This window comes from Eutrema salsugineum, unplaced genomic scaffold (genome assembly GCF_000478725.1).
Source record: "Eutrema salsugineum unplaced genomic scaffold, Eutsalg1_0 scaffold_12, whole genome shotgun sequence".
In the NCBI taxonomy this organism is placed as follows: Eukaryota; Viridiplantae; Streptophyta; class Magnoliopsida; order Brassicales; family Brassicaceae; genus Eutrema; species Eutrema salsugineum.
This window is the reverse complement of record NW_006256895.1, coordinates 10,463,560-10,533,224: the sequence shown is the minus strand read 5'-3', so window position 1 is coordinate 10,533,224 and position 69,665 is coordinate 10,463,560. Positions and strand designations below refer to the sequence as shown.

Sequence of the window (69,665 nt, the reverse complement as noted above, 5' to 3'; positions counted from 1 at the left end):
TCCCGCGAATTAGATTTGAGTCACTACATGCTCTCATCTATTAAGGTTAACCCAACACCGGAATCTGGACCTAGCATTCCTCAGATTCTACATAGGGTAAGTAACTACTGTCAAATTTGCTAAAGTCGTTTTTTTTTTTTTTTTCTCTCTGCTATTTATAAACATGTCTGATGATTTCCCTTTCACAGATCAATGGGAGTGATGGAAGCCCTTCTTCGAGCAAGATATCTGGACTTCAGCAATTAATTGAAGCCTCTGTAGCTAACGAGGAATCAGTTTGGACCAAGGTATACCTAATGAACCCTAGTTCCTCTAGTCGGAGTAATTGGTCCTGGACATTTATAACTTATAAGATTTTAATTCTACTGAAGAAAATGTAGTTACCGGATATGTCGTAATGTACTCCATGAACTTTACAAGGCTAAACAAGATTAACTGAGACAAGTAAAATGTGTGTTGGTGGTTGCATGTTTTATATGGGTTTTAACTTAGGACTAGAAACTTAACAAGCCAAACCATGGAATTTTTTGGCATGTGGTAGCTGCTGTATTCACTGTTTTTGGTATCTGTCGGTGATCTTCATTCGTTTTTGTTCTTCTGGGTCAGAAGTCGTCTACTGTTCATACTGACTTTACCATATACATTTGCTTATCAATCCCAACGGATATTCTCCAAAAATTGTTTTTTATTTTGTTCTCAGTACTTCAATCAAATATTGACGGTTGTTCTTGAAGTGTTCGATGACGAAGATTTTTCAGTCAGAGAAGTTGCTCTTTCGTTGATTTCTGAAATGCTAAAGAGCCAGGTTTGTTACTTGCTCAGCCTCATTAATCAATCGTCTCCAACACGTTAGTGGTATCATATTTCCAGCTCTGTGAAATTAACGAATACCTTTTCTGACATGTGTATATATCTAACTTGATAATTTCAGAAAGATGCCATGGAAGATTCGATTGAGATAGTGATTGAGAAGCTGCTTCATGTCTCGAAGGACTCTGTTCCAAAAGTAACAGATTGCATGCTCAAGCCTTATTCTTGTGCATCTACCCCATTCTTCTATTTTTTTATTTATGAATCCTGATCTCGTATATGATAAATATCCTCTCAGGTTACCAGTGAAGCTGAGCAATGCTTGACAACGGTTTTGTACCAATACGATCCTTTCAGATGCTTAAGTGTATGTAGTTAGAGTTCCCCTCTTCTCATGGCCTCATTTGGTTTTATGCTTTCATTTGATTGCTAGTTGATTCACTTTAAGTGATGCCTTTTGTTTCAGGTTATTGTCCCATTGTTGGTAACAGAGGATGAGAAAACTCTCGTCGCTTGCATCAATTGTTTAACTAAGGTAACATTTCTTTGTGTTACAGCTGCGCATAGATACATACTGTGATCATATCTCACTGAAACAGACACATTGTCTCTTGTGTACAGCTTGTGGGTAGGCTCTCGCAAGAGGAATTAATGGATCAATTGTCTTCTTTTTTGCCTGCCGTTTTTGAAGCATTTGGGAACCAAAGCGCAGATGTTCGCAAGGTAAAACAAATGGAGAGACTTCATGTGTTTTTCGGAGCCCTGAGATTTTATGAAATCGGATAGAGGTTTACTCTGAGCTCATTTTTTTTTTTTTTTTTTGGGATTTGTGTTTGTTGCAGACAGTGGTGTTCTGTCTGGTAGACATATATATAATGCTTGGGAAAGCATTCTTGCCGTATTTGGAAGGTCTAAACAGCACACAGGTTCGCCTAGTGACCATCTACGCTAACAGGATCTCGCAGGCTAGAACCGGTGCCCCTATCGACGCAAACACATGACGAGCCACTCGTGCTCATGGTTCATTGGTTTTCTCTTGTGTCTTGGGGTTGATGATATTCATTATTGTTCATTTTGTATATGTATTATTTTTTTTTTGTTTCGGTGTAATCTTGCAAGTTGGGGTTTTTCTTTTATTCATTTTATTAGTGTGTGATCTATTTTGCTTTGTTTTTTTTTTTTTTTGTAAGGGAAATGTGTTATTTCTCTCCACTCGTAGTAGGACCAGCAAAAGTTTGTATCTTCTACAAAAGTTTAAAACTTAGCTTCTGATGATTAATTCCTTTTATTAGTCAAATGATCAAACCGATGTATAATAATTAAAATGATATACGGAATGGAATTGGAACGGGATATATATCTAACTACTTTAAAGATGTATGGGATACAATTTTGCTAATTGCGTAAAAATAACTATTTCAGATTGGTTCAGGAGTGCTGGCTGAAAATTCATTCAGGAAAATGATACTTGCAAAAGCTCGGATTATTTTATCAGCCTGAGTTTATATGGTGTGTATGCAACAATGCGTTACGAGAGATTAAAAAAATGCAATGTATGGGATAAATATGTTCAAACCAATTTTCGGACAAATGAATATGAGATTTTTTCAAAAGAAACTTCAACTTTCAAATAAGAACCATGAAAATTATTAGTTCCATTATTATGTCCCTTTTTGTACATGGCTAGCTTAAAATCGATTAATGGGATAAGAAAACGTGACAAAAAGGATGAGGCCCATGCTCATTTAAAATTCAATTCTCTCCTGATGTTGGTACGAATTGGAATTTCACCGTCTCCGTTAAGCGTATCTGTTTTTTTTTTTTTTCCATCAGAATTATATTAGAAATCAAAGGTTCAAGCTCATTACAAAGATTAGCCCTAATAATAAAAGGAGGCTGCACAAGACCTTAGAGGCTTCCAAAATTTTTTACTAGCCTACTCTAACAGGTCACAAGAACCAAAAAACTAAGGGGAATACCAAAAACTAAACAGAGGGAAGGCGTCTCTCACCCGCAAAGATCTCGTGAAATGTATCTGTTTTTTTTGTTTTTTTTTTAACTTCTTATATTATATATCAAACTGTAAACGGGTAATACAAATACTTTGTCAGTCACAAAGGTGGACAAGGAAAAATATTACAAGTTACATTTCCTACAAGAGTTTTTTTAGCTAATGTATATCTGCAGCTTGATTTCTTTCACGGTTTGTGTGGTCCAATGAACACAGAGGTAACTTCTTAATCCATTCTCTGATATCTATCAACGCATTGCCAATATGTGTACTCTGTCCCCCATAGTTGATTAACCGAGTTAGATCTTTACTGTCACCTTCAAACCACACATTTAGTCAACCTTGAATCCAAATAATTTGAACAACATAAAGCAAACCAAGTGCTTCAGCTTGAAACGGGCTTTGTACCTGCGGTAGCTTACTATTCCCTGAGACAATATGGCAACCAGTATAATCACAAACACCTGTTTGAGTCTCACTTGATGTGAAGCTTATATCAAAATTACATTTCAGCCATCCTTCCTGCGGTGGTTGTCATTTAGTATCCCCGTCCATTGCCACTTCTCTATTCGCCATTGAATAGAAATATTCTTGATTACTTACACCCACCCATCCTTCGATGCCACGAGCTGCATCTTCTAAAGCTGGGAGGTTTCCTTTTTGGAATATAAACTTCTTTGATTTCCAGAATGACCACAATATCCAAAAAGGTAGTAGCCGAGTATCCAACGGGATAGTGGTAATTTCTGTTCTATCAAAAATCTTTTGAATGTTCGTTTCCAAATCTGATGATGGATTATCAAACATCAAAACATTTGAACATCTCCAAATATCCTTCGCTTGATTACATTGGAAGAAAACATGGTTGATACAGGGGTCAGTTGACCCCAGTAAAATTTATAAAAATATGCATTTTTGTTGGTATTTCATGGATGATCTTTGTATATGTCTATACAATTTGAAATTAATGAATGAATCAGAAAAGGAAAAAAAATCGATTTATGGGCAAAGAAAACGTGGAAAAAAAAAAAGATTGGACCGAGGCCAATGTAAAATCATACATAATCCCTGGTGCAGTTGGTACGAATTGGAATTTTAGCAGTCTCGGTGAAGCGTTTCCCGGTTATATGGTAATGGAACTAGATAGGGATAATGCAAGTAACCAGTGTTGCGTTCTTCCTCTGATTTATCACTGTCAGTGGCAGAACATCGTTTCCAAAACAAAACCGGAAAAGCAATTCGATCGGTTTGTGTAACTGGAAAACTTTTGGGACTCGGAAATTAAATGGTGCCCATCCCGCTGCATTGAAGTCGGACATTTCCGCCGGGCGTATCTGTTTTTCCCTCTGTCGCTAAGACAGACACACAGAGATTTGTCTGAACAACCAGATCGATTTTTTTGTTGTCGTTGTTGTGTCTTAATGATGATGGAACTGACTTTGAGAGTAGCTTTGGTTTACTTCGCCGTCTTCGTTATTCTTAGCTGTCGCCGTCGCGCAAGGAAACGCTTGTGTCAAGGGACAACGTGTTCTCGCTTGGATTTTTCAGTCTTGGCCCCAAAGGTAAAGATTCTTGTGGCAGAGCTTCTCGCGAACGGGAATTTTGTGGTGAGGTACGCCGACGAAAACCACTTGTTATGGCAGAGTTTCGACTCTCCCACAGATACATTGTTACCAGGGATGATACTCGGATCCGCCGACAACAGATTTCTAACATCCTGGAAAAGCGTAGATGACCCGTCACCTGGAAACTTCGCTATGAAGTTCCAAAATTTTGGGATAGACATCATGAATGTTGGTGAACTATTCATCTCGAGCGGTCCTTGGATGGATGAGAAAACAACGCGACACTACTACGATTGTCCTACAGCGGAGGACTAATGGAGGAAACGTGGAATCAGAGCACTTCAGAGATGGACACGCCGTGTGGTTGAGTCCCAACTCGACACTAGACTGCGTCTTTCTCAGTTGTGGAAGCGACAAGTTTGATAAACTTGTTAACATGAGCCTTCCACGGACTTCAGATCCTGTAGAGTACAGATTTGTCAGCGATGTACAAGAATGCCGGAAAAAATGCATCGACGACTGTCACTGCGAAGCATTCTCAGTGAGTACCAGTACACGATCCAACGGTCCTACCTGTTTTCTTTGGACTGACCATGTCTTCTATAACCTGAGGCGCTACTCCTATGGAGGCATTGATCTTCACATAAAAGTCCATGGTTAGTTCATTCTATCTCTTTAAAATTTATCTCAAATCAATCGTTTTTTGGACAAAGCTTGAGATATCAGAGGGCTTCTGTTTTTCGAGATTTTTTTTTTTTTTTTTATCTGAGATCTTCAGTTTCTCTTCCAAGTTGGTCGCTCATCTCTCTTTTTTTTTATTTATTTTTTGTACTAGTGATTTCTGCTGACAGATAGACGTTTCAACAAGTTGTTTTTCTTTCGACACTTGGGTCAACTTCGATAAGGCATATCATGCAATTCCTTTCTCTTTAGATTAATGCTTTCCAGACTTTACCCTTCATGATCTTTGAGAGCCAATAAGTTAGTATATTTTGTTTACATGAACGAGAGATGTCACACGTCAATGTCTCGTATTGATCACCATGTTCTCAGAGTTGTGGTTCTTGCATCCAACAAGATATATGATCTTCCTCTTTGAATGCAAATCAAAGTAATATATATATATATATATATATCACCTTCTATCTTGCTTTTTGCCGTAGGGAAGAAGAAACACTATAGCATTGGATTAATCATAGGTTTGAGTCTTGGCATCCCAGGATTGTTTTTTCTATTATTAGCAATATGCTGCTGCTATTGGAAAAAGAAGGAAAGTGGAGCAAGCGCAAGCCAAATACCATCTGAGATAGAGATGTCTCCAGCTTCAACACAGGTCATAGGGAACGCAACACTTGCTCCCATAGACTTCCATGTTGTTGTGCAGGCCACTGAAAACTTTAGTAATAAAATCGGAAGTGGCGGTTTCAGACAAGTTTACAAGGTAAGATTTCCTTGAAAAAAAAAAAAAAAAAAATCATCTCTCTTTTCTCTATTACTACTGATCATTTAAGTCGGGTTATTATATATATTGAGACATCGTATGAGTTATTATGACAATGTGCAGGGACGGTTACCTAGCGGAGAAGAAATCGCGGCTAAGAAACTATCACAGATCTCAACTCAAGGGATTTCTGAGTTCAAGAACGAGGTCTATTTGATTGCGAGCCTTCAGCACATCTGAAGATTGTGTCCTTAACCGGAATAAGGAAGATTGAGATCGGTTTAGATCAGGTTTACTCCGCACGTGTTTGCGCGCACATGTGAGGAGCTGATGTAATTGGCTAAGTATAAAGCCATATAATCATCTAGGTTCATCTCTCAAATCAAGTAGAAGTGGCTCATCCGAGAATTAGGGTTAGAGTGAGAGAGGAGAGAAATTCTGTTGTATTTGATACGATCTGTTTCTAGTGGATTCCGGAATCTTTCCGGCGAGACGTAGGGTGCAGGTTATTGCCCCGAACTCGTAAAATTGTGTGTGTCTTTAGTCTTTAGATCTCTTATCTTCATTCTCTTGTTCGTTGATTTGCGATCGATTAGAGGGAAAATCCTCACAAATTGGTATCAGAGCCGAGGTTGTTCGGTACAGAGGCGATCGCGAAGAGTGGGATCGAAGTGTGTACAGTTAGATCTAAAGATCTTGAAGACGAAGATTAGATGAAGGAGACATCAGTGATGAGATCCGAGATCACTCCGTTCGACGGCGAAGGGGATTTCTCACTATGGAAAAGACGCATGTACGCACATCTCAGCGTACAAGGTCTGAAGGATGTTCTCGAGCCAAAACCAGAAGATCCGGAGCCAAGCAAGGAAGAAGACGAAGATACTCAAGATCCGATTAAAGCAGATGCAGCCAAGAAGAAACCGGAGGATGCAAAAAGACTAGAGCGATGCGAAAAGGCGCTCAACATCATATGCCTAAACGTCGGAGATCGAGTACTTCGGAAGATTGAGAATTGTGTTACGGCTGCTGAAGCCTGGACAATACTCGAAAGACAGTACATGCCTAAGTCTTTACCGAATAGAGTGGATTCTCAGCTCAAGTTATACGGATTCAAGATGCAAGATCAGAGAACAATCGACGAAAATATAGATGACTTCCTGAAGATCATTGGGGAGTTAAGTCATCTCAGCATTGAAGTACCCGATGAGGTACAAGCTATACTCCTCTTGAACTCGCTACCGCCTAGGTTTGATATGTTGAAAGAAACGCTTAAGTACGATAGAGATACAATCAAGATTGAGGATATTGCTAGTTCTGCGAGGTCTAAGGAAAAGGATTTTAAAACAAATCCATCTACTTCGAAGTCTTCAGAAGGTTATTATGTCCGGGGAAGATCGGAGTCTAGGGGTTCTCAGAACAAGAAACATAACAGGTCTAGGTCTAGATCGAAAGAAGGCAAGAAGATATGCTGGATCTGTGGGAAAGAAGGGCATTACAAGAAGCAGTGTTACAAGTGGTTGGAAAGGAACAAGAATAAGGTGCAATCCGAGAGTGGTGAATCGTCTTTGGCAAAGGAGGAAGTCAGAGACATTGCAGGGTTAATCGCATCTGAAGTGAATCTGTCACTTAACGAGTCTGACAAGGAGGAGTGGGTGATGGATACTGGCTGCTCCTTCCATATGACACCTAGAAGAGATATCTTCATTGAATTCAAGGAGGTAAATTCAGGCAGGGTCAGAATGGCGAACAGTTCACATTGTGAAGTTAAAGGAATTGGTTCGGTGAGATTCTCGAACCCAGATGGAACGACGTTCGTCCTATCAGAAGTGAGATATATGCCTGACATTTCGAGGAATCTCATTTCCATGGGCACACTAGAGGAGAAAGGCTGTGAGTTCAAAGGAGCTAAAGGGATGATCAAGGTCATTAAAGGATGCTCAGTAATAATGAAGGGTGCAAGGAAGGGTAAAGATACTCTATACATTCTACAAGGTTCCGCAAAAGTCTCAGAATCCTGTGCTGCCGAGGTAACTGATCAAACTGAACTCTGGCATAGTAGACTAGGGCACTTAGGACAGAAAAGTCTAGATGTTCTGGTGAAGAAAGGCTGCTTTGGAAAGGATAGAGTATCTGTCTTGAAATTTTGTGAAGATTGCGTGATAGGAAAAACGCATAGGACTGTTTTTGGGACTGGTCAACACGTAACTAAGGGAAAGTTAGATTACGTTCACTCAGATCTCTGGGGATCACCCAATGTTCCCCTTAGTCTAGGCAGGTGTCAGTATTTTATATCCTTTATAGATGATTGGTCCCGCAAGGCTTGGATATATTTCCTGAAGACCAAAGATGAGGCATTCCATAGATTTGTGGAGTGGAAAATTATGGTTGAAAAGCAGTCAGAGAAGAAACTAAAGAAGTTCAGAACGGATAACGGGCTTGAGTTCTGCAATCAACGGTTTGACCAGTATTGTAAGGATGAGGGTATAGTCAGACACAGAACCTGCACATACACACCCCAACAAAATGGGGTTGCAGAGAGGTTGAATCGCACCATTATGAACAAAGTCCGCAGTATGCTGAGTGAGAGTGGATTGGGACAGAGGTTCTGGGCTGAAGCTGCTTCTACATCAGTTTATCTTGTTAACAGGACTCCTTCGAGTGCTCTAGATTTCGATGTTCCAGAAGAGTTGTGGACATCAGCAATGCCCAGTCTACTCAACCTTAAGAGGTTTGGATGCGTAGTGTATGTTCATTCAAGCGAGGGAAAGCTTAATCCAAGGGCTAGGAAAGGCATCTTTACGGGTTATCCAGAGGGTGTTAAGGGGTTCAGAATATGGCTACCTGAGGAAGACAAGTGCATCATCAGCAGGAACGTAGTTTTCAAAGAAGACTCTATGTTCAAGGACATCAAGGACGATTTAACTAAAGGTACCCCTAAAACCCTTACTTTTATTACTGATGAAAGTTCTAGTTTTGATTTTTCAGGTGAGAATTCAGTTCAAGGTGGAGCTGATTCCCCAGGAGAGTCAAGAAGTGAAAACTCAAACGAAGATGACCAGTCGTCTACACCAGACTTGAGTAACTATCAGTTGGCTAGGGATCGACCTCGGAGAGAGACAAGGTTACCTGCTAAGCTCAAAGATTTCGAAGTCTACGGTCAGGGAGAATCGGATCTTGAAGAAGTGGCAGGGTATGCTTATTTGGTCACAGAAGATGGTGGCAAGACCGAGCCTACGTGTTTTCAAGAGGCGTTAATAGACGAAGACAGTGAGAAATGGCTGGAAGCTACAGGTGAAGAGATGATTTCACTTAAAAGGAATCAGACCTGGATTCTAGTTGACAGAGTGAAATCACATAAGCCGATTGGATGTAAGTGGGTCTTCAAACGGAAAGCAGGGATTCAGGGAGTTGAAGCACCAAGGTTTAAAGCGAGACTGGTGGCTAAGGGATATTCCCAAAAGGAGGGAATAGATTATCAGGAGATCTTCTCCCCCGTTGTAAAGCACGTCTCCATTAGATTTCTTCTCTCGATGGTTGTTCATTTCGACATGGAGCTTCAACAGCTCGACGTGAAGACAGCATTTCTACACGGGTTTCTAGATGAAGAAATCTATATGGAGCAGCCTGAGGGATATGTTGATAAAAGATATCCGGATAGAGTTTGTCTTCTCAAGAGGTCATTGTACGGGTTAAAGCAGTCTCCGCGACAATGGAACAAAAGGTTCAATGATTTTATGAAGGCGAATGGTTACAGAAGGAGCGAACTTGACATGTGTGTGTACTACAAGGAAGAGTATCAAGGTAACTTCATATATCTTTTACTCTATGTAGATGACATCTTGATAGCCTCCAAGGATATAAGGCTAGTTAGTGAACTGAAGGAGTTGTTAGGTTCGGAATTTGATATGAAGGACTTAGGAGATGCTAAGAAAATTCTAGGTATGGAAATTTCTAGAGATAGAGTCAAGGGAACTCTAACAGTGTCACAGGAAGGGTATTTGTTGAAGGTGTTAGGAAGGTTTAACATGGATCAGTGTAAATCTGTTGCTACACCTCTTGGAGTTTATTTTCGCATGAGGACCGCTACTGATAAAGAAGTTCAAGAGCAGAGTGTTTACATGAAAAACGTTCCTTATCAGAGTGCAGTGGGGAGTCTTATGTACTCGATGATCGGTACCAGGCCAGATTTAGCTCATCCAGTAGGATTAGTCTGCAGATACATGAGCAAACCGCTGAAAGATCATTGGCAGGCAGTCAAGTGGATATTGAGATATGTGAAAGGATCACTCAAGAAGAAGCTGTATTTTAAGCGAGAAGGTGATTTCGTGGTGAAAGGCTATTGCGATTCAGATTATGCAGCGGATCTTGACAAGAGACGATCGACAACTGGTTTAGTATTCACAGTTGGTGGAAATGTAGTTAGCTGGAAGTCTTTCTTGCAGAAAATCGTAGCCCTGTCTACCACTGAAGCCGAATACTTAGCTCTAGGTGAAGCCTCAAGAGAAGCAGTTTGGTTAAAGGGTCTTATGAACGAGCTGGGCTTCGATCAAGGAGCAGTTGACATCAGTTGTGATTCTCAGAGTGCAATAGCGTTAGCAAAGAACGCAGTGCACCATGAAAGAACCAAACACGTAGCAGTGAAGTATCATTTCATTAGAGATCTCATTGATGATGGGACAATTTCAGTGTCCAAGATTGCGACAGAGTATAATCCGGCAGATATTTTTACTAAGGTGCTACCAGTTAGCAAGTTTCAGAGTGCTTTGAAGCTGCTAAGAGTTACTGAAGACTGAGCTGGTCAAGCTCAGGGATAAGAAGCTGAGTGGGTTTACTCAGAGGAAGTTAAAGCTGAATGGGTTTATTCAGAAGGAAAAGACGATGGGTGGGTTTACTCATGTACGGGAGAGGGAATCCAGAAACTAGAAACAGTGTTAAGGACAAGGTGGAGATTTGAAGATTGTGTCCTTAACCGGAATAAGGAAGATTGAGATCGGTTTAGATCAGGTTTACTCCGCACGTGTTTGCGCGCACATGTGAGGAGCTGATGTAATTGGCTAAGTATAAAGCCATATAATCATCTAGGTTCATCTCTCAAATCAAGTAGAAGTGGCTCATCCGAGAATTAGGGTTAGAGTGAGAGAGGAGAGAAATTCTGTTGTACTTGATACGATCTGTTTCTAGTGGATTCCGAAATCTTTCCGGCAAGACGTAGGGTGCAGGTTATTGCCCCGAACTCGTAAAATTGTGTGTGTCTTTAGTCTTTAGATCTTTTATCTTCATTCTCTTGTTCGTTGATTTGCGATCGATTGGAGGGAAAATCCTCACAACATCAATCTCGTCCGTCTTCTTGGCTGGAGCGTCGAGGGTAATGAAATGGTTTTGATTTATGAATACTTGGAAAACGGAAGCCTGGAGAGGCATCTCTTTGGTAACGCTTTCTTCTATCTCTAGTATTATATACTCTCTTTTTTTTCTTTCTTTCTTTCTTTTCATTACGGTGTAAATCCAATTCTTCCTGATTGATTTGATTTATATTATAGGTGGAGGCCAGAGCTCCAGTGTGCTAAATTAGACTCAGATATATGAAATCATCAAGGGGATTGCTCGAAGTCTTACTTACATACACGAGGACTCGCAGATCAGGACTATCCACAGAGATCTGAAGCCAGCAAATGTCTTGCTTGACAGAGATATGATCCCAAAAATATCCGACTTTGGACTGGCCAGAATCTTCCCTAGGACCGAGACCCAAGCCAACACGCAGCGGCCCTCTGGCACACAGTAAGCAATCATCACTCACTCAATAATTTTTGTTTTTCCTTTTTTTTTATTAGTAATCACATAATTTTCTTTTTTTTAAAAAAAAAGTTAAATTTTGCAATTACATTACGCAGCGGTTACATGTCTCCTGAATACTCGGTGAGTGGCATATACTCTACCAAGTCGGATGTTTTTAGTTTTGGGGTAATGGTCCTTGAAATTGTAACCGGGAAACAGAACCGCACGTTCTCTTATTTGCGTTCACACACCAATCTTCTGAGCTTAGTAAGCCCACCCCTTTTTTTTATTTGGTAAAGATAATTTATTTATCTGAGATCTACTTCTGAGTTTTTAATTTTGTATGTATGGAAAAAGGTTTGGAGAAGTTGCAGGGATGGGAACTGGAGCGAAGTCATCGATGAGATCATTCTAGATTCATCACCACCATTGGATCAAGTCCGAAGATGCATAGAAATTGGTCTCCTGTGCGTGCAACAAATGACACATGACAGGCCAAGCATGTCTAACGTTGTATCCTTGCTCGATTTCGAGACATTGCAGATTCCGATTCCAAACCACCTGGGTTCTTTACCGATGGCGAAGCACCTGCTTCTTCCTCCTCTCCAATCCTGTATCATGGTGAGTCTTCTAATGCCTCTGTGTCTGTCAATCTACGCACGCAAATTGAGCTCACGCCACACTAAAAACAAAAAACAAATCCTTTCTTCTATTACTCTCGCTACTACAATGTATTTCGGAATCAGACTTCTATCTTTCTGTGCTTTGTTCTCCCCTTTAGATTTGGTGACTTATTGGACTTCTATTACTGGGCCGGATATTTGATAACTAAAATATATCAATAGCATTATCGAACATATATTTTTAATCTTACGTTTTTTTTACAATTGTCGAATCTCTATTTCTTTTTCTCTTTTTATGCCTCCAAAATATTATAATCAACAAATGTGAAAATTATTGCTTTGGGTTGAGATCCTCTCGTGGAGGACATAGCACGATGAGACAGCCAGAGATATGCTTTTTCAATCATTTATCTGCAAACACATTCATTCATTTCTCTCTTTTATTTATATATTTTCCCTCATTTTTCTTTATATTATTCTCGCATAAAATTTCTGATTCTTTTCCTCTAATGATTCATATGACGTGCTTTTCGTGAGTTATATTTGAAATTTCATCAACACTTGTCGTTTTCGGGGCGACGGGGCCTATCACTATAAATCAAATTGACCCCAAAAATACAAAACATATAAGTAAAATAATAAATAGAGAATGTGTGAGCAAAGGATACCCCAAGTCCCAACCATCGCTGAAATAGTTTGCAATCTCTTTTCCTAAAAAAGGAAAAAAAAAATATATAATAAAGTCAGATCCATAATGCATTTAATAATAATAAAAATATTTGGGTCCACCTTATCTTTACGATTATGAGATTATCATATATGTATTAAATATTATAGTATTATTGTTTTCTAATTATTAATATAAAAATAGCCATGTCGCCATCAAACATCATTTTCGTCATCATTTTTTTTTTTTTTTGTCAACCGTTCTCGTCATCATTTCTACTTGTAATTTTTGTTGTCAATCATTTATCTCCGTTATTAATTCAATAGTTACTGTTTTTTTCCTTTTTTTGGGCAATATTGTCTGGTACGACTGCTGCAACAATAGTTTTGAAAAATCCAAGTTAAATCTGTTTGACATCGTATAAATGTAAACTGGAGATAATAAACATATCGCAAAACTATTGTAAATATAGAATATTTTCTAATAGATGGAGTTTAAAACATAGAGAATATGTGATTTTTTGTACATTATGAAATATTTCGGAAATTCTAACGTATGATGCATGTCATCATTATTGTAGACCTGTGCAAATGGTGTGATGTGAATTCGATTATTCATTTTAAAATAGGTAAATCTCTATGTTGCCAACAACAAATTGTTTATTTGTAAAATGAAAATTTTGATGTAATAATTTTTTTCCTGAATGACTTGTTTTTTTTTGAACCTCTGATGTTGGTTTCTTAAACAAATTGTTGAGACTTGAGGATGAGAATCACTTGAATTGGATTTGAACCGGACTGGTTTGTCAATTAGGAGGAGTCGGTTAGAACTCTTTCTTTAGTTCACGGTTAGTAGATTTAAACCGGCTTGACTTTCTGTAATTGACTTTATTATATAAGTAAAGCGTGTGTGTATAGACTCTCTTTTAGATCTAGAGGTTTACCGTTGTAAAGAGATAAGAGAGAGAGAGAGAGGTGCGATTCTGTATCGAAGAAGACGATAGTGAATTGCTGGAGTTTTGCCAGGCCGAGACATAAGGATATTACTCAAATCGAGGTCCCGAACTCGTAAAATTCTCTTGTGTTCTTACTTTCTTGCTAATCGGTAAAAACGAACAAATCAAGTTCAGAGAGAGAAATCAAGTGAGTGATCGTTGAGCAAATGGTTTAGGTTCGAATCGATCTGCCATCTTATTCCGTGTTGTTGAGCTGGATTTCTCAAAAAGTGGTATCAGAGCCAAAGTTTTTGGGTAAATTCGAATCAATGGCGGATGTGAAAACAATGGCGGATATAAAAACAAGCATCGCGATCTTTGACGGTCAAGGCGATTTCTTGATGTGGAAGAAAAGGATGTTCGCTCATCTGTCGATTCTTGGATTGAAATCTTTTTTATCGGATAGTGCATTCTGCAAAGTCGAAGAAAAGAAAGGAGAAGAAGAATCTGCCTTTGAAGAAAGGAAAGCGAAAGAAGAAGCAGATTGGATCGAGAAAGAAGAAAAGGCTATGAATATTCTGATCTTAAATCTTGGGGAGGTTCTTCGGAAGCTCGATGAATGCAAATCTGCAGCTGAGATCTGGTCTACTCTTGAAAGGTTATACAATACCAAGTCTCTTCCAAATCGTATCCATCTTCAACACAAGTTTTATACATTCCGAATGATAGAGACTAAGACTATAGATCAGAACGTTGATGAATTCCTGAAACTAGTCTCGGATCTAGGAAGTGTAAAAGTTTCAGTTTCTGAGGAAGTTCAAGCTATCCTGCTCTTGAGTTCTCTACCTCAAGCCTATAATAGTCTAAAAGAAACACTGAAATATGGTAGAGAAACTCTGTCAATGGAAACTGTGATTAGTGCTGCAAAGTCAAAAGAAATGGAGTTGCGAGAAGTTAAAGCCTCAGGAAATCAAAAGACTGGTGAAGCATATGTAGTTCGAGGAAGGTCTGAAAGAAAGGATACTGGAAAAGACAGGGGGAATAGTAGATCACGATCTAAATCAGGTTCCATGGTAACTTGCTGGTACTGCAAGAAAGATGGACATCTGAAAAAGGACTGTTTTGCAAGAAAACGAAAAATGGAGAGTGAAGAAGGAGCTGAGGCAGCTGTAATCATAGATGTGACTCAAGAAGGTGGAGCTCTCACAGTATCTGAAAAATGGCACGAAGAGAAGTGGGTTATTGACTTAGGATGTTCATATCATATGACATCCAGGAGGGATTGGTTTGATACCTTCGAGGAGCTCTCTTCTGGACAGGTTCTACTTGGAGATGACAATGCTGTAGCTGTTGAAGGGATTGGATCCATAAACATCAAACCCTTTGGAGGATCAGTCAAGCAGCTTACAAATGTCAGGTATATTCCAAAACTAAAACAGAACCTTATATCTACTGGAACGTTAGATAGACTAGGATTTGAACATTCTGGTGGTCATGGAAAAACTAGATTCTATAAGAATGGAAAGCTAGCGTTGCAAGGTAGTCTAGTTGGAACATTGTTTTTGTTGGATGGTAAAACGATTTCAGGTCAAGCAAATAGCAATGTGTCGCAACAGAAAAGAAATGATGAGACGGTTCTTTGGCATAGACGTCTTGCACACATGAGCATGAAGAACATGCAGATATTAGTCAGAAAAGGAATTATTGACAAAAGGAAGATAGGGAATCTCAGTTTCTGCGAGAGTTGTGTTATGGGCAAGCACAAGAAGCTAAGCTTTCATATAGGCAAGCATGATTCAGGGGAAGCTTTGAGATATGTACATTCGGATCTTTGGGGCTCTCCATCAGTCACCCCAAGCTTATCTGGAAAACAGTATTTCCTCTCTATCATCGATGATTACACCAGAAAGGTGTGGGTTTTCTTTCTAAGTGCCAAAAGTGAAGCATTCTCGAAGTTCTGTGAGTGGAAAAGGCTCGTAGAGAATCAACTGAATAAGAAAGTGAAGTGCCTGCGCACTGACAACGGCCTTGAATTCTGCAACAATGAATTTGATGAATTCTGTAAACAACACGGCATAGAAAGGCACCATACCTGTACATACACTCCGCAACAAAATGGTGTTGCAGAGCATATGAACAGGACAATAATGGAAAAGGTCAGATGCTTGCTGGATGAATCAGGTCTAGAAGAAGCATTCTTGGCAGAGGCGGTGTCAACTGCAGTGTATTTGATTAACCGGAGTCCATCTACAGCGATTGATAGTAATATTCTAGAGGAGTTATGGCTGGGAAGAAAACCAGGTTACAGTCATCTAAGGAGGTTTGGTTCTTTAGCTTACGTTCACACAGATCAAGGCAAGCTCAAGCCGAGAACATTGAAAGGAGTCTTTATTAGTTATCCCTCAGGCGTGAAAGGTTACAAAGTTTGGCTTCTTGATGAACAAAAATGTGTAATCAGTAGAAATGTGGTATTTGTTGAGAACAAGGTGTATAAGGATGTAAAAGATGCATCAGGTGATAGCTCTAAACATACTGAAGCTGAAAGAACAAGTGAGCTAGTTCTTGAATCTGGATTGGGTTCGAAAGAAACAATGGAACCCAGAAGCACTAGTGAAGAACAAGAAGCTGAAATAGAAGAAGAAAACAGTTCTGAGTTAGAGTTAGAAGGGGAGGATGGAAGTGGCTATCAGCTGGCTAGAGATAGGCCAAGGAGAGAGATTGTACTTCCTGCTAGACTTCAGGACTATGATATGGCTGCATTCGCGTTTATTGCAGCTGAGGAACTAAGTCTTGAGGAACCAAGGGAGTATCAGGAAGCTATATGCAGTAAGGACAAGGATCTTTGGAATGGAGGTATGGATGAGGAGATGAGTTCTCTTGACAAGAATAAAACTTGGATCTTAGTAAGAAGGCCGAAGAACAGGAAGGTAATCGGGTGTAAGTGGGTTTATCGACTAAAACCAGGTATTCCAAGCATTGAAAAACCGAGGCATAAAGCCAGATTAGTCGCTAAAGGATATGCACAGAAAGAAGAAATTGATTATCAGGAAGTGTTCTCGCCTGTTGTAAAGCATGTGTCTATCAGATTTCTTCTATCTGCAGTTGTGAATCAAGATTTGGAACTTGAGCAACTAGATGTAAAAACGGCATTCTTACATGGTATTATCGAGGAAGAGATATTCATGGAGCAGCCAGAAGGGTACAAAGTAAGAGGAAAGGAGGACTATGTGTGTAAGCTACAAAAGGCATTGTATGGGCTTAAGCAAGCACCAAGGCAATGGAACAAATGTTTTGATCAGTTTGTGATCAGTCATGGGTTCGTGAAGAGTGACTACGATCATTGTGTCTATATCAAGGAAGCAAAAGGGAGTAAAGAAATGGTGTATCTGTTGTTGTATGTGGACGACATGTTACTCGCCTCTAAAGATATGGCTGAGATAAAACATGTAAAGGATTTTCTGGGAAGTAGGTTTGAAATGAAAGACTTAGGGCCTGCTCGAAGAATACTTGGAATGGATATAGAGAGAGACCGTGAAGGTGGAGTTCTTGCTTTATCACAGTCTGGTTATGTGAAAAAGGTTCTTCAGGTGTTTAACATGGCTGATGCAAAGCCTGTTACTACACCTATTGGAGCACATTTCAAGTTGTCAGCCATTAAAGAAGATGATAAAGAGAAAGTTATGGAAGATGTTCCGTATGCAAATGCTATTGGAAGCATTATGTATGCGATGATTGGCACCAGATGTGATCTTGCTTATGCTGTAGGATTGGTGAGTAGATTCATGAGTAAACCTGGACAGAGTCATTGGTCAGCCGTAAAATGGGTATTAAGATATCTTAAGGGTATTCAAGATTTGAAGCTTGTTTTCAAGAAGAGAGATGAGTTCAAAGTTGAGGGGTTTTGTGACTCTGACTTCTCATCGGATCTTGATAGGCGGCGTTCTATCTCAGGGTATGTTTTTACGGTTGGAAGGAACACAATTAGCTGGAGGTCAAGTCTTCAACACGTGGTGGCTCTCTCAACTACTGAGGCGGAATACATGGCCTTAGTTGAAGCTGTAAAGTAGGGAATTTGGTTAAAGGGTTTGGCTGAAGAATTCAGTTTCAAGCAAGAATGGGTTGATGTGTGGTGTGATTCTCAGAGTGCTCTCTGCTTAGCTAAGAACAATGTACACCATGATAGAACGAAGCACATCAGTAGGAAGCTGCACTTCATCAGAGATATAATAGCTCAAGGAGAAGTGAAGGTTCAGAAGATCTCAACTCTTAAAAACCCTGCGGATATGTTAACAAAGGTGTTGCCTGTTAACAAGTTTGAGCAAGCTTTGAGCTTTCTTGGAATAGCCAGACACTGAAGTGTTGGCTGAGCCTGGTGATGCACGCATTTGCAAAAGTCGTAGCAGTGATCATCAAGGTGGAGTTTGTTGAGACTTGATGATGAGAATCACCTGAATTGGACTTGAACCGGACTGGTTTGTCAATTAGGAGGAGTCGGTTAGAACTCTTTCTTTGGTTCACGGTTAGTAGATTTAAACCGGCTTGACTTTCTGTAATTGACTTTACTATATAAGTAAAGCATGTGTGTGTATAGACTCTCTCTTAGATCTAGAGGTTTACCGTTGTAAAGAGATAAGAGAGAGAGAGAGAGAGAGGTGTGATTCTGTATCGAAGAAGACGATAGTGAATTGCTGGAGTTTTGCCAGGCCGAGACGTAGGGATATTACTCAAATCGAGGTCCCGAACTCGTAAAATTCTCTTGTGTTCTTACTTTCTTGCTAATCGGTAAAAACGAACAAATCAAGTTCAGAGAGAGAAATCAAGTGAGTGATCGTTGAGCAAATGGTTTAGGTTCGAATCGATCTGCCATCTTATTCCGTGTTGTTGAGCTGGATTTCTCAACACAAATAAAAAAACTATATGCCATAATCTTTATTTGAAAAACTTAATTCAAATTCCAAACCTATTAGTGCTAATGACAACAAAAAAAAACGAACGTATTAGACTATTAGTGTACGTATTTGGAGACTGTTGCAGCTGAATAGCATTGCATAATTAAAATAAATTATTGAGCTTACGGACGTGCGACCTATTAAAGTATAATTAGTGCGTGATTACCTGAAAAAACATTGTCTTATGCAAATGATTGATTTATGTCATCGTTTCCTTAAACCCAACATACTAATTCAATGTTTAGAACTAATGATAGTACTTGGTGGATTATTGTGATGACAAAAATGATTACTATATTAATCCAAAGCAGACTTTTTAACTTTTATATTCCAAAGCCTGAAAGCCACCAAAGCTGGTAAAGAGTCTACAGATTATCAATGAACTTCTTAAATTTAATAATATTAAGATGTCTAATTTAAATATTAATATGGTATCACATTCATCGTTGAAACTTTAGCCTCGCTTTAGTTCCAACTAAATTATAATTTTGAAAGCTTCATAGTCGAATCTAAGAGCATAAATCAGTAAATAAACAAATTCAATATGCCTAGTCTTTTTCTTCCACATCAATATGCCCTAATCTAGAAGACCAAATCTAACAACTTTGAAATATCATTAACGTTATAGTATTTAAAATATGATCTAGACTTAGGCTTTGATAGTTTGTTTTTCTTGTCATTAGACTTGCACTACAAGAAAGATCGGATTTTACGTCGGCAGATATCGACGTAAAATCGACGTAAAAGAGCATTTACGTCGAATTAACGACGAAAAAAAAATCGTCGTAAAACGATCGTCGTAAAACCAAAATCGTCGTAAAATCGTCGTAAAATTACCAACCCGGGAAAATCGTCGTAATATCGTCGGAAACTATTTGTCGTAAATGCGACGTAAGTACAACGAAAGAAGTCCATCATAAGAACGACGTAAAATCGATGTAAAATTACATCGATTTAACAACGACTAGGAGACGAACAATTTCAATTAAGAGAAACTAATTTTTTAATTGTCGATGTTAATTCGTCGTAAAGTTTCGACGTAAATCCGACGTAAATATATTCGACGTAAATTCGTCGTTAATAATTCGACGTTAGATCGATGTAAATTTACGACGAATTTACGTCGATTTATATATTAATTATTTAATTCGAATTTAATTTAATTAATGAATTTTAAAAAAAAAAAATTTAAAATAGAAAAAAACAATTTAAATTGAAATTTAAATTCGAAAATAATTTATAAATAAAAGAAAAAATTTAATACAAATTGTTTTTTACAAAAAAACCTAATTTACAATGTGATATCGTAATCGTCGAGGTTGAGATCGACGTCACGAGGAGGCTCTCCGTCTTGACCGCCCGTCGCTGCTGGACCGTCGTTTCCCGTCTGCACTACCGGAGCCGAAGACTGACCGTCCTGCGTCTGCTGGTCCGATGGTCCAGTACCGGAAGTACCACCGGTCTCAAAAACCCTTCGTGCTTGCTGTTGCCTCGCTCAGATTGCGGTGGCCAACTGCGGAACCGCTTCCGCAACGATGTCGAAGAGATCATGTATCTCGGTGAGCTCCTGCTTCTGGGCCACTTGCTCATGCCTGAGAGTGGTGATCTCAGCATTGGCCGTAGCAAGCTCCTGGCGAAGCTGACTCGGATCCTCCTGCGTGCGGAATCCGGAAACCGAGGCGGCAGGACAGTCTCTAATAGAGCCTATCCCTAAGGTTCAGCCCTTCTTCTTCGGAGCAACCTACAAATGGAAAATAAAAACGTTAATTATTTATTAAGTAATAAATATAATAAATTTTAAAAAAATTGAAATAGATCATACCTCTTCGAAAATCTGGTCTTGCTCAGCGACGGTCAACGGTATTTGGATAGTACCGTCGGGTGTGGCCTGGGTCTCCCACTTGGCGATCTGCTGCATAGCGGCATTGTAGATCTCCTCGGACCGAGCGTCGACAAAGCTCCCGTCCTTCTTCCGGTGAGTGGTCTCGAAGAGCTTCGTCATTGGAGGTAATTCTCCTCCGTTCTCCTCGGCCTACCAATTAATAAACATTAGTCAAAAATATTTAATAAATTATAGCAATAAATAAAATTAAAATAATAATGAAATAATTTATATTTAATTACTTACCATCATGAGACGTCTTCCGGCAAAAGATATTTGGCCAAAAGTGTGCGGGGTCACTAATTTCTGGCCACTCACCGGATCTACCCGGTTTCGGACGGCCAAACACTTAGCCGCAGTGGTTTGGGCATGCGGGTCCAGCCAATACGCCTTCAACCCGTTCCAACAGGAAGTGGACATGAAGCTCGGCTTTGCGTCGTCTCCATCGGTCTCCCACTTCCGCTTCCAATCGGAAACGGTGTTGACTAGGCGTTTCTGCGCCTTCAGCCGGAAAACTTCGCGGACCGTCTCGTTGATCCCGATGTCCCAGTTCCACCGTTGCTGCAAAAGAAAACAAAAAATTAGATAAACAATATAAAAGTAAGATTAATTAAATTTAAAACAATTTAAAATGATATAAATAATATTTAAAAAATATTACCGCGAAGCATTTGTACCAGGTGTCGAACGTCTCTTGCGACACCTTGCTCCAATTGTAGTGCGGGTCCACGAAATGACTCTTAATTGTGTCGGAAACGCTTCGACCGACACAATTATCCAAATTAAACCAATGAAACCAAAAAAAAAAACTTATTACATTAATATTTAAGTAAATTAAAGCATTAATTTTAAAAAATATAAAAAACAAAAAAGTTTACTTACCAATAAGAGCCTGGTTCCGCTTTTCCGGGAACCAGACGTCGTAAAGCCCCCCGTCCAGGTAGGGCTAGTAAATCCTCAACCGTAAACTGGGCATACGGATGAGGAGGGGCGGGTACCGGTTCGGCAGCCGGCGATGGAGGTGGTGGTGGAGGCGGTGGTGGAGGCGGTGGTGGAGACTGCTCCGCGGTATTCGGAACCTGGGAGGCTCCAGAAGATGAAGGGACATCGGTCCTGGTGTTTCCCGAGGCAGACGCCCGGGAAGAGTGTCTGTCCGCCAGGAAATTGATGTAATGCGTCCTCCGTCGAGTCATCGTCTGCAAAACCGATAAAATTTTATTTTTCAAATTAATTACAATTAATTTTTAATTACGATCCTAAATCTAACAAATTCCGATCCTAAATCTAACAAATTCCGAGCCTAAACTAATTCCCGACCTAAACTGTTTGAATTTCTAAACTATTTAATAATATTATAAATTTAAGTAATTAAAAAAAAATAATTACCTTTTTTTTGCGTCAAAAGGAGGAGGAATGCAAGGGAGGAGGAAGCAGAGAGAGAGGAAGGAGAGATGAGCGACGAAATGAGGAAGGGGTGCGGTCCTATATATAGAATTTATTTTCCTCGTAAATTCGACAGAAATATTACGACGAATTTACGACGAATTCGTCGTAAATTCGTCGTAATGGTCCCACCGTACAAGAAAGCAAATAAGACAAACACAAGTGGCTGTATCTGGGGTTTGCGACGATTTTACGATGATCCGTGTTATTCGTCGTAAAATCGTCGTAATGTTACGACGATTTTACGACAAATCGTATAAATCACAAAAATTAAGACGGCTGTGTATCCATAAATCGTCGTAAATTCGTCGTAATATTACGACAAATTTACGACAAATTTTACCAAAACTGATGAAATTCAAAAATTGAAACATCCATAAAAACATACAAGCATGTCTATTCATGATAAATGTGGTCTGTATAACTTTCTAGCATGTTTACATAACTTAATGAAGAATTTAGTAAGATCTAAGATAAATCCATACATCTTGTGTAAATGTATATAACACCTTAAGATTACTTGATAAACACATATATGTCAAATTTTGAATTTTTTTTTTTTGTTTAGAAAGTTGTTTTACCTTATGAGATGGTAAGCCATATCATTCACTTCAAAATCCCCCTGAACCCCAGAAAAGATTGATTATAAGATTTAGTGGTTACATTTCGTCGTAATCTCGATGGTATATTACGACGATTTTACGACGATCACACCTATTCGTCGTAAATTCGTCGTAATAAAAACCACATATCTACAAGTTCCTGAACCTTATTCTACAGACCCTTATATAATACATCAGTTTACTTAGGAAAATGAACCCAAAAATCATTCTGTAAGTTGGGAAAGTTAAACCCTATAGGGTTTAGGGTTTGCATTTTACGACGAATTTACGACGATTTCTAAATAATCATCGTAATTTCATCGTAAAAGTCAACATATGTCCAAGTCAACACTTTAACAAATTTTCTTTTCATTAATTGGCTTTAATTTTTCAAATATTTAAATTTGACAAATGTTACATTGAAACGTTCAAAGCATGCAATTAAATGACAACATATTTAATTAGTCTTCATCAACATTTTCCTCGGTGTCCTCATCATCATTGTCATCATCACTGCTTGTTTGAAATTCGTCAGCACCTTCTTCAGTTTCGTCCCCATGTAGATCTTCAACTTGTCGATTACGTGGATCAATTAAAAGAACATTTTCTTCAACATCCGGTTCTGTAATGTCGACACAATCATCTTGTTGCATTGGCGGGAGATCTACACCATCAATTATACCCCTTGGAGCAACTTTGACAACCACCAGCCATGAAATTCCCGTATTCCGAACTCAAGGATATGGAACAAATGTGACTTGTTCTGCTTGAGATGCAAGTATAAAAGGCTCGAACTTATTGTATCGCCGAGATGCGTTTACATCTACCACTCCGAATTTGTTAATTCGCACTCCACGTCCTACCGTAGGATCAAACCAATCACATTTGAATAGAACAGTTTTCATTCTGACTAATCCGGGGTATTCCACTTCAATTATCTCTTTGATGATCCCATAAAAGTCTACTTCACCTCGTACACAAACTCCATAGTTTGTAGTTGCCCGTTGAGTGCCATGACTATAAGTATGAAAAACATAGCCACGTGTGAAATACATAGCTGCAGTAGTTATCTTCGAAATAGGACCTAGGAGCAACTCATGAAACCATACTGCATATGTCATGTCATCATGCTCGACTTGACCTTTTAACCACAATGCATAATGTTGGTCTTTCCGCTTGTTAATTTCATCTTCTGAAACACCGTCAATGCATTCTCGGACTTGACTGACGAAAGTGCTGAAATTTTAAAAGATTGTTAATGACATTTCGTCTGTTCAATCAAATTTTAATCATGCATGGTTATAATTATGTACCTCTCGTAAGGTGCCAATTCCTCGCAATTCAGAAGTATATATGTATGTGCGCTGTGGTAGTCTTATTCGTTTGACCAACAAGTTTCTTTTAGTTTCCCACTTAGACGTCCAATTGGTGAGAATATATCAGGCACACCTTCTACTGCGTAACTTTGTCCTACACCCCCATCGTCGTAACGTCTTGGAGCCCGTTTGCGTGTACGAACCTTTGGAGCAAAGTAATAAGACGTGAAATGAGAAGTCTCTTCTGTCAGACTTCCCGCCACGATAGACCCTTCAACTTTTGCTAAGTTTTTGGCCTTACCCTTCAAATGCTTCATAAATCGTTCAAACGGATACATCCACCTAAACTGAACAGGTCCTCCCAACTCTGCTTCATGAGGGAGGTGTATAGGTAAATGTTCCATAACATCGAAGAAAGCAGGTGGGAATATTTTCTCTAAATTGCACAACAATATTGGAATATTTGTAGACAGTTGTGCAACTACATCTTCTGATAATGTCCTTGTACTTAGATCACGGAAGAAAGCTCCAATGCCTCCTAGTGCCTCATGGACATGTCCCGGTAGGAGTTCAGCAAACGCAAAAGGAAGTAACCGTTGCATAAACACATGACAATCATGATTTTTCATCCCTGAAAACTTTTGTCCTTTATCCACAGATTTAGCCAGATTAGATACATATCCATCAGGAAATTTCACGGCTGATGATACCCAATTAAACAATGCTGTTTTTTGTTCAGCACCCAACCGAAATACAGGAACATGTGCTTTCCCATTACTCACCATATGCAACTCAATTATGTTACATATATCGGGTAAGTCCATCCGTGATTTAACGTTGTCTTTGGTTCTTCCTTGGACGTTCAAAACAGTATGCATGATGTTATCGAAAAAATTCTTCTCAATGTGCATAACATCAAGATTATGTCTAAGCAAATGATCTTTCCAGTAAGGCAGATCCCAAAATATACTTTTCTTGTGCCAATTGTGATGAACCCCATATCCTTCAGGCATATTCGCAGGAGTGTGCCAATTTCCTCCAAGGGGGACCGTTTCAAGTCCACCCCAATGATCTATTTGCGCTTCAAGCTCTACTCCAGTTAGGTACACTGGTGGAGGGAGACGAACCAATTTGTTCTTTATAAACAAACGCCTATTTCTTCTATATTGATGGTTTGGTGGTAAAACCGACGGTGGCAATCAAACCAACAGGTTTTCCTACCATGTTTAAGCTGAAATGCATCAGTCCTATGAAGACAATAAGGACATGATAACCTCCCATGCGTTGTCCAACCTGATAGCATTCCGTATGCCAGGAAATCGCTTATTGTCCACATAAGCACCGCTCGCATCGTAAAATTTTTACCACTCGAACAGTCATATGTTCGTACTCCAACATGCCACAACTGGTTTAACTCATGTATGAGTGGTTGCAAAAACACATCAAGGGCCCGCTTCGGGTGATTTGGACCAGGGACTAATATACTTAGAAACAAAAACTCTCTTTGCATGCACATATCTGGAGGAAGGTTATATGGCGTAAGAATCACAGGCCATAATGAATATTGCCTACCAGACATACCAAATGGACTAAACTCGTCAGTGCAAAGACCGAGATAAACATTTCGCTTAGACCTAGCAAAGTCTGGATGTACGGTGTTAAAATGTTTCCAAGATTTCTCGTCAGACGGGTGAGTCATTTTGCCATCTGTTTGTGAATGTTCCGCATGCCATCTCATCGACGCAGCTGTCCGTTCGGATTGATATAGTCTTTTTAACCTATCAGTGATAGGAAGATACCACATTCGTTGGTAAGGAATCTTCTTACGCCCAGAAATTTGCGGTCTATATCTTGGCTTTTGGCAGAAACGACATTCTTCAAGCTTCTCATCATCTCTCCAAAAAAGCATACAATTATCAACACAAACATCAATCATCTCAGAAGGCAATCCAAGACTAAAAACCAGCTTCTGAATTTCATAATACGTTTCAGCAGCCAAATTATCATCTGGCAAATACTCTTTAATAAGATCTGCCCAATCGTTCATGCAAACTTCAGATAGATTGTGATCAGTTTTTATTGTCATCATCCGAGCTGCCAATGATAATTTTGATAAACCTTCCCTACATCCCTCGTACAGAGGCTGTTTTGCTGCGTTTAACATATCATAAAAGCGTTTCGCATCTGCATTGGGCTCCTCAACAGTATCAGCATGTGTTTCATGAAATGCATCAGTAACCATTTCATGCATCCTATCATGATCTTCACCCTGAACTTGACTACTTTGATAATCATTGGACGCTTCAAAATCCACATGTTCTTGATGATTACTACTACTCCGTGCAGCCATCTGACCACTACTTTGACCATATCCCTCTCCATGCTGATACCAAATAAAGTATTGGGGCATGAACCCTCTATTCAATAAATGCTGTCAGACAGTATCAATAGGAATATGTTTCCTATTTTTGCATTTCACACAAGGACAATACATTTTACATCTTTCAATTACAGTTTGCATAAGGCCGGCTTGGTACATGAATATTTCCAATCCGTTTTTGAAGTCTTCAGTCAACGACCCATCACCATTTTTGGGCGTATACATCCACTTTCGTAGATCGTATATAGACATTTCAAAAACAAATATTTGACTTTTTGTTTCTGAAATTTGATATAAATTTCAACTACTAAAAATTTTACTTAAACATTCAAAGACTCAAAAAATTTGTGTCTTTATATATTTTTTTGGGTTGATGGAATAATGAGAGAAGAAAGGGTATATATAGAATTTTTTGTTTGGTTACCAACATATTACCATTGCATATTTACATCAAATTTACGTTGAAATAAAAATTACATCACATTTACATTGATTTTACGTCAATTACAAGATAGAGAACAATTAGTCGTATTATCGATGTAAATATTACGACAACATTACGAAGAATTAAAATTCGTTCTTCATTCGTCGTAATATCGTCGTAACATTACGACAATTTTACGAGGGTCATTTTTTACGTCGAATTTACGATGATATTTTTGATCATCGTAAATACGACGTAACGTCGTCGTAAAATTACGACGACTAAAAAATCGTCGTAAATAATTCGACAGAAAAGCCCTTCATTCTTGTAGTGTTGTACTCGTGCATACGCGCGGGTTTTGTTTCACATAATATTTTTAAAAATATATATGTGTTGATATATATATATATAGTTAATTATAAGAATATGGTAATTTTTTTACTGTTTAGTATTAGATTTTTTAAAAATAAATTCGTTGTAAAACAAATAACTTTTTTTAAGGAATGGAAGTATGGTAATTAAGAAAATTATTCTACTATTCTAAAAATCATAAACATGATATGAGTAAAAAAGACGTAAATAAAAGTCATATTTTCTGGTTGAATTGCTTGAAAACGTATAATTACCTCTGATTTTTAATGTTTTCAAATTTATGACAAGTACAATTGCCTTGATTCTGTAAGAACCACCTCATATTTTATATTTCACAATAAAATGCAGCTATAATAATATTATATTTGACTCATAAAAATCGTCAAATCTTTGAATGAAGATAACGCTACATCTTTACATTTTTCATACAACAAGCTTCGAAAAAAATGTTTATAATGAGGATAGGCCGGAAGAAATGTATCAAGTTAGTATAAAAAATATTTAAAAGTTTTAGACGAATACCAAAAAGTTAGAAATGTAAAAAGTTAGAAATGTTGTTTATTTATTTTTATTAAGAATTTGAAAAGCCTTAATATTAATGTCATTTAATAGTTATGAACATAAATATATATGAAATAAACATTAAATATAATAGTTAAGTTAGAAGTAGTGGTATTAATTAGTTTTTAATTTTTTATTTTAAAATTTATAATTTATTAATTAGATGAAAGGACAGATGTCCTCCACTCAGATGCTGATGTGGCAGCAAGATGGAGAGAATTCATCTAAAATCATATATATAATTTGTATTTAACATTAAAATGCTATATTTTCACTCTAAATAACTCATTTTCTATCATTATTATAAATTGTAAAAAGGAAGATAATTTTTTTTAAGTCCTGATTTTTTTAAATCCATGTCCACCAGCCATTTAACCTTACTCACAATCATAGGAAAAAATTGAATTAGGTGTAATAAAACGATCATCAATGCTTGGCTCTATATTTTACTACAAAATATAATTTTTTAATAATAGAGACCATGTTTTCTCCAATAATTGCATTTTGTTTATGTTTGTATTTTGTTTACAATTCAGAGTAATACTTGACAGAAAAACTATAGATTGATTTTTGTATATACGAAACATCTTTAATACAGTATATCTAAACTAGAAACCTAAACATTGTGTGTTTATTTGTGTTTGAAACAGCTGATGTTATATCTATTTTGTATTAGTTATACTCAGTGAATCTGAATGTATTAGATCAATTCTGCGATTCTGCCACATAATCATACGATTAAATGAAAATGCTTGAATTAATTATAGGTTAATAATATATGCAAGATAGTTTAGAACAAGAACATATTAACCTGTGTGATAAATCATTGAGGTTTCCATTGACTATTTTTTTTCTTTTTGTATTGTCCCCACCACACTGAATCCATGTCTGATCCTCTGTTTCTTTCTTCCCTATTGGTATTGTATATATCTTCTTCTTCTTTTTTACGATCTACTTGAGCCATCAATATTACGCCCGCATCAAAATATACATATATATTTTCCCCTTCTTGTTTAGAACCACAGATCTTTTTAGTATTACATTATTGGCGGATTTTTTTGTGACTAAAATATTATCGAAGTCTTTGAAATCGAGTTTTTTAGAAGAGACAGACTTAATTTGGAGGCTCTTTAATGTCAGCTATGATGATGATCTCACACATTTTGTTTTCATTTTCCGTCGTGTTTCTTTCACTGGATTAAAAATCGGCACACACCACCCACCCATAAATGCTTATATAAATATAAAAGATTTATTACTACTGTTTAAAGTTAGTTGATACAGTAAATACGATACACAATGGTGTCATCGAAGAGGCAACAACAAAAAAAAAAAAAGAAACAGACTCAAATGGAGAAACATAAAGACAAAACACAAAGTAACCAAAATTAACGAGGAGAGGGAGAGAGAGAGTAAGCTTATCACATTCTTAAAAAAAAGCACGAAATTCGAGAATACATTCAGACACCCAAAGGATCCCACAGAAACAAAGGCGATAACTTTCTTTGTTTATAAAAAATAAAATAAAATCCAGGTCCTGCTTGAATTAGTAGTTATATTGTTTTAGTAATCTCTGGCTAGTACATACTCTGTGTACTGCTCTCTCTTCTGTAGCTTTCTTGGATACTAATATATACTAAAAAAGAAGAAAACCAGAGAAGAATTTTTTTTTCTCCTAAACGGTTTTTTTCTCTCATCTTTAGAGATAATAATGAGTCATTTCGTTCCCGACTTCGATACCGATGATGATTATGCCAACGTTAACCCTAATTCCTCTTCATCTTCCTCTTTGAATCTTCCCAGAAAACCCATTATGTGAGAGTTCTTACCTCTGTTTTTCTCTTTGTTAGTTTTTTTTTTTTTTTCATCTGATAGATTTTTTTTTGGTTTGTAAAAATTTAAAGGGGTGAAGAAGATGACCTCATGGAGCTTCTATGGCAAAACGGTCAAGTGGTTATCCAAAATCAGAGACTCAACAACGCCAACAAGAAACCTCCTTCTTCTTCTGTGAAGCTTCACGGCGGCGGAGTTGCTCCTCCTCCGCCGCCTCCGACGCATCAGCCGTTAGATGAGAATCTCTTTATCCAGGAAGACGAGATGGCGTCTTGGCTTCACTATCCTCTCCGTGAAGATGATTTCTGCTCAGATCTTCTCTTCTCCGCCCAACCAACTGCTCCGGCGACCACCGCACCGAGACCGCCGGTTCCGTCCGCCAGGCCGCCGGTACGCAATTTCACGAATTTCTCGAGGCTCAGAGGGAATTTTACCGGCAGAGGTGAATCTGGATCCAAAGCGATCGTGAGAGAATCGACGCAGGTAAACCCTAGCGCCACACCGTCTTCGGCGGCGGCGGCGAGCGAATCCGGTCTAACACGGCGTACAGACGGCATTGACGGTCGAGGGACGGTTAATTTCGGATCCAGCTCCGCCGTGGCGTGCAATTTCGCCAAGGGAAAGGAAGTGGCCACGACGACGACCGCGACGGCGACGGCGACGGCGACGGCGAGTGAGATTCCCGGTGCATCGTCTTCTGTTGCGTCAAAGAGCGAAAACGAGGCGGTGATTGTTCAACAGGAGACGGCGAACACGACCGTCGATGAGAGGAAACGAAAGGAGAGAGAAGCCATTGACGACAGCGAGGTGAGTCGTTTACTCTCCCTCTTCCCCCACTGTATCAACTCTTAGCTATCGTGCGCAGATTAGGATTCGGTGCATTTTAGTTTGTAACGTGCTTTACACGGTCCAGACGCATTTTAGTCTTTTTTTTTTTTTTTTCCTGATCTATTAATAATAATAGTAATAAATTTGGTGAGTTGCAGGAAACAAAACAAGGACGTGGATCAACAACATCTACCAAGAGATCTCGAGCTGCACAAGTTCATAATCTCTCTGAAAGGGTTTGTGCTGGTTTTATTAGTTAATTTATCTTTCCTTTTATTCTTCTTCGATTTTATTCACATAGAATCTGATGAAGAAGAATCTGTTGGAATACAGAAACGGAGAGATAGGATCAACGAGAGGATGAAAGCTCTGCAAGAACTCATTCCTCGCTGCAACAAGGTCTTTTTTTGTTTTTTTTTTTCAAATGACTTTCTCTTCAAGTTATTCCATTTGTTGCTGATTCAAACTATGTCTTTTGGTTCTATCAGTCAGATAAAGCTTCAATGCTCGATGAAGCTATTGAGTACATGAAATCGCTCCAGCTTCAAATACAGGTGTGTCCATGAAAACCACAATCTTGATGAAGCTCAAAGTCCATGGGATATTTAATCATTTCCAATGAAAACTTATGACTTAAGATAAATGCAGATGATGTCAATGGGATGCGGTATGATGCCAATGATGTATACCGGTATGCAACACTACATGCCTCACATGGCGATGGGCATGGAGATGGGTATGAACCGGCCTCCTCCTCCGTTTATGCCATTCCCCAATATGGTAGCCGCTCAAAGACCTTTGCCTACACAGACTCATATGAGCAGCTACTCTGTTCATGCTTCTGACCCATCAAGAGTCTTATACCAGCACTTTGATCCAACATCATCGAGCCATCCTGGTTACATGGATCCTTATCAGCAGTTCCACCATATCCAACCACCACAGTTTCAGGTACTTTTTTTTTTGCTCATTCATTCATCTATTTCCTCTGGATTGCAAGAATCTTATCTCTTTCTTCTTGTAGAATCAAGCCACATCGTACCCAAGTTCAAGCAGGGTCAGTAGTAGCAAGGAATCTGAGGATCAGGGAAACCATACAACAGGTTGAGGCCTTGATCCAGATGATCTGTTTTCACAAGCAAACACGATTTTGAGAATATAGACAGACAGAGAGAGAGAGAGAGTGCTAACATGTAAATCGCAGTCTCAGATCTATTTTTCTGTTTCTGTTCTGTTCTCTCTTCAGGGTCGTGTACTAGTTAAGAGAGCTGTACATGTCAAGACCCAGAAATCTAGGAATCAAATACATACAGGTTGCAGAGGCTTAGTGAAGAGATTAAATGAGAGAGAGAGAGAGAGAGAGAGAGAGAGAGAGAGAGAGAGAGAGAGTTTAGGTTCTTATAGACCCAATATCATCATTCTTTCTCGTCTCCTCCGGCAACTTTCATTAGAGAACCAAGTCTTGATTCGGAATTCTGAGTAGCTTATCAGTGGATATGCGCAAGGCTTCGAGTTCCTGATACAAATGCACCAACATCTTCATCGGCACTTATCTATATAGAAACAGAGTGATGATAACAGGAGGAAATAATATATTTTGAATGTTGGTGAAAACAAGAGCTCACCTATATAAGAGGGTCAGAAGAATTAATCGATCGACATTGCAGAGTAAACCAAGCGCAAACATGATTGGCCAAACCGAGAATTTGATGGGAGAATCATCTCTTTGTGTGATGAATGAATAGTTAACAGCTGTGAGAATGGTTTGAGACAAGGCGCAAACCAATCCGACCATATCTGGGAAGCTACCAAATCTGTTTGATCTCTGAGTTGGATAGTGAAACCAAGGAATGGGCCAACTCCACTTCCACAAAACTCTCTCAACTCTGCCTTTGTGTAAGAGATCTATGAGGCAAAGAAGACAAGAAAGCAATGACATTGACATAGCAGCCAATGCATACAAAGGTTTATGGACAGAGGAGATTTGGTCGAAAACCAAGCAAGGTATTTCCAACATGAGGTTGGTGATGACCAGCGACCACTCAAATACAACCTGTTTTTTTTTAAAAAAGACAAAAGAAGCTGTCACGATTCTCACATCTGAAATAAAATATGACCTTAAAAGTACCTTTGTTCGTGAAGCTCTTAGAAGTTTGCTTTCGATGTCACGAGCTATCTCATTCACCAACATCTCGTCATCTCTGGGAGATATTAAGAAGCATATATATAATAAGCTAGTTAAACGCATTTAAGTATGTATTATTTAATTGGAGTTATACCTCAAGTAATTAGTACTCCATCCAGGGAGATTAATGGCTTCTGTAAAACAATCTCTCCATTCTTGAAGCTGCTCGGCTTTATCCTGTCGCTTAGCAAAGGCATCTCCAAAGCTTCCTGTCTGATTTTCGATGTCGAGAGGATCAACATGGTAGAGGACTGGTATCACAAATCTGACCAAACCTCTCTTTGCATTTCAAGATTGCTACAACTTCATCTAAACAAAACTTGGAGTCCCCGAAGTTTTCAGAGAAGACAATCACTGAAACTCTTGATACTTGGATTGCTTTTAACGACTCTTCATATCTCTCTTCGCTTGGTAGCTCGTCATACAAATAGGTTTTGATCCGTTTCCTACGTAGACAGCCACAGAGATGGCTTACGAAATTGTGATCACGAGTGTCTTTGCTTCTGAAACTTAAGAACACATCGTGTTTCATTTTAGGAGTCGAACTCATTTTGTCTTTTTTTCTTCTTCTTCTTTACATACCAATCTTTCTTCTTCTTTACATACCATCTTTTTTTTTTTCCGAATTTTCCTAGAAATTATATTGTTTATAATATAACTCTACTCCTATTGCCTATTGGTTATTGTAGTTTCTTGGAAGCTTACGTTGGTTATATTGTAGTTTCTTGGAAGTTCATGTTCTCTTTTAATATTGAGTTTAGACATCAAGGTGTCGTTGACAAAGCAAGACACAGCTAATTACGTTGACGTTCGTATACCTTTGAATATTCCTACAAAACTCTTCGAACATTGTTGTATTGGATTTAAGCTCACTTGGTTTTCTTTTCTACCAACTTTTCCTTTGTCCAAATAAATAAATATATATATATATATACATGTCATAAGATGTACTTGGTTTATACTCCATGTAAAATAATGTATCGCAATGTTCTTAGTCCTCTGGTTACTTTTTCATCAAATATACATTTTAGTTTAACGAAAAGTGTGGAAATTTTTAAACGAATATATATCTAATGAGGAGCTTCTGAGGAATGCAAACCAAAAAAAGGTGCCAATTTGGAAGAAAACCATAAGGCAGACGATTTTATATGATCAGAAAAAACCTAAGCAGGAGTGAAACAGTAAATGGAGAGCAAACTCGAAAAAAAAATAAGAGAATGATACACTTGTGTCGTCTCTCACATGTAAAGACCTTCAGGAACTCCTTCTTTCTTCTTGAACATAACCTTCTCCTTCGCCTTCTTGAAGTCTACATGCGTCACCTAAATCACATTACACCAGATATGGTTAAATATGTTAAAAGTAAGTCCTAAGGGGTTATTAAGCTAGCGCCAAATGTATGGCGAATCAGAAAGAATCTTTACTTTCATTCGACGCTCTCTTAGAGCAAGCAGACCAGCTTCTGTGCATATTGCCTTTATATCAGCTCCTGAGAACTCGTCTTTCGTCATTACAAACTCTTCTAGGTTCACATCTTCAGCCAAAGTCATCTTTGACGTGTGTATCTAATAATGGCATATGCAATTAATAAACCCACCCACCAGATCATTTCTTTAAAAAAGAAAAAAAAATCAGGATCATCAATTCTAGTACCTGGAAGATACGTCTTCTTGTTTTGATATCTGGAAGAGGGAACTCGATTTTCCTGTCGATCCTGCCTGGTCTTAGAAGTGCCGGGTCTAGACTTTCGATTCTGTTTGTCGCGAGGATGACTTTAACATCTCCTCTCGAATCAAATCCATCAAGCTGGTTCAGTAGTTCCAACATGGTTCTTTGTATTTCCCGTTCTCCACCAGAGTGTGCATCATACCTGTTTCGACCACCATAGTATATAGATATATATATATATATCAGATTATAGAAACCATCTCTGAAAAGTGGAGTATCATGTTTTGAGTTGAATTAGACATACCGCTTGGTACCAACAGCATCGATCTCGTCTATGAAAACAATCGATGGTGAAAGGTCATCTGCAACCCTGAATAGCTCCCTCACAAGCTTCGGACCATCACCCAAATACTTCTGAATCAGTTCACTACCGACAACACGCAAGAATGTAGCTGATGTAGAATTCGCCACTGCCTGAAAGAATACCAATACTTGCTTATCATCCAAAGTTGCAAACTTTACAAATCCTAGAACAAATAGCAAGAGACCACAGTGCAATATTCCATGCTTGGGACGTAGAAAAAAACAGTTAAAAACCTCCACCTGATATATCCTTAATACTCTGGTCTAATACACCTAATCTAGCCAAAGAAGCCACGGCTCTGACTAATTTATCTCTCTAGAGTCAGCCTAACCGGGAATTTCCAGCTTCATAAAGGGGCTTTTAATACTTGCTACACTAGGAGCTGAAAGAAGAAGGAGAACCTTAGCAAGCAATGTCTTCCCAGTGCCAGGCTCACCATACAAGATCACACCCTTTGGTGGCTTAATTCCAATATCTTCATAAAGCTCAGGATGAGTTAGAGGGAGCTCAACTGCTTCCTTGATCTCCTGAATTTGAGCTTCTAAACCTCCAATGTCAGCATACGACTCCAGAGGAGCTTTCTCCACTTTCATCACAGACACCATTGGATCAACCTCATCTTGGAGAATCCCAACAACGGAGAGAACCTAGCACAAAACGAGCAAGTGTCGAAACAAGATAAGTTCCATCAAGTTACTCTATTAACTAATGACAAGCAAAAGCCGATATCAATAGATCGAAACCCTAGTTGAAAAACCTTGTTATGCATCAGAATGGAGCATCCAGGCTCGAGCTGATCCTTGTCCACGAAAGACAGAATCCCAACGTAGTACTCAGGGCCAACCGAAGAAGAAACAATAGCGTGGTTCTCATCGATAAGCTCTTCGAGATTCCCAACACTCATTGGCGTCCCACGAAGATCATCAACCTTAGATCTATCTTCCTCAGCCTTGTCTTCCTGAGGTTTCAGCCGCTCCTGATTCGACACGAACTCTTCCTCCATCAGCAGATAATCTTTGATCCGCTCCATTTTCAGCAATCGAAGCTTACACTTGGTAGAAGGAGTCACCGTCGGCAATCGGGAAGCCGCCTCAGGTCCCTTGAGCTTCCGCTGCTTCCTCCCGACACGAGCCGGTGGAGCGGCTGGCTCGAACTTCTTCTCCTTCTTCTCTCCACCATCTGGTTTTCGATCTCCCTGCCGATTCAACCCACCTGATGGTCCTTGACCCATGATCACTGATGCTCGATGCTTTTCTCTCTTGCCTTCCTTCGTCTCGCTCTCCGAGAAAGAAATCCAAATTCTAAGATACTTGGCCTATTTTTCAAAATCAGAATCTATTATTCTCTTCAATATTAAAAAAAAATAATAATAATAACTCATGAAATACCATGTTAAGCTTTTTTGCTTTCGCAAAGTCAGTCGATTATGTCACCGGTAATATTGAATGGATTGTCGATGTTGTCGATTGAAACAAGTATTGACTAAAAAATTTGATTATACATGTTTGATGAAAGAGTTTATTTTTTCAAAAGAAAATGGTTTCAAAACGGAAGGGAATGAAGTTACAAAAAATAAGAACGATGTATAGTTGGATTAAAATGTTTACTTGTGGTTCCATAACCTGGAAAAAAAGTGTTTAGCTTAAAAATATTGTCTACCAATGAACATAATCCCACACAATTCTTTAATTGATCTGATGGCAGTATCAAAAATTGACCCCAAATATATTTATGGATCTACCAGCCCCAAGCCAATGCTTGATCAGCATGTACTCAAACCCGACTCTGCGTGTAACCATTAATTTTCTCTAATTGCAGTGAATGTAGAATGTAGTCTTAGAAAATTAGAAACGACTATAATGATTCATGTGACTCCATTTAAATAATGCTTGATTCTTGCCAATTTGATAGAGAATAATGGATCTATATCGGTGGGAATTTGCAGATAAGGTTTCTTTTTTTTTTTGTTGATAAAGACAAATGAAGATTTCTTAAAGGGTCAAAAAATGTCTCATAAAGATTATAAGCTACCAAAAAGTATAGAGCAGAGACAACAACATATCTATCATGTTCTTCCTTGATAACCCTGTTAAGAATATCCCATTTTCTTTATAAACACTGAAGCAGCTTTCAAATTTATTTGTAAGCAAATTTGTAACTGGACGCTGACCCGCTTGTTTGGTTCACATACTAATACAGATTGTGGTTCTTATGAGCCGATCCATCGCGATCTAAAAAATTGTATTCTCTCCGTTTCATAAAAAGTGTCGTTTTAAGGTTTTATTTTTGTTTCACAAAGAGTGTCGTTTTAAATTTTCAATGCAAAATTTTAAACAATATTCTAGTTTTAACCCTATTAATTTAATGTATGTATTAAATAAAAATAAATTATTTAATATATTTATAAAGGACAAAGTTGTACTTTTATAATTTTCTTAATATGTGTGAAAAATGTAAGAATGACACTCTTTATGAAACGGAGGGAGTACATCTTTAGTAATAGGCCTAATGAAAGCTAACCATTGCTTTTAATATTCTATGTGTACTTAAAACATTGTGCTGCTCAGCATCGCCCAATAATATTTTTGTTCCAATTCTATTTATTTTTGTTGTTAATTTTTATTATAAGTTATTAATTCCATGCATGCATTTCATTGATTTTTGTTGAATGGATGCATAGAAGACGTTTCACAAATCTCAACGGTTGAGCGTGCTGCTCCACTTGTCAAAAAAGAAGAAAAGAAATTTGTCGAGAAGTGTAAAATATTTCTATGTTATTAAATTAGGTTTGGTAAATTATGTCTTTTCTTTGGCAGTTTTGAATAACCTTATTTAGTTGTTTATTTGTTTAGTTGTTTATATCAAAAAGCTATCTTTAATTTAAATGGAGTATATACTGTATATTATCTAATTTCTTATATATATATATATATATATATATCAATATTGTACTCATTTGCTTCCATTTGTCATGTTTACATTGACTAAATATACAAAAAGATAATAAAAAATAATTCAATTTTTATTGTATAATTTTTTTCTCTATATATACCACTTGAAGAGAAATCAACTACACAAAAACATTGTTGAAAACTGAAGAAAAATGGTTTCACACAAATGCTTCTTTTTTACATTTCTGTGTATTGCTCTTCTTATAATTTCAGGTATGTTTTTTGTTTTTCTCCATTGGTTAGCATGTTCTCGAGACAATTATAGTTTAAATCTTTGAGGTATGTCAAAAATCTTTTGAATTATATTTTTGAAGTGTCGTATATAATAAAATAATTTCTTATTGTATGTGAAAAATAGAACTCTTCAAACGCAATAAAAAAAAGATTTTAAAAATCGTTAGGAAACAAAGGTTTTTGAAATATTGACATCAAAACGTCAAGTTGATTTTAAGTTTTAACTATATCTCTAACCTATTTTGTAAATTGATAACAAATTTTATTTTTTTGTGAATACGTAAAGAAACATTTATCATTATTTTTTACCAAAATATGTAATTAGATTTTTCAAATTTTGTAGATATTCTTTTGGGAACTAATAATTCATGAGAAATTAATTAGTTATTCTGCATTTTTGTAGATTTTTCAAACTGATCAGTTATTCTGCATTTTTTTGTGCATATCAATTCATGAGAAATTAATTATCTTTCAATTCTTTCAAGGTCATGCAACAAGAGATATATATTCTACAAAATACGAGAATTCGTTGCTGATGGAGAATATTCCAGACAATCCATGTGGAGAAATAGAAAACTGCAACAAAAAATGCATCGACCAGAAATTTCCTAAAGGAGGATTATGCTTAAATCCAACATCGAATGATGATATAACTGGATTTATTTGCCTTTGTAAAATTTAAAAGCTATTATAGAATATTATCCTGTAAAAGATATGTAATCCAAGCAAAATAATAATTATAAGACCTAAATTATAAATGTAATTGAGTTTTGGCATCTGATAGCACAAACTAGCATATAATTTCTCAAGAAGATAATACAATTGACATGTTGATGTTCAATATATAACTTCACAGCTTAATTTGGACAATGAATATTCTAATTAATCAATTTTATTGTCACTTTATTACAAAATCAACATAATTAATTAGTAACAAACAAATAAAATAAAAAAATAAAGGGAGTCTTATTAGTAGATGTAAACTGTAGTATACATTAACGATGTAAGTAATAATAATGTAATAAAAAAAAAAAAAATCGAAAAATGACATGCTTTAAAGTTTGAAGTAGCTTTAACCATTTGGGTATAGAAAGAACACTTACCGGTGTGTTTAAAAGTATAGTAAATATATATATATATATATATAATTTGTATGTGTGTTTAATGATTAAAACTAATACATAAACCGGTCTAAATCATATTATAAAGAAATTTCTTATGGCAATAGTATGCATTCTCATGATATTTTTCTATAGTTTCTTTTATAACTTAATTTTGAATTTTTTTGGAAAGTTTCAATCAACACTTTTTATTGGTATTCATTGATTAAAAAAATGTAGTTCTAATATTATATTTATTTTTAAGTCCAAGAATGACTTATTCGTATATCAACTTATTACCATTTTTGTATATAAATAATAATTTCACATGACAAAGAAACTGAAGAATATATGCCCTATGTTTGTTCATTAAAAGACCTATGTTTGTACACTTGTTTGGCTATGCCGCTATGTTTCTTTAAGACTAAAAGTTTGTCATCAACTAAAAACAAATTTTATTAGTTTTTTTTTTTTCTGGTGTTTTAAAAAGGAAAAGGCTTAGTTGAAACATGCATAGTTTCCGAGAAAAGACTCCTTTAAAAGGAAGTTTCAAGACAAACATATATAGTTGGCCTAGCAAATATTATATGTAAGAGTATTTACCCTTATATCACCACGACATTTTAATACTAAAGACCTAAGCCCCACCCACCCACCCAAAATAAAGAAAACATGTTAGTTAATTCTTAATGAGAGGCTCTAAACAAAAGACTATTGTGCATAAAACCAAATTGGCTCAAACGCCTAAAGCTGCTTTTTGAGGATGCAGACAGCATCCAAAAGCAGTAAGAGAGAGGGAGAGAGATCGAGAGAGAAAGAAGCTGATTTAGTTGTGAAGGTAATTGCAGGATGCTCCTTTCCTACAATGCCCATTTTCTTGATAGAACTTGCATACTCTTTGCCCTTTGAAGTTATTCTGCCCACTTGATTGCCTATTCCAACCATATCCACCAGAATCTCTATTCTGGTTCTGTTGGTTTCCCCAGCTTGGAATTGCTATCTGATTTTGAGTTCCCCAGTTTTGATTACTGTTCCCAGGCTGCATCCCTTGACCTGGTTGCATCCATCCCGAGCCTGTAGTGCTCCCTGGAGCTTGACCTTGGCCTGCTACAGTACCCCACCCGGTGTTTGGATAAGCTTGTGGTTGTGGTTTTGCTTGGACAGACCCGCCCCAGCCAGGGTTTGGCATTCCCTGACCAGTTGGCGGAACAGAAGGTGCAGCCCAGTTAACGTTCATTCCAGCTTGCACAGGACCAGCCCATCCCATGTTTGGATCTACAGTCCCTTGACCCCAGCCACTATTTTGGTTTGATTGAGGAGCCTGAGGTTGTCCTGCATTTTGGCTGTTGTTCATGCCCCATGGTTCGTTATTAGCTCGTGCCTGAGACTGAGTATTCGGTTGGCTTGGAATTGGAACCCTCCATGGATCAGATTGGGGATATCCTTGTTGGCTTTGCGAGGGGAGAATACTTGGAGTTGCGGTGACATAAGACGCAGAAGAAGAGGGAGCCTCACCTCCTCCACGACCATGAGAATCAAATTTATATGTCTGCATGTTACTCCAGCTTTGCTTTCCGCCTGCCGGTGTTGGAGATGGAAGAGTGGGAGCAGAACCGTAGTGATTATTAGAAGAGTTAGTCATATCTGTCCCTGGAATACGGTGGGTATTAGGCTGCAGTGCACCAGCAGAGTTTACTACCATAGGGATATCTGTCCTAGAAACTTGACTCGGGCCAGATTGTGCTAAAGACATATTTATCGACTGATCACATGACTGTGCAGATGGCTTGGTTGGAGACCACCTGCTCTCAAAATTTCGCCTTTTCGCGGTTGGAGTTGTAATTTGATTTGGAGTAGGCGATGGAAGGCTACCACCGGAACTCCAAGTATCCTGGGAATTCCTGGGAATATCAAGGATTGATGGAGCGGTTTGGCTTGGTTGACCTGAATAAGCTGCTACCTGAGATTTCTCATAGCTATTATCCACCGGCTGGGTTTGCTTCTGAAACAATCCAGCTAATGCATCAGTCAGGAGAATAGAGTCCAATGGTGACTCTGTTGCTTTCCAGATTTCCAACTTAGCAGGGAAATAGCCAGTGTTGTTCCATTTACGGAGTTGTGCCATGGAGAAAGATCCTTGAACTTTACCAGATGGGTCTTTGTAATGCCACATTTTCTCTGACTCATTTGACATGGGAGCAGGCTGCGGAACAACAGCAGGAGGTGCCGTTAAATTTTCAGGGACAATTCGAGGAGACAATTCTGGTTGCACAATAGTATGAGAACTTCTGGGAGCAGGTTCAGGAATAGAAACAGATCTCGGTTTCTCAGAGCCTGAAGATTGTGGCATTTCTCTTTTTCTACCTAAAGTCCACATACTTTCACTAACATTTTCTTCGGAACTACCAAGATAATCTTCTCTGCCAGTAGAGCCTCTACTTGAATAACTTCTACTTAGTTCCCGATTGTTTGAGAAGTTACTTGTGCTAGTCCATGATTCATTGGAACTAAATCCCCCCCTTCGTGGAGATATCGGGTCTCTTCCTCTTCTGTTGAAGCTACTACTTCGCGGCCTCATATTTCTCTCTACATGCATTAGAACAGCCAAAGATAGAAGATGTTAGAACAACAATAGATACAAAACACTTCAGAGTTTCGTTTTGTTGAAAATAAAAACTTGATTTAGTAACGGAAACCTTTTTCCTTTTCTTCTTTTCCATCTTCATCTTCGGACTCACAATTTGGATCCATTTTGGGATCACCATGTATTCCTGGAATTTCTTCTAGCCTGCGCTGCCGTTCCTCTGGAGACTTCAGCTTTTGCAGTCTCTCAACACATTCTCGCAGCGTAACCATAGATCAAGGAATACTTACGTAAGTGAATAAAAAAAAAATGAAATTATATGCTTTCCACTACAAATGACAGATCAGATGCTCTTTCCCCGAAGTATAAATACATACACACAGAGAAGCATTTCAAGAGCATACTAGTCAATCATCATTTTGACAAAGAACTCAAAAGTTTCAACAGATAAGGATATTCTTTTCTGTGGCCCATGTCACTAGCCCGATCGCGCAAATGACTGAAACGTAGGATCTCTGCTTCCAGCAACTGCATTCAGAACGGAACAAATTTGAAAACTAAAGCATCATATGTACATATTTTGTTAAATTTTTCCAATGCTATCATGATCGCTTTGCTTTGTTAAGAAAACTGAAATCCCGAAACCCAAAACCTAAGAGAGACGATAGAACTACAATCATGCTCATCGCGTAGACAGATTAATGCAGTTATTTCCGTCTCCTAATCTAGAGAGATCAGTCACAGTACATATAATAATGAACAAATGGAGGATGAGAGACATAAAATAGCGTCAACAGGACAAAACAACTTACGTTTTTTATTCTCACTTCCTGCAGCGCTATGGCCTTTTCTTGTATATCACCCTAACAACAAATTGACATTAAAAAACCTAAATAGTAAAAGCACCATGCTTGGCAGAAATTTTAGACACAATCAAATGAAGACATCAATTAATATGAAGCATACCATTGACAGCCTGTTGATTAATCCACATTTTATGCTCTGCTTTAGACGCATGCATTCATCCTAAAATTATTGCACGAAAGTTTGAGGTTAAACATATAGCATTCTTGAACAAATACTACTCACTAGTCAGAAGAAGGTTGCTCAGAAAATAGTGAAAACACCAACCACTGCCTCCTTGGCTTGTCAACATATGCAAGTGCAACATAATTACTTATGTAGGGTCAAAAATCAGAACATGTTCAATGACAGGAAAATCATGATGGATATCAGCAGGAGTGTGTCACCTCAGTGAAATCTTGATTTGATATAACGTCAATGGATATCACTTCTTTTTTGTCCAAGTTCAGTATCTCAAGTTCGAAGTCGGTTGTTTTCTTGCCAACTTTATAGGGTTCAGGAGCTTTGGGTGTGCCTATGTTTCGGACCAAATAGAACTTAAGTCAACCTTTGAATTAAAAAATATTAAAATAATCTCTAAAATTAGAGACTAGACATACCAATAACTTGAACCAGTCGATATAAATCTTGCTTTTGAATTCCAGGTATCTTTAACCTAACAAATGCACTAGTTACTTTTTCTTCGAATGCTGTAGAATCTCCAAGTAAATCTTCCACCAAGCTCCGCCTTAGGTATATTAAATTAATGTTGTGCATATCAATAGCAGCAAAATCATCAAGATTAGATTGACACCCTCCTTTCCTGACACTCTTTTTACGTGTTTTACGTTTCTTATCCTTGCCACTTTTCACAGGATGGCCGAAGTTTTCATCAACATCCACATGATCAGGTTCTGTATCATCAATGCTACCTTGAATATCATTTACTTGCTGTTGCTCCTTGTCCAGGAAATGGGTATCAAGGAGATTTAACATCTCAAAGTGCCCAACATGAGATTTTCCGAACAAATTCTGAAGCTTGGAGTCGCAAATAACCTGGCTTTTACGACGGGGATCACGAAGATTGTATCTTTTTATATAATCCAGCAGGAGAGCATGTACTTCTGAATGAGGTAAGAAAGATATGTCACCACGTCTCATGTGCGCGACTACATCCAAAAGTTCCTTGGAAGCCCACTTCATAGTTTCACCTGACGAGCTTTTATTAGCTGGTGACAGGATTTTCTCAGCAGAACTAGACTTCAATCGACTTCTGGTCTTCCTCTTTTTTGGAGAGCTATCTGAATCTGATCCTCCATCAGTAACGTAGTCAGTCTCCCTGGTTATTCCCTGTTTACCAGCATGGGACTCATTTCCTTTCTGTGGGCTCTTAGCCTGATCAAGTTCCTCTGGACTTAAAGATAGCTGGGATTTCAAATCAAGCCAGTAATCCTTAAAGAGATATTCCCAGCTGGTCTTGTCATCAAAATCCAGCTGCGCCTGTAAGAAACAAAACGAGGAAAGGGAGAGAAATCAGTAATAGAAGATGCCATTCAAATAGCAAGTGTAAACTAAGGAATAAATGAAAATCAACGATTCAATGTGGGATATTGACCAAAATCATAATATATTAGTGACATTACAAAGTAAGAAGAAATAAATGAAAGCTTATCATGCATCAACCAGGATGAAGGCTCATAATCATGTGTAATCGAGCAGTGGTGTAGAAGTAAGTAGAAGACTGATCATCAGAATTTTTATGAGAGAAATAGGAAAATTAAGATCATAGGGTACTGGAACATGATCAGTTTACCAGCTCATTGCAAGAAAAGAAGAAAAGTTCAATAAGCAACAAACTACAAGAGTAGTTCAGGCATACCGGCTCCTTTTCCTGTTCCTTTTTTTCTATCAACTTGACTGTCTCCATGCATGTCTCACACAAACCCTTATTTCCTCGTACGCAAAAGAAGACAGCATCTTTGGCGCAGCATTTGCATAATGAAAACATACATGTATAACACAAGTACGTCGCAGTTTTCTCGCATTTGCTACACAGGTGCCATCCTATTCATGAAAATACAACATTCTATTAGGTTCTATTAGAAAGAAAATGGAAAATAAACACAGATTAAAAAGTACGACCATGCACAGAGACTGAAAATTATAGCATAACTGAAGCAGAATACTTGTTTTAAATATAAAAAAATGATCCTTCACATATTGTACTATCTTGAAAGTTTATATGATGTGTTCTAAAGCATGAGGGACAGTGATATACTAAGAAGATATACAATGTAATTTGGACTCTCTTGTGAAATTGATCACCATATGTACCAAAAATTAATACTGAACCATTTGCTAAATGTATCATGTTTTCCCACACTCATTGATTTAATTTAAACAGAAACTTAACGAATGAATGACAGAAGAAGAAAAAAACTTACCACAGTTCCAATTTCCCTTTGAACGGAAGAAAGCTTCATCTCGATCTACACAAGAAGGGTGGTAGGCTTTTGGGCATCCCCTGCAAGCCAAGAGTATCATAACAACAATATAAGGGTCCAGAAGAGAGTAGGATAAAGACCAGCAGTAAAGTCACAGAAACTCAAAAAGAGAGTTCACCTGCGGTCACAAAGGACAAGGTCACCCCCATCAAAGCACATAAAGCAAACATCTTCCTCTTTCTTCTTTCCGGTGCCTTTCACTGTCTTTGTATTTCTCACCCGCTTCCTCTTTCCTTTAGCACTCTTATTTTCTTCCTCAACTTCCTCTAGCTCTTCATCCCTCGTCTCACCCATAACAATCTCCTCTTGTGTGTCTGTTGGGTCTGTCATTTCTATCTCATCATTATTTTCGCTCTCCTCCTCAATATCAGTTGCTGAGGAGTCTCTATGCGTTTCCACATCCTCCGCCACATCATTCATGTCTTCATCTTTCTCCTCATCCTCAACTTCCATCCTTGTCTGTGTTTCTTCTGACATTTCAGCTACTTTTGCTCTGTCTACTTTACCCACAACAGCCTCCTCTTGTGTCTTTATCATTTCTTTCATTCCCATCTCTTCATGATCGTCTCTCCCTTCTTCACTAAGAGCTGCTGAGTAGTCTTTATGGGTTTCAACATCCTCGGCCAAATCTGTCATGTCATCATTTTTCTCCTCATTTTCTTCTTCAATTATTGTCTCCGTTTCTTCAGACACTTCAGCAATCTTTGTTTCGTCTGCTTTAGCAAGTTCCTCAGATAGTTCTCGGGTTTCCTCCAAATCAGCTGTCTGCCTTACGTCTCTTACACCATCCATACCATCACCTTCTTCCTCTATCCCAGCAGCATACTTAACATCTGTTTCTACTTCTTGTGCAGCCTCCGGTACATGTATTTCCACTGAATTTCCAACTTCTAGGTCCTTCTCAACGTCTTCTTTACCAGCAGATGAATCACTCATTGGAGCCTTGTTTTTTTCTGAAACCTCATTGACCTCATCATCCTCCTCTTGAAGCTTAGCTTGGGTCTCCAATACAGTAACAGCATCAGGTTTTTCTTCTTCCTCCTCTGTTTCCTTCAATACCTGATTACCCATAGCATCTACTGTGAAACCCACGTCTTCTTTTGCAAATTCATCCGAAAGGTCTTTAGCTCCTTGACCCATTTGCAACTCTTCCAATGACTTTTCATCTTGAGAGGGAATTTCAGTAAAACCAGCAACGCTAGCTATCTCTTTTTCATCGGGAATCTTTAGGTCAACACTAACTATATCTTCCAGGGATGCAGCCTGAGCGGTAGTTTCCTCCTCCATCACATCAAACTTCTCCTTTTCGGACTCTGTGTTCCCTAACTCGATCTTTACCGCCTGTGTACTCTCCTCTTCTCTCTTTTCCTCGACTTTTAGAGAATCAACTCCATTTACCCCGGAAGCTGAAATGTCTTGCGAAGGAGGAGGCTCTTCTTCCATGGAAACTTCTTTGTTTTTCTCTTGAAAATGAATTCTTTTCACCCTGCACTCAGCCACCGAATCTCCTTTTCTTTTTTGGTTGCGTTCCTCTTTTCCTCCTTCAAGAGGAGCAAACTTCATAATCAGTAATTTACTTTCAATTCGAAAAGTTATTAAGGCTTGCTTGGTCAGCTTAGGCGGATAACCGATTTCTACAGCCTAAAATCGATTATTATAGAAAAACGGCGATTTATTTATAAAAAAGGAGACCATTAAAAATACTCTGGCTCTAAAACAGACCCAATTGGAGTGGATCGACGATTGGCCCAAATCATGGATTGGTAATTTTACTTATCCTGTAGATGAAGACTCTTATTTATAGTGCTGCCTCTCCTTCTCAATTATCCAAGTTTGTCGATGTGGGACAAAAAAAAAATACCTCTTTTTAAAAAAAAATGTAATGGGATTTATTGATTTATGGGCTTGAGTTAAATATGTGTTCTCAACACACTAATATGTCTTCTAAGCTGTGTTTTTAAATCAGGATCAGTGACCGAACCAAAAAATTTATTGGATCGTAGGTTAATATAATTTAACTAGGTTCAATCGGTTTAATAATATTTTACAACCTCTAATTAATTAAATATTAAATAAAATTCTTTAATAATTATATTATTTAAATTTTTTTTCATAATTTAAATCCAAAACAACACCGAATATAATAGAGTAGCAATGATAATTAAAAAATAACTTCAATAGTCTAAATAAAAAATAACACCAAAATCAAACAGAATAGCATATTCAATCTTTTTTGGCCAAATCTTTACCACTTTAAACAAACATAAAAACAAAATACATATTAATAAAATGTTTTAAAATTTGAACTATAGAATGAAAAAAAAAATAACGATTTAAATTTTTTTTAATTGAACCAGTTTTTATGCGGTTTGCTGGTTTGGTCGGTTTCTGGTTTTTTGACGGTTCAATCTGGTTTTTTAACCGGCCTATTCTTTTATAGATTTTAGTACTAATTTTATCCGGTTAAATTTTTGGTTTGCAATTTAACTTGGTCGGACCATCGGATCTGGTCCGGTTTAAAAAAGTCTACTATTATGCATGTATTTATACAAACTTTAGTTTATATATACTTTAATATAACAAAATTAATTTTAAAAATAAATAAATATTAAAAAATAATTAAAATAAATAAAAAACTAATTCTTGATTAATCTTTGATTAATCCCCGATTTTTTAACATGAAATCTCGCTAAGCATATGTTATGGGCCCACATCTATGTTGTTCTTCGTTTAGCTCATTTCAAGATTCATGCGAAATTAAAAGTGGGATTCGATTGATTTTAAGCTCTGAGTTCCTTTCCCAGTATAGTGTTGATTCTGTTCAAATCCTGAGATGTTTTGCCCTAGATTCCATCTTATCATAACAACACTTACTTGATAAAATGTGTTAACCAAGCAAATAAACACTGATCTTGGTTGCTTACCATAGTAATGTGACACGTTCTGATTGTGTAGAGTATGAATTTGCATTCCATGTGATTCTCTGAGTCTTTTTGTTATGTTCATTCTCATTCAAGCATATACACACAAATCACCGTGGTGTAATGCAGACTTTAAGCTTGTTCATAACTGGCTGGTAAGCATTATTTTTTCCCTTTTTTTCAGTATCTCGTAATAAGCCAAGAGTTGTAAATTTGGTATTTGATGAAGTTATCAAAGATTCAAGCATCTTGTCTTTGTAAATTCTAACCTCAAGTTGCTTTTCTTTTCTTTGCAGTGATATCCTACTTCTTATTGCAATTACTTTCTATATAACATGGTGGTTTATTCACTTTGTTGATGGATTCCTCTCTCCGATATATGCGCAACTTGGAATCAAGCGGATGCCATTTGTTTGTCACATCTACTTTGTGGCCACTGATTTTCTCTAGTTCAAGTGAATGTAGAATATAGTCTTAGAAAATTAGAAACAACTCTAATGATTCATGTGACTCCATTTAGATACTTTTTGATTCTTGCCAATTTGATAGAGAAAAGCGGATCTATATCGGTGGGAATTTGCAAAGGAAAATTCCTTTTTTTTTGATAAAGACAACATACAAATGAAGATTTCTTAAAGGGTCAAAAAATGTCTCCTAAAAATTATAAGCTACAGAAAATATGTTTAGAGACATGTGTTGAGGTTGGAAATTTTGGGCTTGAGAAAAAAAGTTGAACAGCTTAAACGAAACAAAAATGTGATAGCAAGAACTCGTCAAGTTATGCCAACAACAACAATCAACAGACAACCACATATCATGTTCTGCCTTGATAACCCTGTTAAGAATATCCCACTTTCTTTATCTGAGTTCATATATAAGCACTTAAGCAAGTCATGCCATTGAACGAAATTAGATTATTGAGGCCTTTTCTCTCTGGCCCTCTTCCCGATGTAGTCTCACGCTCTGTTTCTTCTTTCCACCATGGTTTTGAACTTCGAAGCTCTCCAGGTTTTCTCTCCGGCGTGGCTGAGGTTTGCGGTGTTTTTACTTGTTGAAGACGAAGATCTGAGTTCCCCTCCTTCCTTTGAAGATCTGTGCTGCTCCTCCTTCCTTTGAAGATCTGGACCTGATGTGGGACAGATCTTACTCTCTTGTGAAGACGAAGATTGGCGCTTTTACTGCGCAACCCCTATTCTCTTTGAAATTGCTGTTCTTTTGCTTCTCTCCTCAGATCCGTATTTTTCCTCATGGTCTCACCGTCGATGCTCTTCCCAAGTCCAAGCTACGATCTTTGAAGAACTGAATCCCCTTCCGCTAAAAGCGAGTTTTTCTGCATCTAGCCTAGTGCTAAGACTTTCATCTGTTACATAATTTTCAAATTTTTTGTCGTGGGAAGCTTTGAGATCTATCTAATATCTCCAATGGTGTCTTCGTGGTTCTCCTTCGACGACGGCAAAGCTCAAGATAGCTTCTAAAACGTCAGATCTACAGAGTTCACCATCTTTCAGACAACAACGGCGGCGGTGGTTACTGTTCATCGGAGACACTTCAGCGGCGACGGTGATCTTTTGTTTTTGACCTAATAGTTATTGTTTACTGGGCAAGCAAATTAGCGGGTCTAATTTCAATTCTGGGCTAAACCCAAGATTTTAATGTTAGCCATTGGGCTTGTATGGATCTGATAATTTAAAATCATATTGCAAATGAACGACATCGGGTGGAATTGTCAAGGAGCTGGTTCGGATTTGACAAAAGATCATTTGGAAGAACTTTACAAATGTTTTCAACCGAAATTTCTATTTTTGTCGGAGACCAAAAATAAGCGTTACTTTCTGCAAGACATGCAAGTTCATTTTGGATATGATCATGTTTTCACTGTTGAACCGAGAGATCGAAGTGGCGGTCTAACCCTTTTTTATATGGATGAACCTTCAGTTACTATCTCCTATTCGGATGAACATCTTATTGATGTAGAAACTAGTCTAGACGGACATAAAATCTTTTTGACGTTCGTTTATGGAGATCCGGTCATTAAAAACCGAGAATATGTATGGGAACGTCTCACTCGAATGAGCCTCTCTAGAAAAGAAGTCTGGTTTATTATTGGAGATTTCAATGAAATCTACGGAAACCATGAGAAACGGGGAGGACGCAGGAGACTAGAATACTCTTTTATCCCTTTCCGAACCATGTTAGATAATTGTGGGATGCTCGAATTTCCGTATAAAGGAAATTCTTTCTCTTGGGTCGGAAGAAGACGTAACGGAAAAGTCAAATGTCGTCTCGATAGAGCCGTGGGGAATGAAGAATGGCAATCTATCTTCCCCCACACCTCGGTGGAATACCTTAAATTATGGGGTTCAGACCATCGTCCCGTTATGGCCATAATTCAAGTGGATAATCGCCGGAGGAAGAAATCATTTAGATTTGATAAAAGATGGCTGGGAAAACCAGGTTTCAAAGAGACGGTAATCTCCGGCTGGAGCTCTTTGGATGGAATCACTCGTCGGGATTTCCATCGCAAAGTAGCTAATTGTCGTACGAGTATCTCTAAGTGGAAAAAGTCCCAATCATCAAATTCAGAGAAGATGATTGAGGAACTTAAAAACCAATTGGATGCGGCCCAAGACGACGAAAACTCAACATTAGAAGAAGTAGAAGATATTAGAAGGAACCTTTGTGCTGCTTTACGCGAGGAAGAAACCTTCTGGAAACAGAAAAGTCGCGAACAATGGCACAAAGCCGGGGACAGAAACACGAATTTCTTTCATGCGCTCACAAAACAAAGGAGAAGTCGGAATCGAATCTTCGCCCTGAGGGACAGGAATGGGAATTGGGTTGAAAATGCACGAAGTATTAAACGGGTAGCTTCCCACTACTTCCAAGACTTGTTCACCTCGTCACAACCCCTAGACCCAGATAATGCACTCCGGTTTATCACCGAGAAAGTGACAGAATCTTCTAACCAGATCCTCCTCAAAGACCCCACAGAAGCAGAAATTAAAGAAGCTCTCTTCGATATCGATCTAGATAAAGCCCCGGGACCGGATGGAATGACAAGCAAGTTTTACCAAAGGTTCTGGCAGGATTTCCGCCATGATATTGTGAAATTAAAGATTTCTTCACATCAGGATCTTTTGATCCTAGACTCAATCAGACCAACATATGTCTTATCCCTAAGAAAGAAAAGCCTAGAGCTATGACGGAGTTCCGTCCGATTAGCCTTTGCAACGTGAGCTATAAGATAATCTCAAAGCTCATGTGTAAACGACTTAAAAAGACATTACCTAATCTAATCTCAGAGACTCAATCGGCCTTCATGGCTAGGAGGCTGATCACCGACAATATTCTGTTGGCACAAGAAAATTTTCATGCACTTCGTACTAACTTGGTGTGCAGAGAAAACTTTATGGCTATCAAGACAGATATGAGCAAAGCATACGGCAGAGTGGAATGGAGCTTCATTAAAGCCCTAGTGATCAAGTTGGGCTTCTCTGAGAGATGGGTCAAGCTTCTGATGTTTTGTATTTCTTCGGTATCCTACCAAGTGTTGATAAACGGAGAACCAAAAGGACATATCACTCCATCACGAGGATTGAGACAAGGAGACCCCCTCTCTCCGTTTTTGTTTATCATATGCACCGAGGCTCTTATCTCACTCCTAAATGGAGCAGAAAAGGAAAACCAAATTTCTGGGCTAAAAATTGCCCAAGCAAGCCCACCAGTTTCCCATCTACTATTCGCGGATGATAGCTTGTTCTTCTGTCGAGCGGACATCCAACAAGGAACCGAGATCTTTAGGATCATCAACACATATGGCTCAGCCTCGGGACAGCAACTTAATCTGGGCAAATCATCAATCATGTTTAGAAATGGAGTTCACCTGACATTGAAGCAAGGTATCAAGGACGCCATCGGAATCTCGGCAGAGGGTGGCATGGGCATGTACCTGGGCCTCCCAGAACAAATTTGTGGATCAAAAAAGAAAGTTTTCTCCTACGTCCATGATCGACTGAGTAACCGAGTAAATTCCTGGTCTGCAAGACTTCTTTCCAAAGGTGGAAAAGAAATTCAGATAAAATCGGTAGCCCAAGCTGTCCTTACTTACGTCATGTCATGCTTTCTATTACCCCAAGGAGTGACTGACAAGTTACGGAGTGCCATTGCTAATTTCTGGTGGAGTTCGAAACAGAATAATAGAGGGATTCACTGGATTGCTTGGGACAAGATTTGTATCCCCCAAGATATGGGAGGCCTAGGATTTCGGGATCTACAAGATTTCAATTTAGCTCTTCTAGCTAAACAGCTATGGCGTCTTATCCAGTACCCTTCATCTCTGCTGGCTAGGGTCTTACGAGGACGATACTATAGACAATCTGACCCGTTGGAAGATCGTAGAGTCTACTCCCCGTCTTATGGGTGGAGGAGTATTTTAGCTGCAAAACCATACCTAATGATGGGATTGCAGAAGACGATAGGGTCGGGTCTAAATACAAGGGTCTGGAGCGAACCATGGATCCCGGACACTAGAGCTCGGCCGGCGAGAGCCACCCCACAGATCGGCTACCAGGACCCGGGATTACTCGTTTACTCCTTTATCCAACAAGATACAAAGCAGTGGGATGTTCCCCTTCTGAGAAATTTCTTCCAACCCGAAGATGTCTCCCTTATCCTAGGGTTGAGACCTAGCCGGAACCGTACCTTGGATGGATATGCATGGAACCATTCCAAATCAGGAATCTATTCGGTTAAGACGGGCTATGACCTAATAAGAAGGACAAAGTTACAACAGGAACCTAGAATAATAAGGGAACCGAGCATTACGGTACTGCAAAGTCAGGTTTGGAAAACCCGCTCACCCGGAAAAATGAAACACTTCATATGGCAAGCATTATCAGGATGTGTGGCTACCTGCCAGAATTTAGCATACCAGCACCTGGGATCTGAAACAAGCTGCCCCCGATGTGTAGATCCCGAGGAATCTATAAATCACCTTTTATTTTTATGTCCCCTGGCACTTCAAGTCTGGGCGTTATCGGACTACCTGTCCCTTCCGGGCCTCTTCCCGAGTACCTCTATTTATCAAAATATGAGCTTTCTTTTTTGGAAAACGAAAGAGCTAGGCATGATGGATCCTCAAAAGGATGTATATCCTTGGATCCTATGGTTCATTTGGAAAGCAAGGAACGACAAAATCTTTAACGGGAAATCAATTTCCCCAGAAGATACCTTGATCCATGCAAAGGTGGAAGCAGAGAGCTGGAGAATCGCGAACCAACCAGAAGATAACGAGGACGCATCCGGTGAGACCTTAGCTCCTCCGTTTCCCCAGATACCTACCTCCGCGATCCAACGAGTTCCGACATGTCGGATTGATGCCTCTTGGATCGATCACGGACCTGTTAGCGGACTCGGGTGGAGCCTGGTGGACGTTAGAGGAAATGAGGTGTATGGTCAACAAGGATGCCGCAGAAGCCTCTCCGCCCTCCATGCGGAGATGGATTGCCTCTTGTGGGCTATGTCAAGTTTGAGTGAACGGCACATAACATCGGTGTTTTTTCTGACCGACTGTTCTGATCTAGTGAATATGACCGAATCTCCATCTGATTGGCCGTCTTTTTCGTCTGAGTTAGAAAACCTACGCATCCTTCGTGAAAGCTTCTCAGATTTCGTCATCTCCCATATCCCGAGAAATGAAAATGTCCGGGCGGACAGTCTTACAAAAGGAGCCCGAGTAAGAGGACAAATATTCACCCATATCGATCATACCGAATCGGTTGAGAACGACCCCGAAAACTGCCCTCAGCCCGACCAACAGTGATGTAATAGTTAGGTAGTAGAAAAAAAAAAAAAAGCACTTAAGCAGTTTTCAAATTTGTTTGTAAGCAAATTTGTAACTGGACCGGTGGCCCACTCGTTTGGTTCACAGAATTTAGCAGAGCGGTTTGGACTTACTAATACAAATTGTGGTTCTTGTGAGTAGATTCATCGCGATCTAAAAAAAACTGTACATCTTTGGACCTAATTAAAGCCGACCAATGCTTTTGATATTCTTTGTGTACTTAAAACATTTGTTCTGCTCAGCGTTGCCCAATAATATTTTTGTCCCAACTCTATTTTTTCTGTTAATTTTATTTTAAGTTTTAAAAAAAATCCATGCATGCGTTTCATTGATTTTTGTTGAATATATACATAGAAGACGTTTCACAAATCTCAAAGGATGGGGTGCTGCTCCGCTTGTCAAAAAAAAATAAGAAAAGTAATTTGTCGAAAAGTGTAAAATGTTTATATGTTATTAAATTAGGTTGGTGAACTTATTGTACTAAACTTTTTGTTTTTATTTTTTGACAGTTTTGAACAACTTTGTCTAGTTGTTTTTTTGTTTAGTTATTTATATCATAAAAGCTATCCTTAATTTAAATATAGTATATAATGTATATTATCTAATTTTGTATATATATATATCAATGTTGTATTTATTGGCTTCCATATGTCATGTTTACATTGACTAATTATACAAAAAGATAATAAAAAATTATGTTTATTGTATATTTTTTTTCTATATATACCATTTGAAGAGAAATCAACTACACATTAACATTGTTGAAAACTGAAGGAAAATGGCTTCTTCACACAAATACTTATTTTTTACATTTCTGTGTGTTGCTCTTCTTATAATTCCAGGTATGTTTTTTGTTTTTTCTCCATTGGTTAGCATATTTTCGAAACAATTATAGTTTAAACCTTTGAGGTATTTCAAAAATCTTTTGAATTATACTTTTTAGTGTCGTATATAATAAAATGATTTCTTATTGCATGTGGAAAATATAACTCTTCAAACACAAGAAATTTTTTTTGAAAATCGTTAGGAAACAAAGGTTTTTGAAATTCTGATATCAAAACGTCAAGTTGATTTTGAGTTTTAACTACATCTTAAACCTGTTTTCTAAATTGGAAACAAAAAGTTTTTTTTGGTGAATACATAAAGAAACATATATCATTACTTAAAAATATGTAATTCTATTTTAAAAATTTTGTAGTTATTTTATCGGGAACTAATAACTCAGTTATTATGTTTTTTTTTTTAATTTCAATTCATGAGAATTGATTATTTCTCAATTATTTTAAGGTCATGCGATAAGGGATATATATTCTACAAAATTCAAAAATTCATTGCTGATGGAGAATATTCCAGCCAATCCATGTGGAAAATAGAAAACTGCAACAAAAAATGCATCGATCAAAATTTTTTTAAAGGAGGATTATGCGTAAATCCAACATCGAATGATGAAATATCTGGATTTATTTGCCTTTGTAAAATTTAAAAGCTATTATAGAATATTATCCTGTAAAGCACATGCAATTCAAGTAAAATAATAATTATATGGCTTAAATTATAAATGTAATTGAGTTTTGGCATCTGATACCACAAACTAGCAAATAATTTTTGAAGAAGATAATACAGTTGACATGTTGATGTTCCATATAGAACTTCACAGCTTAATTTGGACAATGCATATTTTGATTAATCAATTTTATTGTCACTTTTTATTACAAAATCTAGGGAATTAATTAGTATCAAAAAAATTATATATTAACGAAGTAAGTAATAATAATGTAATAAAAAAAAAGAGAGAAAACAAAAACAAATACAAAAAGAAAATCGTAAAACGACAGAGAGCTTCGAAGTTCAAGGTAGCTTTAACCATTTCTTGTGCACAGAAAGAGCAGTCGCCGGTGAAAAGTCTCATCTTTTTGGGGGTTTTTTCCTCACCGCCGTTCAAATCTCTGCCCGGAGTTCACCGGCACTTCTCTCTTCTCCGAGAGGGTTTGATTTCTTTATCGCCTCTGTTTCTCGGAGATACTGGCGATGGGAGACGAAAATCCACCGATTGTGATGGCCAACCGAGAAAGAGATCGAGAGCTTCTGATTCCCGTCGCTGATTCCGGCGAAAAAGACGACGGTTCAACTTCGAAGCCGTCTTCCTCTTCCTCTTCTTCTCCGCATCAAGCTAGCCACGAGGTTTATTTTCTCTTTCACCTTTTTCCTCCTGATCTAGAAAGCTAAACTGTTCTTCGTTTAGCTCATTGTCAAGATTCAATGCGAAATTAAAAGTGGAATTCGATTGATTTTAAGCTCGGAGTTCCTTTCCGAGTATAGTGTTGATTCTGTTCATATCCTGAGAAATTGTTTTGCCCTAGATTCCATCTTATCATAACAACACTTACTTAGATAAAATGTGTTAACCAAGCAAAACACTGATCTTGGTTGCTTACATAGTAATGTGACACGTTCTGATTGTGTAGAGTATGAATTTGCATTCCAAATGATTCTCTGAGTCTTTTTGTTATGTTCATTCTCATTCAAGCATATACACACAGATCAGCCTGGTGTAATGTTTTAGCTATACTTTCTGCAGACTTTAAGCTTGTTCATTAGGGGTTGGGCGTCGAAGAAGTTCATGACTGGCTGGTAAGCATCTCATAAGCCAAGAGTTGTAATTTTGGTATTTGATGAAGTTATCAAAGATTCAAACATCTTGTCTTGGTGAATTCTAGCCTCAAGTTGCTTTTATTTTCTTTGCAGTGTTATCCTACTTCCTATTGCAATTACTTTCTATATAACATGGTGGTTTATTCACTTTGTTGATGGATTCTTCTCTCCGATATATGCGCAACTTGGAATCAACATATTTGGTAAGCACTATTGTGTGTGGTGTCCCTTCTTGATCGAATCAACGATCTGGTTTCGGTTTCTCACATGAGTCTGATTTTGGTTTTTGTAGGTTTTGGTTTTTTGACGTCCATTGCATTCATCTTCTTGGTCGGGGTGTTCATGTCCTCGTGGTTGGGGGCATCGGTTTTGAACCTTGGGGAGTGGTTTATCAAGCGGATGCCATTTGTTCGTCACATCTACAATGCCTCCAAGCAAATCAGCACTGCCATATCTCCTGGTCTCGCTTAAAAAAAGAAAGAAAGAAATAATCCTCATTATTTGTTGGTTGATTGAATTTTCGAACCTCAATTTGTTCTTATCCACCTTTTGCCAGATCAAAATACACAAGCTTTCAAGGAAGTTGCAATCATCAGGCATCCACGTATAGGCGAATACGCATTTGGGTTTATTACATCAACTGTTGTTCTTCAGGTGAGTGAAAACGCTTCAAAGTACAAGGATTTAGTTATTGCTTCCTGAACTTCTCCTTAAAGGATACAAAGTGTAGACACAGTTTTTCCAGGCATTATTTATTATGATTATTGCTTACCAAATGTAATAATGCTCTTTTGTCCTTGCAGAATTACCCAACCGAAGAGGAACTTTGCTGTGTTTACGTTCCCACGAATCACCTTTACATTGGGGATATACTACTTGTCAACAGCAATGATGTTATCAGGCCAAATCTCTCTGTCCGGGAAGGAATAGGTGAGATCACAAAGCCTTTTATCATAATCTAAATCCTGTCATGGTCCTAGATACATCATGTTTTGGTGAATTGCATTCTGAGTTATTTTGAAGAAAGCTACTGAGCTTTTATATCCATTGATCTTCTGCAGAGATTGTTGTTTCGGGTGGAATGTCAATGCCGCAAATTCTATCGACGCTAGATAAACCGTTGGCCTCGATCGACAGATCTACAAGCATATAGTTTCCTTCAGAAGAAGACTTTCTGGTTTACAAAAGTGTATGAGGATGAGTGTGTCTCTTCAGTCTTCAATTTCGACATTGTTGTAACATTCCATTTGTGTTTACAAAAGTGCATAATGTAAGCTAGGTCTCTCCCTTCTTAGATATGAATCTTTATTTTCTTGAAAAACCATTGAGAGTTATATATATATATATATACCGTTAGAAAAAAAAAAAAAACCAAAAACCTGATTTGGTTTACTTATTCCTCAAATATTAAACACAAGTGACATCAAATTTTCTCTAGTTCCTAGAAGATGAATATATCAAAATCAGTCATCGACATATCTATTTTTTTGCGAATGCAGAAACTATCAAAGCTTTCTCATTGTTGTTGCGGATGTGACTCGAAATGGTAGCTGTTTGAACATTCCAATAACATTCTTGTTGTGTTCTCTCAAATGTAAACTTAAAAAAATATATATATTTCTAAGTAAAATCGTCGAGTGGACTATGTGGCAATGTACACAAATAATGATAACAATTCGTAAACAAACAATAATGAATCAAAAGGAAGAATGTGAATGGAAGAAAGAAGAAAGCCTAATAATACAATCTTTGTGAATAGTTGTTGTATGATAATACTCTGTAATCACCTGCCAAAGTTGGTGGCGTTACCTCATAAATCAATCAAGTATGGCGACGCAGATTCAGCTGCATTGTTGCTTGCTCTCTGTAAAGTTAGGAGTAAATATTAATGACTCATTGGTCTTTCTTCTCAGAGAGAGCTTGAGGTTGTTGAATTTGAGCGTGTGAGGAGGTTAGCTGAGAAGGTTGTTGTTTCGTGGTTTGTGAAACTCCATTCGCGACTGCTCCTTCTTGAACCACTGGCTCGATTTTCACAGCGGTTTGTACAGGTGAGTCAAGATCCATTCTTGACAAAGAACAGTTTGATTCTGCAACAAATAAACAAAAACAAACTAAGCTTTTAGAATACCATTCTTGTGTTTGGCCATACTCCACTTCTATTCAAGATATAAGAAACGGAAACCTTTAAATTCTCCGTAGGAGATTATTCGGTTAAGGCAGTCACGGAACTTGGTTAATACTACTTTCTCCTGCTCTGAATAAACCTGGTCTTGCCCGTTTGGTAGCTGCGAGGAGGACTCCACCAAACATTTAGGTGATGCTGCAACCATTAACATAGTGTCTTGTTCATCACACATCAATGCCAAAGTTTCTGGAGACAGGTCTCTGCTTTTAGAGCCATCTGAATTGGATTCCTCAGCACCAGATTTATCAGCTTGATTTCCGCTAGCCTCTCTCTCGGCCTCGGTACCTTTATTATTGTCTTTTGCAGAAGAAGCCAAGGAAGTTTCTGTCTTATCTTCCAACCGCTTTTCTGCTACTTCACCAGCTACAGAAACCAGAACAGAACAAAGTGCTTTCACATCTTGTGGTTGAATTATGTCTGCCAAGAGAGACCTTCGAAAGAGAAAAAAAACAAAATGTATAACTCAGTTTCTGCGATCTCTAGATCAGATTTAGCTTGGAAAAACAAATCAGGCATTTTTTACCTATATAAAACTTTGGATGGGCCTAACGACGCATTGCCTCCACGACGAGAAACAGGTTTCGAAGATGTCATTCTTACACTATTTGCCTGATACCAATAATTATACTATTAACATCTCTCATTTTCTTAACCAAGGGAACAGATAAGGAAAGCATATAGAATATTAACAAGACGGCCAAGCAAGTAAACTTTGCGTGACTGATTTACCTGGCCAAGCCTATGATTAGATGAATCTTTGGTTGGTTGGGTGAAAAAAAAGTCCTGATCTTTCTTTCTCTTGGGAGCTGGAGAAGATGCAAAGCCAGAGGAACCTATAGCTCCAGTTATGGCAGCATTTGCGTGTTGGAGATAAGCCACGTTGTGGGAATGTTCACCGTGAAAGAGAGCTAGCCTGTCTTCACTTCCTTCAAAGTTTTTGCAACCCAAGCATTTACAGTTGTCAGAACAAAGAATGTTTGCCTGAAAGCACTCGCAATACTTTTTAAGACATCCCGATTTCTTGCAGTGACAGCCTTTGTGGTGTTTCCCTAACATCACAACTCCACCAACCTCCTCCTGCAAAAAACTTTGAGTTAAAATTTTTTTTCTAAAAAGACTTGCCTAAGAAGCACAAAACCCAACAGTTCAAAGAGCATCACACAATATATATACCCTGTTATCTCGTGCGTCACTGCTAGCGATTTTAGGCCTGAACGCATTTGGATTCCGTTCCAGAGTTGATTCAACTGCTTCTCGTCTCGCGGGTTCGCTTTCAACGTTGTTGAAACAATTGATACAGTTGCAACCATCACAGTAGGCGCCGGAAGCAAAGCATTCACAATACCTGACCCAAAAAAAAAGGAACATTGCAGAATGTTAAGTTTATAAAGAGTTCAAGCATTACAAAGAGTTGATGGAGACAATGTTTCGCATACTTACAGCTTCAAGCACCGTGAGTGTTTACAGTTGCAGTGTTTTTTCTTCTGAGGGGTTCCATCTACAGGCCTCGGCTTAGATTTCGGAGATTCGGTTTTCCTGCCAAGTAGAAACAAAGTGTCAGCTTTGGATTTTATTTTAAAACCCTTAGATACTCAAATCATCAAAATCTGTATAAAGATCCATGCTTCAAACCCCAACATCTCACTTGAGCTACGTAGAACAATCAAAATCACATCTCTGATTGTAAAAAAGGGCCCAATTCTGAAACTTACGGAAGCCTGATTTGGGCGTGAGATTCTGACAGTGGAATCGGAGTAACCACCGTCGCTGTTGAAGAGATTGATGCAGCTGAGGTTTTATTAGACTGTGAAGGCTCCACATCGGAGCCGGAGCCACCAGTGAAGTCGAGTTGCCTCGCCGACTTCTTCGTCGGAATATCAGACTCTTCTGAATCTGGAACCTCTTTTTTTGGCGGGAATTCGACTCCTTCTCCCATTCTAAAGAAGAATTCGAATTTCGAATTTCTCAGTGTCTGAAGAAACCCAGAAACTTTTTCCCCACAAGCTCACGATTGATTATCAACGAAACCCCAGATAAACACAAATTCAAAATAAACACGAGAAATTGAAGATCCAAAATCCAATCTTAATCCCTCCCGTATGCGAAACCCCACGAGCCGAATCGGCGTCTACGAAAACTCAAACGGCAATTTGAATTCGAATTTTGAACCGAATGATATAGAGATAGAGGAAATTAGGGGTTTAAAGGGTTTTAGCTCGAAGAAGGAGGAGAGAGAAATTTGATACAACAGCGGAAAAAAGAAAAGACTGATACTTTTGAGTTCTTCTTCTTCCTCTTCCTCTTCCTCTTCGAGCGAGAGAGAGAGATTCTCTCCTCCCTCTCTTATACATCTTTTGAAATTTCAATTTCTCGATTATATTAGACGGATAGATTTGAGAGAAAATTTTGATCGTACGGTTGTTGTTAAAAATACTCTGATCCAACGATTACTATTCATAAGGTTTGAAGTTTAGGCGTCCTTTCACCGTCCGATCGCCGCAAAAAAGGAAATTGTTTTGTTTTAAAATAAAAATAAAAAAAAACAAATACTACAAAATTGTATACGAAAGATGAACCACTTGGAAACTAACACGTTCACAGTCACTCGTGTCTGCACAAAAACAGAGAAGCACTGCTTAAAAATAACGGCTTTGGCCTCCAATGTTCTTTTATTCGCAAAAATTCCCTAGTAATTCTAACACTCAATCAAAAATGTAACAAAAACATTACAAAAACAAAAACTTATTATGGCTAAAGAAGAATTTTAGATGAATTTTAATTTATTTTTTCTTAAAACTCATTTGATCATTTTTAGTTTAGCTGATTTTTTAGTTTTATTTTCAAAAATTCGTTTAAACACTTAATCAAGTGTTTTTTTTAAAATGATTTTCTTAAAACTATAATTTTTTACAGACAGTTTTTATTATTATATGATTTTTTTAACTTTATAATTCTATGGAAAAAAAAAGAAAACATCTAAAACTAACTACAACACATAAGACCAGGTCCATTAGAGGGTCTTCCACAATTTTGGGCACAAAATCATAAGATTTTAGGTTTAAAAAAAAAAAGAAAAATGGCCCAACTCGGAAGTATCGGTTCATCCCGTCGAACTTGAAGACTCCACATGCGAACCACGTGGCGTAAGGCGATTGGCTGTGAAAAACGCATCATTTTGGGGAAAAAAAAACGCGGAAACAATTCATTTTCTCTTTCCCTGATTTTTTCTTCTCTCCTTCGTGTTCTTTGGCGATTCAGGGCGATTCCATCGTCACCGCCGGTTCCGTCGATTAATCCCGGTGGAGGTGCAATCCAAACATCGACATTCCGTCCCCATAGTCCTGGTAAGCTTCGATTCTTTGTAGTTTTAATTGTTGATTTCGATTTCGGGATTCTAGGGTTTGTGATTTTTGGAGAAAAAAAATCGGATTGAAATCAGGGTTTTTTTTGTTCGATTTCGGTGAATTAGAGGTTCGAGTCTCGTCTTTGGTACCCCAAATCTAGTATGCGGCACAAATTTGGGAGATATGAAACAAATAGATTCGTTGAAATTAGGGTTTTCGAAATTGTTTACAAATTTTGGGGCTTTCATTTGGGATTGCAATTGGCGTCTAATTCGTTCATTTAAAACCGTCATATCCTTATTTCGAATACGATTTCATGGTTTTAAGATTGAAAATCTTAATATTGTTGCGATGAAATAAGTTTTTTCTATCTCGGGGGTTTATTTGGGGGTTTGTGTTGGTATTCAAACTGGGTCACTCTCGATACATTATCAAGATTCGTGTGTATGTTAAAAGCCATTTGCGGAGATGATTATTTGTTTAGGATATCGTGTGAGTTAATATGGTTGCCTTTTTAATTCATTTGTTGGTTGATTTATATGAGTATATGATATGATCCTATTGAAATTAAGTATGGCATTATCGAATCTGAACTGAACTGGTTAATCGCTTATGTGAGTTGAAATGGTTAATCGTGTGAGTTCATTTTGGTTATATGATTGGCTTCTAAATCATTTGTTGCTTGCTATATATTAGTAGATGATATGATCATATTGCATAAGTTCATATCATATTGTAATCGTGTGAGTTCATATCGTTTTGCTGATCATATTGTTTTGTGGCAGATCATGCCAAGCTACAACAGCGGTTCATCTGAAGAAGGTTCAGAGGTTCCTTACTGGGCTTACGCGGATGCCACTTATGGCATACCGGAGAAGTGCTTCTGCAGCAGGGATGTGAAGCTCAAAGAAAACACCGCCGGTCGCAAGTATTATGCTTGCCTGGAATGGATTAATGAGGTTAGTTATTTATGTATATTACTTTGTTTTTTAGTTCAGTTTGTTGTGTTCTCTCATCTTTGTATCCTCACCAACTCTTTGCTAACACTTTGTGTTGAATGTAGGGCTCTTTCGACCACATCCACCGGGTTCAGGCCCAGAATCATAGGCAAAACCCAATTAAAAAAAAAGAAAATGGGTTAATTTCGACGATACTGTCTCTTCCCGACGATCCTGACGATACAGTATCGTCGTGACGTGGCGAACTCCAATTTCAGTGTTTGTGTTTCTCTCCACCTCCTTCTTCTTCTTCCATCGACAACAATAAATTATATAACAGTAGCAAAATGATTTTGCTACTGTTATATAATTGATTAGTTCATCTCGATCTACACAAGAAGGGTGGTAGGCTTTTGGGCATCCCCCTGCAAGCCAAGAGTATCATAACAACAATATAAGGGTCCAGAAGAGAGTAGGTGGTAGAAGGCGGCTGCTGCGACGGTGGTCTCATCAAGCCACCGCTTACTTTATTCCACCAGTTAGGGTTTTCAGCCGCCGTGAGGTGTTGTACCGGCGAACTCTCTAACACTCCTCTATTCATCGTTTCTCTCTGTATCTTTCAAAAGGATTTAGAAATTGGCTTTGAGATTTGTTGCTTCTATGGTTTAGTTTTTGGGAGAAAAGAAAAGATGAATAGAGCGACAAACAAATTGAACACTAGATCGATCTCAATGATTTTTATGATGTAATTAAACTTATTTGTTTTTTGTCTTTCTCTCCTTCTTTTCCATTTTATCTTTTTTTTTTTTTTCTTCCTTTTATAATTATCAAGAATTCAGGATGTCCAAATTCGATGTATAGAAGGAGTATCTGACAAAGAGTTTCAAGTACATTTGTTATTATTTTAAATTTCTTTTGATTTTTATTACAGTGGCAAATGACATATTTTCTGATAAATTACATTAAAAAGATGAGCATATTTTTTAACCCGTGCATAATTTACTAGGTTTAATAAATATATACTAAAGGTTATATATAACTCATTAATTAATTTAATTAAAATATTTTAATAAACCATTAAAAATCATTTTAGAATACTGTATACTTCATCTGTTTTATGCGTCAGCTTTATCTTAAAGCAAGGTAGAGAAAGTTACTTTCGTTATATAATCGAATTATGAGTTTTCTTTTGATTAAAAAAATTGACGACTGAAAAATTTTTAAATAGCAAAAGGGGTTATTCGTATACTCTATATACGGTGTATAATAGTTTTCGCATACTATAAGTGTCTTGCATTTATGCAGATTTCTTACAGAGAATGTAAGTTTAATGCCTTTTAAAAAAAATTCTATTTTCATTCAGCATCTATTTTTTCTCCATAAAAATTTCCAAATCTTTTTTTTGAATCATCTAAAAAATAATCAATTATAAATTATAAAAAATAGTTATATAATCGATTTTATAACAGACAATTCTACCATCTTATAAATATCCACGATCAACAATCTACATGCACCATGCTCATAATGGAACACTTTACCCTTGACATGCTGAACCACGACGATTGGCTGTGCTTGCATCGCTTGGAAATCTCCAGAAACTTTGATCTCATTTTTTAATTTGCATTCTCTAGGAATTGAACACTACCACTTAGAGCACGTCCATTAGAATATCAAGCCGGGTTCAGGCCCAGAATCATAGGCAAAACCCAATTAAAAAAAAAGAAAATGGGTTAATTTCGACGATACTGTCTCTTCCCGACGATCCTGACGATACAGTATCGTCGTGACGTGGCGAACTCCAATTTCAGTGTTTGTGTTTCTCTCCACCTCCTTCTTCTTCTTCTTCCATCGACAACAATAAATTATATAACATTTGTTTTTCTGCATCTAGCCTAGTGCTAAGACTTTCATCTGTTACATAATTTTCAAATTTTTTGTTGTGGGAAGCTTTGAGATCTATCTAATATCTCCAATGGTGTCTTCGTGGTTCTCCTTCGACGACGGCAAAGCTCAAGATAGCTTCTAAAACGTCAGATCTACAGAGTTCACCATCTTTCAGACAACAACGGCGGCGGTGGTTACTGTTCATCGGAGACACTTCAGCGGCGACGGTGATCTTTTGTTTTTGACCTAATAGTTATTGTTTACTGGGCAAGCAAATTAGCGGGTCTAATTTCAATTCTGGGCTAAACCCAAGATTTTAATGTTAGCCATTGGGCTTGTATGGATCTGATAATTTAAAATCATATTGCAAATGAACGACATCGGGTGGAATTGTCAAGGAGCTGGTTCGGATTTGACAAAAGATCATTTGGAAGAACTTTACAAATGTTTTCAACCGAAATTTCTATTTTTGTCGGAGACCAAAAATAAGCGTTACTTTCTGCAAGACATGCAAGTTCATTTTGGATATGATCATGTTTTCACTGTTGAACCGAGAGATCGAAGTGGCGGTCTAACCCTTTTTTATATGGATGAACCTTCAGTTACTATCTCCTATTCGGATGAACATCTTATTGATGTAGAAACTAGTCTAGACGGACATAAAATCTTTTTGACGTTCGTTTATGGAGATCCGGTCATTAAAAACCGAGAATATGTATGGGAACGTCTCACTCGAATGAGCCTCTCTAGAAAAGAAGTCTGGTTTATGATTGGAGATTTCAATGAAATCTACGGAAACCATGAGAAACGGGGAGGACGCAGGAGACTAGAATACTCTTTTATCCCTTTCCGAACCATGTTAGATAATTGTGGGATGCTCGAATTTCCGTATAAAGGAAATTCTTTCTCTTGGGTCGGAAGAAGACGTAACGGAAAAGTCAAATGTCGTCTCGATAGAGCCGTGGGGAATGAAGAATGGCAATCTATCTTCCCCCACACCTCGGTGGAATACCTTAAATTATGGGGTTCAGACCATCGTCCCGTTATGGCCATAATTCAAGTGGATAATCGCCGGAGGAAGAAATCATTTAGATTTGATAAAAGATGGCTGGGAAAACCAGGTTTCAAAGAGACGGTAATCTCCGGCTGGAGCTCTTTGGATGGAATCACTCGTCGGGATTTCCATCGCAAAGTAGCTAATTGTCGTACGAGTATCTCTAAGTGGAAAAAGTCCCAATCATCAAATTCAGAGAAGATGATTGAGGAACTTAAAAACCAATTGGATGCGGCCCAAGACGACGAAAACTCAACATTAGAAGAAGTAGAAGATATTAGAAGGAACCTTTGTGCTGCTTTACGCGAGGAAGAAACCTTCTGGAAACAGAAAAGTCGCGAACAATGGCACAAAGCCGGGGACAGAAACACGAATTTCTTTCATGCGCTCACAAAACAAAGGAGAAGTCGGAATCGAATCTTCGCCCTGAGGGACAGGAATGGGAATTGGGTTGAAAATGCACGAAGTATTGAACGGGTAGCTTCCCACTACTTCCAAGACTTGTTCACCTCGTCACAACCCCTAGACCCAGATAATGCACTCCGGTTTATCACCGAGAAAGTGACAGAATCTTCTAACCAGATCCTCCTCAAAGACCCCACAGAAGCAGAAATTAAAGAAGCTCTCTTCGATATCGATCTAGATAAAGCCCCGGGACCGGATGGAATGACAAGCAAGTTTTACCAAAGGTTCTGGCAGGATTTCCGCCATGATATTGTGAAATTAAAGATTTCTTCACATCAGGATCTTTTGATCCTAGACTCAATCAGACCAACATATGTCTTATCCCTAAGAAAGAAAAGCCTAGAGCTATGACGGAGTTCCGTCCGATTAGCCTTTGCAACGTGAGCTATAAGATAATCTCAAAGCTCATGTGTAAACGACTTAAAAAGACATTACCTAATCTAATCTCAGAGACTCAATCGGCCTTCATGGCTAGGAGGCTGATCACCGACAATATTCTGTTGGCACAAGAAAATTTTCATGCACTTCGTACTAACTTGGTGTGCAGAGAAAACTTTATGGCTATCAAGACAGATATGAGCAAAGCATACGGCAGAGTGGAATGGAGCTTCATTAAAGCCCTAGTGATCAAGTTGGGCTTCTCTGAGAGATGGGTCAAGCTTCTGATGTTCTGTATTTCTTCGGTATCCTACCAAGTGTTGATAAACGGAGAACCAAAAGGACATATCACTCCATCACGAGGATTGAGACAAGGAGACCCCCTCTCTCCGTTTTTGTTTATCATATGCACCGAGGCTCTTATCTCACTCCTAAATGGAGCAGAAAAGGAAAACCAAATTTCTGGGCTAAAAATTGCCCAAGCAAGCCCACCAGTTTCCCATCTACTATTCGCGGATGATAGCTTGTTCTTCTGTCGAGCGGACATCCAACAAGGAACCGAGATCTTTAGGATCATCAACACATATGGCTCAGCCTCGGGACAGCAACTTAATCTGGGCAAATCATCAATCATGTTTAGAAATGGAGTTCACCTGACATTGAAGCAAGGTATCAAGGACGCCATCGGAATCTCGGCAGAGGGTGGCATGGGCATGTACCTGGGCCTCCCAGAACAAATTTGTGGATCAAAAAAGAAAGTTTTCTCCTACGTCCATGATCGACTGAGTAACCGAGTAAATTCCTGGTCTGCAAGACTTCTTTCCAAAGGTGGAAAAGAAATTCAGATAAAATCGGTAGCCCAAGCTGTCCTTACTTACGTCATGTCATGCTTTCTATTACCCCAAGGAGTGACTGACAAGTTACGGAGTGCCATTGCTAATTTCTGGTGGAGTTCGAAACAGAATAATAGAGGGATTCACTGGATTGCTTGGGACAAGATTTGTATCCCCCAAGATATGGGAGGCCTAGGATTTCGGGATCTACAAGATTTCAATTTAGCTCTTCTAGCTAAACAGCTATGGCGTCTTATCCAGTACCCTTCATCTCTGCTGGCTAGGGTCTTACGAGGACGATACTATAGACAATCTGACCCGTTGGAAGATCGTAGAGTCTACTCCCCGTCTTATGGGTGGAGGAGTATTTTAGCTGCAAAACCATACCTAATGATGGGATTGCAGAAGACGATAGGGTCGGGTCTAAATACAAGGGTCTGGAGCGAACCATGGATCCCGGACACTAGAGCTCGGCCGGCGAGAGCCACCCCACAGATCGGCTACCAGGACCCGGGATTACTCGTTTACTCCTTTATCCAACAAGATACAAAGCAGTGGGATGTTCCCCTTCTGAGAAATTTCTTCCAACCCGAAGATGTCTCCCTTATCCTAGGGTTGAGACCTAGCCGGAACCGTACCTTGGATGGATATGCATGGAACCATTCCAAATCAGGAATCTATTCGGTTAAGACGGGCTATGACCTAATAAGAAGGACAAAGTTACAACAGGAACCTAGAATAATAAGGGAACCGAGCATTACGGTACTGCAAAGTCAGGTTTGGAAAACCCGCTCACCCGGAAAAATGAAACACTTCATATGGCAAGCATTATCAGGATGTGTGGCTACCTGCCAGAATTTAGCATACCAGCACCTGGGATCTGAAACAAGCTGCCCCCGATGTGTAGATCCCGAGGCGTCTAATTCGTTCATTTAAAACCGTCATATCCTTATTTCGAATACGATTTCATGGTTTTAAGATTGAAAATCTTAATATTGTTGCGATGAAATAAGTTTTTTCTATCTCGGGGGTTTATTTGGGGGTTTGTGTTGGTATTCAAACTGGGTCACTCTCGATACATTATCAAGATTCGTGTGTATGTTAAAAGCCATTTGCGGAGATGATTATTTGTTTAGGATATCGTGTGAGTTAATATGGTTGCCTTTTTAATTCATTTGTTGGTTGATTTATATGAGTATATGATATGATCCTATTGAAATTAAGTATGGCATTATCGAATCTGAACTGAACTGGTTAATCGCTTATGTGAGTTGAAATGGTTAATCGTGTGAGTTCATTTTGGTTATATGATTGGCTTCTAAATCATTTGTTGCTTGCTATATATTAGTAGATGATATGATCATATTGCATAAGTTCATATCATATTGTAATCGTGTGAGTTCATATCGTTTTGCTGATCATATTGTTTTGTGGCAGATCATGCCAAGCTACAACAGCGGTTCATCTGAAGAAGGTTCAGAGGTTCCTTACTGGGCTTACGCGGATGCCACTTATGGCATACCGGAGAAGTGCTTCTGCAGCAGGGATGTGAAGCTCAAAGAAAACACCGCCGGTCGCAAGTATTATGCTTGCCTGGAATGGATTAATGAGGTTAGTTATTTATGTATATTACTTTGTTTTTTAGTTCAGTTTGTTGTGTTCTCTCATCTTTGTATCCTCACCAACTCTTTGCTAACACTTTGTGTTGAATGTAGGGCTCTTTCGACCACATCCACCAATGGTGGGATCACGCGGTCACAGAGCAATGCGAAATCCTTGCGACAAGGATAGAAAAGCAGACGGACTTGATCGTGAGTGGTGATCGTGGTAGAATGAACTTTGTCGGTTATAGGAGAAGTCCGTGGGGAACAAGCAAGACTTGAGGGAGAACTCCGTGAGGAGTTAGCAAGGCTTGAGGGAAAAGTCAGGGTTTTGAAGGAGCAAATTGGTTCTCAAGGTGACAGTCTTTCGACCCTGTTCTTTATGTGTGTTATTGGACTGTTCGCATATATCTTAAGGGTTTAGAAATGGCTTAGGGTTGATTACTAAGTAGGGTAACATTAAGTAGGGTAATGTTCTTGATCGGTCACCAGTTTTTGATGACATCTTGCATGGTCGAGCTCCAAAAGTGAGATATTGGGTAAACGGTAACGAATACCGTTTGCCATACTATCTCACAGACGGAATTTATCCTAAATGGGCAACATTTATACAATCAATTCATCTTCCTCAAGGAGACAAAAACAAATTATTCGCAACAACTCAAGAATCCGCCCGGAAAGATGTGGAGTGGGCTTTTGGTGTTCTGCAAGCC

General features: G+C 38.2%; 8 protein-coding genes, 1 long non-coding RNA gene and 1 pseudogene across 9 annotated transcripts in view; 6 read left to right on the top strand and 4 right to left on the bottom strand.

The window, feature by feature from the left end:
• LOC18025716 (CLIP-associated protein) overlaps window positions 1-2,153 on the top strand; it is a 7,782-nt gene extending 5,629 nt beyond the window's left edge. Inside the window, exons 14-21 of the mRNA XM_006408870.2 lie at window positions 1-96; window positions 189-287; window positions 701-805; window positions 932-1,006; window positions 1,109-1,177; window positions 1,277-1,345; window positions 1,432-1,533; window positions 1,653-2,153. The exon at window positions 1-96 is cut by the window's left edge and continues 1,697 nt beyond it. Coding sequence (XP_006408933.1) covers window positions 1-96; window positions 189-287; window positions 701-805; window positions 932-1,006; window positions 1,109-1,177; window positions 1,277-1,345; window positions 1,432-1,533; window positions 1,653-1,811 — 774 coding nt within the window. The 3' untranslated portion in view covers window positions 1,812-2,153. The remainder of the gene's footprint in view (window positions 97-188; window positions 288-700; window positions 806-931; window positions 1,007-1,108; window positions 1,178-1,276; window positions 1,346-1,431; window positions 1,534-1,652) is intronic.
• Window positions 2,154-4,822: 2,669 nt separating this feature from the next.
• Window positions 4,823-12,710, top strand: LOC18025715 (annotated as a pseudogene).
• A 16,388-nt stretch (window positions 12,711-29,098) lies between these two features.
• Window positions 29,099-31,775, top strand: LOC18025714 (transcription factor PIF1). The gene is made up of 7 exons (XM_006408867.2): window positions 29,099-29,573; window positions 29,663-30,398; window positions 30,578-30,655; window positions 30,753-30,818; window positions 30,908-30,973; window positions 31,068-31,370; window positions 31,444-31,775. The coding sequence occupies exons 1-7, from the start codon at window positions 29,470-29,472 to the stop codon at window positions 31,525-31,527; spliced, it is 1,437 nt and encodes a 478-aa protein (XP_006408930.1). The 5' UTR covers window positions 29,099-29,469; the 3' UTR covers window positions 31,528-31,775.
• Window positions 31,776-31,783: 8 nt separating this feature from the next.
• LOC18025713 lies at window positions 31,784-33,168 on the bottom strand. The gene is given in 5 exon segments (XM_024160263.1): window positions 31,784-31,935; window positions 32,045-32,472; window positions 32,548-32,620; window positions 32,699-32,865; window positions 32,867-33,168. Coding segments are annotated over 5 exon segments (1,074 nt in total). The 5' UTR covers window positions 33,155-33,168; the 3' UTR covers window positions 31,784-31,817.
• Window positions 33,169-33,547: 379 nt separating this feature from the next.
• Window positions 33,548-36,331, bottom strand: LOC18025712 (26S proteasome regulatory subunit 4 homolog B). The gene is made up of 7 exons (XM_006408865.2): window positions 36,025-36,331; window positions 35,394-35,951; window positions 35,038-35,283; window positions 34,577-34,746; window positions 34,258-34,474; window positions 34,029-34,169; window positions 33,548-33,926 (listed from the first exon to the last, which is right to left on the bottom strand). Exons 1-7 carry the CDS (start codon window positions 36,025-36,027, stop codon window positions 33,843-33,845), a joined length of 1,419 nt encoding a protein of 472 aa, XP_006408928.2. The 5' UTR covers window positions 36,028-36,331; the 3' UTR covers window positions 33,548-33,842.
• A 1,382-nt stretch (window positions 36,332-37,713) lies between these two features.
• On the top strand, window positions 37,714-38,579 carry LOC112089302. Its single transcript, XR_002900940.1, has 2 exons — window positions 37,714-37,800; window positions 38,307-38,579. It is a non-coding gene; the product is annotated as an uncharacterized LOC112089302 (long non-coding RNA).
• A 1,019-nt stretch (window positions 38,580-39,598) lies between these two features.
• Window positions 39,599-46,605, bottom strand: LOC18025711 (zinc finger CCCH domain-containing protein 19). Its single transcript, XM_006408864.2, has 10 exons — window positions 44,971-46,605; window positions 44,793-44,872; window positions 44,228-44,412; window positions 42,969-43,848; window positions 42,756-42,883; window positions 42,472-42,531; window positions 42,318-42,368; window positions 41,963-42,033; window positions 41,618-41,769; window positions 39,599-41,507 (listed from the first exon to the last, which is right to left on the bottom strand). Exons 1-10 carry the CDS (start codon window positions 46,413-46,415, stop codon window positions 39,748-39,750), a joined length of 4,812 nt encoding a protein of 1,603 aa, XP_006408927.1. The 5' UTR covers window positions 46,416-46,605; the 3' UTR covers window positions 39,599-39,747.
• Window positions 46,606-50,972: 4,367 nt separating this feature from the next.
• LOC112089220 lies at window positions 50,973-53,594 on the top strand. The gene has a single exon (XM_024160203.1). It carries the CDS (start codon window positions 50,973-50,975, stop codon window positions 53,592-53,594), a length of 2,622 nt encoding a protein of 873 aa, XP_024015971.1.
• A 1,858-nt stretch (window positions 53,595-55,452) lies between these two features.
• Window positions 55,453-57,638, top strand: LOC18025710 (protein CONTINUOUS VASCULAR RING 1). Its single transcript, XM_006408863.2, has 7 exons — window positions 55,453-55,796; window positions 56,194-56,246; window positions 56,361-56,470; window positions 56,560-56,727; window positions 56,824-56,921; window positions 57,071-57,197; window positions 57,329-57,638. Exons 1-7 carry the CDS (start codon window positions 55,644-55,646, stop codon window positions 57,418-57,420), a joined length of 801 nt encoding a protein of 266 aa, XP_006408926.1. The 5' UTR covers window positions 55,453-55,643; the 3' UTR covers window positions 57,421-57,638.
• Window positions 57,639-57,903: 265 nt separating this feature from the next.
• Window positions 57,904-60,682, bottom strand: LOC18025709 (protein tesmin/TSO1-like CXC 6). Its single transcript, XM_006408862.2, has 7 exons — window positions 60,165-60,682; window positions 59,893-59,988; window positions 59,626-59,797; window positions 59,182-59,529; window positions 58,976-59,061; window positions 58,450-58,883; window positions 57,904-58,354 (listed from the first exon to the last, which is right to left on the bottom strand). Exons 1-7 carry the CDS (start codon window positions 60,386-60,388, stop codon window positions 58,161-58,163), a joined length of 1,554 nt encoding a protein of 517 aa, XP_006408925.1. The 5' UTR covers window positions 60,389-60,682; the 3' UTR covers window positions 57,904-58,160.
• Between the last annotated feature and the right edge of the window lie 8,983 nt (window positions 60,683-69,665).

What these genes read in the sequence shown, in the direction of transcription:
- LOC18025710 (XM_006408863.2), top strand. Translation starts at nt 55,644, where the DNA reads ATGGGAGACGAAAATCCACCGATTGTGATGGCCAACCGAGAAAGAGAT. An exon ending in CAGCACTGCCATATCTCCTG is followed by an intron (nt 56,728 to 56,823) that starts GTCTCGCTTAAA and finishes ACCTTTTGCCAG; the next exon opens with ATCAAAATACACAAGCTTTC. An exon ending in CATCAACTGTTGTTCTTCAG is followed by an intron (nt 56,922 to 57,070) that starts GTGAGTGAAAAC and finishes TTGTCCTTGCAG; the next exon opens with AATTACCCAACCGAAGAGGA.
- LOC18025711 (XM_006408864.2), bottom strand. Translation starts at nt 46,415, where the DNA reads ATGAAGTTTGCTCCTCTTGAAGGAGGAAAAGAGGAACGCAACCAAAAA. An exon ending in AAAGGGAAATTGGAACTGTG is followed by an intron (nt 44,413 to 44,792) that starts GTAAGTTTTTTT and finishes TTTCATGAATAG; the next exon opens with GATGGCACCTGTGTAGCAAA. An exon ending in AGGAACAGGAAAAGGAGCCG is followed by an intron (nt 43,849 to 44,227) that starts GTATGCCTGAAC and finishes TGTTTCTTACAG; the next exon opens with GCGCAGCTGGATTTTGATGA.
- LOC18025712 (XM_006408865.2), bottom strand. An exon ending in GATGCTGTTGGTACCAAGCG is followed by an intron (nt 34,475 to 34,576) that starts GTATGTCTAATT and finishes TGGTCGAAACAG; the next exon opens with GTATGATGCACACTCTGGTG. An exon ending in CAAGAAGACGTATCTTCCAG is followed by an intron (nt 34,170 to 34,257) that starts GTACTAGAATTG and finishes TGCCATTATTAG; the next exon opens with ATACACACGTCAAAGATGAC.
- LOC18025714 (XM_006408867.2), top strand. Translation starts at nt 29,470, where the DNA reads ATGAGTCATTTCGTTCCCGACTTCGATACCGATGATGATTATGCCAAC. An exon ending in AAGCCATTGACGACAGCGAG is followed by an intron (nt 30,399 to 30,577) that starts GTGAGTCGTTTA and finishes GGTGAGTTGCAG; the next exon opens with GAAACAAAACAAGGACGTGG. An exon ending in TCATTCCTCGCTGCAACAAG is followed by an intron (nt 30,819 to 30,907) that starts GTCTTTTTTTGT and finishes TGGTTCTATCAG; the next exon opens with TCAGATAAAGCTTCAATGCT.
- LOC112089220 (XM_024160203.1), top strand. Translation starts at nt 50,973, where the DNA reads ATGACGGAGTTCCGTCCGATTAGCCTTTGCAACGTGAGCTATAAGATA.
- LOC18025709 (XM_006408862.2), bottom strand. Translation starts at nt 60,388, where the DNA reads ATGGGAGAAGGAGTCGAATTCCCGCCAAAAAAAGAGGTTCCAGATTCA. An exon ending in CTAATCATAGGCTTGGCCAG is followed by an intron (nt 59,062 to 59,181) that starts GTAAATCAGTCA and finishes TATTGGTATCAG; the next exon opens with GCAAATAGTGTAAGAATGAC. An exon ending in CCATCCAAAGTTTTATATAG is followed by an intron (nt 58,884 to 58,975) that starts GTAAAAAATGCC and finishes TCTCTTTCGAAG; the next exon opens with GTCTCTCTTGGCAGACATAA.